At 34.6% G+C, this 72,089-nt stretch overlaps 3 protein-coding genes across 3 annotated transcripts; all 3 read left to right on the forward strand.

The window, feature by feature from the left end:
• Positions 1–17,338: 17,338 nt before the first annotated feature.
• Positions 17,339–18,263, forward strand: LOC134258462 (uncharacterized). Its single transcript, XM_062741026.1, has 3 exons — positions 17,339–17,622; positions 17,710–17,846; positions 17,926–18,263. Exons 1-3 carry the CDS (start codon positions 17,420–17,422, stop codon positions 18,261–18,263), a joined length of 678 nt encoding a protein of 225 aa, XP_062597010.1. The 5' UTR covers positions 17,339–17,419.
• Positions 18,264–20,830: 2,567 nt separating this feature from the next.
• LOC134258463 (uncharacterized) lies at positions 20,831–22,604 on the forward strand. Its single transcript, XM_062741027.1, has 6 exons — positions 20,831–21,343; positions 21,628–21,666; positions 21,801–21,839; positions 22,110–22,172; positions 22,328–22,372; positions 22,509–22,604. Exons 1-6 carry the CDS (start codon positions 21,017–21,019, stop codon positions 22,602–22,604), a joined length of 609 nt encoding a protein of 202 aa, XP_062597011.1. The 5' UTR covers positions 20,831–21,016.
• Positions 22,605–36,556: 13,952 nt separating this feature from the next.
• On the forward strand, positions 36,557–38,688 carry LOC134258464 (serine/arginine-rich splicing factor 8-like). The gene is made up of 2 exons (XM_062741028.1): positions 36,557–36,561; positions 38,100–38,688. Exons 1-2 carry the CDS (start codon positions 36,557–36,559, stop codon positions 38,686–38,688), a joined length of 594 nt encoding a protein of 197 aa, XP_062597012.1.
• The last annotated feature ends 33,401 nt before the right edge of the window (positions 38,689–72,089 follow it).

Genomic DNA, 72,089 nt, shown 5'->3' on the forward strand with positions numbered 1-72,089 from the left:
CCGTCAGTTGAAGTCAACGACTGACAAAGAAGCAGCTTCTCAAGGTCGAAGACCAGAAAAGGGCATATTTACTAGTAGCCAGGTACAACTTACTTGAAATTCTAAAATGACTTGAACTATTTTCTTTATGATACAGATATTTGAAAAAAAATATTTCGTTTTGACCATATACAAAATTAAATTATTAGAAAGTAAAGTGTAATTTTTCTATTTTAAGTTTCAATAATTCAATAATTGTATTGGATACTGCACATATCATGATATGAAAGTCTGATTAAAATAATGCATCCCACAAAACCAATATTCCTTGATAACACAAGAGATTGGCCAGTAACAGTATGAAATAATAACGAGAGAAGTATTACAAGCATTGTAAGAAGGCATTGGACCAGCCAGACAGATATTTGTCAATGATCATTGACAACATGGACCAAGCCAAGACTACTCTTCCAAAATTCCCCACATACCATAAGGTAAGCAAATTCCTATTCTTTCCATCTCCAAATAAAGATGTTATTTGTTTCAAATACTTTTAATTTGAGCTCAGTGGGGGGAAAGGATCAAGAATAATAATTAATTTTATCTTCCTTGGTGAGTATCCATAAAATAAAGCTTTCAAAACAATTACAAATGAATACATTAAAAAAAAGCAAATAAGTGAAAAACCCATGCAAATATGACACTAAGAATTATTCTTTTTGTGCAGGGAGATGCCACCCTTACAAGGGTACATCACCACGTGACTGGTGTCCTAGCTCACGGACAGAAAGCAGCAAGTTTGTTCACCTGGACTGACAAGTTTGCTTGCGACAGCAACATTACCATCAACTGCTTGCTGAAGGTTCTTGAGGATGTTTCTATGGTAAGTGAACAGAAAACACATTACCCCCCAAAAATGTGATCTGGCTCTGATGACCTTTACAGTTTTGAAACGGGAAATAATTAGTTAAAAGTAGTTGGATTTCATTAGTTTATAATGATTTAACTAGTAAAATAAAAATATTCATTTTCCTACAATAAATATTTACATTATTCTTTCCTCTAACGCCAAAAGAATAAAATGCACCGACAAATTCTGTCTGATTTCAGAACAAGTCACTTACACTAACGCTGTACCTTCAAGCTGACAACTCTGCCAAGGACAACAAGAATTACATCTTGATGGGACTCCTTGCTAACCTTGTAAGACGAGGAATATATAAGAAGGTAAGAAACTATTTTATCATGTTTATAAACCAGTTATATCTTTTAATTACAGGATATGATAAAAATTAATTTACTGTTAAGTAAATATATTCAACGCAAATTTCTTGTAAACATTTTTTAATGTAAACGGAGGTGTAAAATTGAGAGGGGGAGGGGGGCGTACCCTTTAAGCATGGTGGACCTTACCCATGAAGATGTCGACCAGATGTTCTCATGGAGGGCCATACCCATGAAGATGTCGACCAGATGTTCTCATGGTGGGCCATACCCATGAAGATGTTGACCAGATGTTCTCATGGTGGGCCATACCCATGAAGATGTCGACCAGATGTTCTCATGGTGGGCCTTACCCATGAAGATGTTGACCAGATGTTCTCGAGATTGTCAATCCATTTATCTGGGATGGCGATTCCAATTCTTCCAAGACTGCAGCAATTTGTGCAGGAGGCGTACAGTCAAATCCTTCACGACTCGAGAGCAGCAGGTGCTCTAACCACTGTGCCACACGGACGACTTAGATCAGGCTTAGTGAAATTCAACGAATATCTGCAAAGGTATGCTAACCCTGTATTAGTCGGCTACAACGTTATGTTAATTGACATACCTGTTCTTTGCAACAAACAAGTACGAGTTCTGAATTCATTTTGCATATTCACGCATGTGTGGATACTATCAGAATTGTCTGGAAGATTATTAAGAAAGAAGATATAAAGAACTACAAGCAGTCTACCTTGGTTAGCAGTTGACTGGACAAAAGTTATGCTGCTCATAATTCTTGAGAAGATGTGAAAATCCTGCATTATTTGTTTGTTTCCAAGATCAACTGTTCTTTTGAAGATTTCTTTCCATTCCACAGTCACAGCCTTCAGAAGTCATTTAAACTTGTGTTGGACGGGAATGCCATCTCATCCTTGATGTCCAAAAATTCTATTACGAGAGCATGGTATGAAGGGAAAAACTTTAAAGTCTAAAGTTTTAAAGATTGAGACTGAAGAGTGATGATCAAAATGTGCTGATCATGTTGCTTGCTTAAATAATTGTAAGGTAAGAAGGGAATATTTTTTCATACCTTATTGATTATCTTACAACCAAGCTCTACTTATGCAGCAATATACCTTCAACACATGCATAGGAAGTTTATAGCTCTTAGTTGAATCACAGAGCATGCTCTACGTATGAAAAATTCTAAAACGAGGTAAATAATTGACAAACAAGTTTACAAAATAAAAAAATCAGTAGTCGTTTTATCTCATCATTTCGAAAGTTCTTTGGTCGATGCAATGTTCTCGTCAGCATATACAAATTATCATTGATTCAAATGCTGACTGACGTTTTTAGGTCACCTGGATGTTACTGCCGACTGGACGTAAACTAATCAAGTACCAGTCCACATAAAAATCAGACAAAGGGTGATATATGAGGGTTCTCAGAATTTGATGATTTTCAACTCATAGATTTATTTTGAAGTATGAACAATGTATGTAAAAGGAAAAATGTTTTGAGTCATGGTAACCATGGAAACCCGGCCAAAGAAATTTCCTTAGCAACCGGCGGATTTTTCAGTGTTGAAGGACAAAAAATCACCTATCTTTGATGCTTAAAATAACATGTAAATACTATGAGAATTATTCTCACTTGTGGATGTAATAAAGATAAACATTTATAGTGTTCTAATAATGTAATAAAAAATATTTAGGTCTTAAGTCAGTTCTGTGCTATACATTGGAAGGTACACATGTTTTACAAGTTTTGCTGATTCAGCATTTTTCGTGATTTTGGCAATATTCAAAGCCAAATTTTAAAAATGGCCAGATTAATACAGTTGTTGCATGTATCTCACATACAAGTAGAGGTATTCCTCTTTTAGAATTTGAAGTCAAATCCATGGGCTCTTTTGAAAATTGAATCTGTTGCCTAGCAACAAAAATGGGCTTTTTGATGCATAAAATGAGAAACAATGTAAAAAGTTTACAGAAAAATCAAAGGAACGGTTATTCATGATAAACAAGATACAAATTTTAAAAAAGTATACTGAAATTCGGTCTCCATAGCACATTATTGAATATTGCATAATGCTTTATCTCCATAGCAACGGCAGGTTCTCCATAGCAACAAGGCAAAGAAAGGTAATTTTGGCGTGTATTCGTGTAATCTTATTAAGGCTTATTCAAATTAAGTCAGAAAAATCCGATTGATCAAAATTGACAATGAAATTTTGGTTTTATTATTGTTATTTTTTTTATTTCTTAATCAACCCATTTGGCAGGGATTCCGTGTACATGACAACAAAAGTTCCTATGTCTTCTGTAAAACAGATTTGACTTTCGAATTGTAATGTTTGTCATGAGATTAGATATAGTAATATAGTAATATGGACATGGTAATAGTTCGGAAAGAATTTAAAAAGTTGTATCAAGTTATTGAATATTGTTCAATGACTTATTTCCATAGCAACAACACCACTCCCCTAACAACGACACAAAGAAAGTTTGACGCATATTCATTTTACTTGTACATCTTTATCTAAATCACGTCATGAAGAAAAAAACTGATGTCAAAATGTTTGTTTTTCGGAAGTATTTTTAAATTCATTTAATCCATAACAACTATTTCTAGCACATAGCAAACAATGTTACGTTTTCAGTATTGGATACTCTGTAGTCGCTATTCATAATATTGAAAGATATAGGCACTCATCACAGATTTCTCAGAAAGTATTACAATATATGAATTAATTCCTCATGAAAATAAATAGATAAATAAAATGTACCGTCACTATGGAAACATTTCCAATGATATTTCCAATTGAATAGGAAGATCAGGTTTTAAATATTCTATTGATACTTATAGATTGAAGAGGTTTTTTTCCAAACGAAAAGAACCGTTCGCGGTAGCTCAAAATTAGAGCGCTCAGTCCGTGATCAGGAGGTAGTAAGTTTAATCTCGGCAGCGATTGACCTAAGTCGATAAGAAATGAGCAGCAACTGTTCCTTCGCCATGCTTTTACCACTTTCAAGTGAAAGTTGCGGGTCCTTCGGATGAGACCTTTAAATAAAAATTGTGGCACATAAATGATTGCTCGATTCTACATTGTTTAGCGTCTCTCGAGAATTTTTCTCTCATAAAGACGCCACCACTTGCCGATTGAGAGTTGCAAATTTTGTGAATGGCCAACTTTTTCAAAGCCAAATTACTTTCACTTCCAATTTCTTTCCCACAATTCCTTGATAATACTATACTTTGGTAAAAAGTGGGGGGGGGGGGGGCAACCTTCCTTTCATTTAAGGGTACTTACCACAAACAAAAAATGGATGTGCGGGGTGATATATATTTTTTGACTGATTTTGATTTGAAGTGACATAAATAATAAATCCCTGAAATATAAAGAAATCGTAGGTTTTCCTTGGTGCTTAGATATGAGATTTTGTTTTGCCTTCTATATAATTCCATACAAAATTTTGCACAATTTTTTAACCTTATGACAAAATCTTATATAATTCTCCCAATCTACTTGGTAAACATTATTCAGTTTGTCAATTTAAAAGTAAATTTATGAGAAATAATGCTGATTTCTGAAAAAAAGTTTGTTTGTGTTATTTATCCTTAACATTTCCTATAGTAAAGGTAATGTTGGTCAAAAAAGTGGGGGGGCCAGGCCCCCCTGTTGCTACGTCCCTGCTTAGAGTAATTGAGTAGGGAGGGATTTTTTTTCTTGCCAGCACCTGCTGCATCCCACAGTGGGATTCGAACCCGCAACGTAAGGATCAGCTCCTTACTTCGTGACTCTAGAGCAGACGTTCTTACTGGTCACTGCTCCATGAGGGCGACGCGACACATTAAAAAAATTCAAAATATGAAAAGTCGCATCGCAGTCAGTTACGGTTATTTACGTTAAGGAGGCTGGTGGGTCAACAATTTAATCCCAAATTAACCACTAGATTTAACTTATTTTTTTTTTAGATACGGTATCTTTAGCTGTCAACTATCATTTGGCAAAGAAAAAATTCATATATATTTTAGTTTTAAAATTTGATCATTTTGTATATCTTTATATGGAGCTCTCCTTTTAAAGGAGATTGAAATAGTCTAAAAATGGCTGCCACCCCCTAGCCTCGTTAAATTGAAGTTTACTCCATTTGAAAAAAATATTGCAATATGTCCAAAGCTAGATTAAATACAAATGAATTTAAAAACTGGCTAATCACACAAGTAAAAATTTTTGTATGTTGTTTGGTGAGACTTGCATTAATGTAGTGCAAACATATTTCAAAAATTGTGCAAACGATGGTCAGAGGGCCATCTTCATATATCCAGTTTGTTCATATCCTAAAATGGAAATAGTATATGCAACAAAAACAAAACAATTGACATCGAACTCATCCATGTAACATAAGGCCCATGAGCCACATCGCTTACCTGAGCACTGTGGCTAAGAAAAAATCAATTCAGTAAATGCCTTAGTAGTCCTGATCCTAAAAGAGGAGGCGGGGGGGGGGGGGGGGTGATAAAACTTGTATCAATGCATACTTCAATCTACACATAGTAAGGGTGCTTACATATTTTTTGACTAACTGTGGCTTTATTCTAAATAAGTTTTAATTACTATTGTGGTCCCACCCAATCCTGGGGGTCATGATTTTAACAAATCTGTATCTAAACTACCTGAGGATACTTACATTTCAAACAAGACCAATCAAGATTTTTATTGATTTTTCCTATATATTCCTAGTATGTAAAATTTGATCATCCATTGTGGCCATACCACCGAGGGTCATGATTTGAACAAACTTGAATCTACACTACCTGAGGATGCTTCCATATAAATATGACCAATCTTGGCTTTGCTGTTATCAAGAAGAAGATTGTTCAAGATTTTTCCTGTATATTCCTATGTAAAACTTCGATCGTCCATTGTGGTCCCGCCTACCCCCGGGGGTCATGACTTAAATAAACTTGTATCTACACTACCTGAGGATGCTTCTCGTAAGTTTCATCTTTCCTGGCCCAAAGTTTTTACATTAATACTAGTTATTTATATTGATATGGTGGCAAGAAGTTAAAAATTCAAGTCCATCTCCCTCCCTTCCTCAAGTAAACTTTTGAGTGCTGAGCTGATTTGTTTTTACCTAGCCCATGTGCTCAGATGAGCGATGTTGGAGGCTGCTCCCACTACTTTGATATGCACTGCATTGCTATGGGCCTGTTCTCTGGGTAATAGCATTTGAAGCTCCAGAGCTACAGATTCCTTGTGAACTGAATAAGTGTCAGCTTCCCAACAACAAGTTAAAGATACAAGCTTATAAATATCTTATATTTTGAAAAATGGAAATTATCTCCAATGAACACAATATATGCTAGATAAACATTACCAGGGTTTAGCGTTTTATTATTTTGTGTGCTTGCTCATTTCATATTCATGTTTTCTCTCACTGCATTTAATTACTAGTATTTTGCATAGAATTTCCGACATGTTTAAAATTTTAATTCCGACAATTTTATTTTATTTCCGACTTTTTTGTATTTCTGGGATATCTGCAAAATCCCTTTTTGGCAATTTTTTGCATGCCAAACAGCTTGAAATAAAATTTTAAATAAATTTATTACATGTTGAAAAAATGAAAACATATTTATAATTCAATGCATACTTATACAAGGAGCAATAATACTTATATTAATATCTTTCCCTGTGCTACACATACACGCGTAATTGTGATGTCTTCGTATTAAAAACCTTCTACTGTTTTTAGAGAATTCCTTCAATGATCATTGTTTTTTCCCTATGGCCGTGTACGAAGCAAAAAAAAGGGGGGGGGGGGTATTACGACGATACTTAGCTGTAGAATACAATAGAAAACTTCACTACAATATACATCTGCCCCCTCAGTAATATTATCTGATGATCCTCTATTTTTTGTATTTTTTGCCAAGGAATTTGCGGTTGCTGGTAGTTCCCAAACTGAAAATATATGGTTGTAACCCCCCCCCCCCCCCCGAAATAACTTACTAAGGGTCTGTATCTACCAGAAGTGGTTTCTGTATGCCTTTTAATTTCCATCCTTGCATATCTGAGTTCAAACTTAAAACTGCACTTTTAAAAGAGAGATGTGCCTCTTAAATTTTCAGGTCACCTGAGTCTTTCAGGTGACCTATTGCTATCTCTTTTCGTTTGTCGTCGTACCTCTTTCGGCGGTCGTAAACATTTGACCATTTTTAGCTTCTTCTCTGAAACCACTGAACCAATTTCAACCAAATTTGAAATATCCCATCTATGGGTAAAATAGGAACAAAAATTGTGTATTTCATGGTCCCTGATGCCTGAGGGATGGGACCAAAACCACTCAAATTAATGCAATCTTTAAAAACTTCTAGACACCAAGCGGTGAAACTGTTGGAATGATTGTAATAAACATTGAGTCCTCTACACTGTACCAAAATAGTAAAATTCTTTGCCCCAGGGTCAGGGGTTCTATATGCTAGGACTGGGCTAAATAGATTATATAGTGGAAATACATTATTTCTTTGAAAATCTCTGCTCATGAGTAAAATTGATTAAGTACACAGTTACAATGAGAAAGAATTCCTGTTTTTCAGTAGTGAATTTCATGGCCCTTGGGCATGGGTTCTGGTGTGAGGACGGGGCTTAAATGATTATATAGTTAACATGACTTAATTCTTTGAAAATCTTTTCCTCTGCACTTGGGTATTAAAACAAACTAACCACATAAGTATGATGAGGAAGGGTGCCTCATCTAAAATCGTGAACTTCATGGCCCCAGGATCAGGAGTTCTGGTGTTAGGATTCAGGGCTCATTTGATTATATAGTGAACATGCATTTTTAGAATGGAAAATCTTCTCTGTCCCTGGGTATTAAACAACTTTCTACATGCGTAGTGAGGATAAGTAAGAGTGCCTCTTTGAAAATAGTGAATTTTGTGGCCAAAGGATCAGGTTGTGAATTTCATGGCGCAAGGACCAGGATTTCTGGTTATACTTAGGGTGGGGCTCTAATCATTAAATGGTGATATTCCAATAAATCTTTGATAAGTAATCTTCATCTTTGCTCCCAAGTATTTAACAAACTGACAACAGACATAAAGTTATGATATAGCTATGATCGTTCTTCCAGGATTGTGAATTCCAAGCCCCCGGAACAGGGGTATCATAGAGGGCTGGGGATGGGGGGGGGGCTGTCTCTGGCTATATACAAAAAAATGAATTACTTCTTTGAAATCCACTCCACTCAAACATTTATGATGAGCAAGGGTACCTTTTCCAAAATTGTGAAATGTGGCGACCTGAGGGTCAGGGGTTCTTGTTGGGTGGGGGCACTAATGAGTAACGCTAAATATTACTTAGATTGGTTGAAATGCATTTTTTTACTCCCCTACTCTGTCTATGGCTATAAAGCTACCAAACAACATAGGCGTCGGAACCGGGGGTTGGGGGTGGGGGCTAGGGGCTTTTTCCTAGTACAGACATAGAACATTGCTGCGTAGGATTAGCCCTTCACTTTCCACAGACACGTTGCAGAGTAGGTTTAAAATTAGGAATTCAAAGTGGTGCTGTTTGGAAAAAATTTGTTACTGAATATCGATCCCATCACCCCCCCCCCCCACCCCCCGAAATAGGATTCGTGTTTGGGCAACGGACATTTTCCCTTTTTTTTACTTGTCAGGTTTTTTTTTAGGTTTAAAAAAAAAATTCTTACACTTAGCCCCCCCCTTTTTAATTTGCTTCCGACGCCAATGAATTAAACATGCTAAGAGTATAGATATGATGAGCAATGGTTGTGAATGTCATTGCCTTTGGTTTAAAACATAACCCCAAGTCAATTGCAAAACTCATTATTTTGGATTTAAATGATTTATTCATGATTCATTCTGAGATATTTTTCATGAGTTAAGTCTTAAATCCTAGCTATTTTCATTGCAGAAAAGTACTGCTTGAAAAATGTCAGAGATGAAAACTTTAAAATATCGGAAATGAAAACAATTCCGGAAATAAAATGCAGCAATTGAAACCATGCACCGTGAGTGTCTTGAATCTAATCCACAATACACACTTATGTGTATGTACAAGTTACATTAAAACATTATTTTTGGAAAACATCCTTAATTTGGTTTCAAATGATTTTTGCCCGTTTACACATACAAGAAATTTTGCCCCGTTTTAAATTGGCCCAATCACAGTTCTGTTTAAGAATTTATACTGTGTTTTTTCAACTCGCCCCATTTTAAATTCGCTTACCTGTAGTTAATGCCATGACAACAATTGATGGAACATTTCATATATTTTTTTTCAGCACTCTCCTCATATACAGTCATCAACACATTAATTTGATATTCATTTCCCTGACGAACACTGATCATAAAGTCACATTTGTTTTCAGGAGGCAAAGGGTACATTGGTTGCCATGCACCGGAAATCGTTGCCATGGGTTGATTAAAGACGAAAAAAATAAAATTGACCAACAGTTCATTGTCAGTTTTGCTTAATCACATTTTTCTGACTTAATTTGATTACGCCTTAATAAGATTACACGAATACACGCCAAAAGTACCTTTCTTTGCCTTGTTGCTATGGAGAACCTGCCGTTGCTATGGAGATAAAGCATTATGCAATGTTCAATAATGTGCTAGGAAGACCGAATTTCAGTATACTTTTTAAAAATTTGTATCTTGTTTATCATGAATAACCGTTCATTTGATTTTTCCGTAAACTTTTTACATTGTTTCTCATTTTATGCATCAAAAAGCCCATTTTTGTTGCTAGGCAACAGATTCAATTTTCAAAAGAGCCCATGATTTGACTTCAAATTCTAAAAGAGGAATACATCTACTTGTATGTGAGATACATGCAACAACTGTATTAATCTGGCCATTTTTAAAATTTGGCTTTAAATATTGCCAAAATCACGAAAAATGCTGAATCAGCAAAACTTGTAAAACATGTGTACCTTCCAATGTATAGCACAGAACTGACTTTAGACCTAAATATTTTTTATTACAATATTAGAACACTATAAATGTTTATCTTTATTACACCCACAAGTGAGAATAATTCTTATAGTATTTACGTGTTATTTTAAGCATCAAAGATAGGTGATTTTTTGTCCTTCAACACTGAAAAATCCGCCGGTTGCTAAGGAAATTTCTTTGGCCGGGTTTCCATGGTTACCATGACTCAAAACATTTTTCCTTTTACATACATTGTTCATACTTCAAAATAAATCTATGGGTGGAAAATCATCAAATTCTGAAAACCTTCATGTAGCACTTTTTTACAGTTTTGTCTGATTTTTATGTGGACTGGTACTTAAATACCATCTTACATGACTAGAGTTCCTAGATCAATTTTCAATATTTAGAACGTGACATTTCTTTAATTAAGGTCTTCCGTTTCAGACGGAAGACCTTATAGTGATTCTACTGTTTTTTCTTATTATTATTAATTTTTTTCCTAAATCTTGTCGGCAGGATTTCTCAGAGATGGCTGTACGGATTTTCCTGAAATTTTCAGGGATGATAGAGAATGAAAATACCCCGAGACGTTTTTTTAATTTTTTCAAAATTCACTTCCAGTCGTCATATATGTCCGATTTCCGCTTTTTTAAAAAATATTTAATCCGAGTGAGATCTCAGAAATGGTAAGAGATTAAGGCACCAAACTTACAGGGATGATAGATCTTGATAAGTAGGCAAATCCATTTGGGTTAATATCGTTCGCCATCACTTCCGGTCGTCACAGGAAGTGTTCACAAATATCGAAAATTTCAACTTTTCTTTTTTGAAACTTTTTTTGCATCACATTATAGCATCTCTCTTATAGTGTTGAATATGTCACTCCCACCGGAAACAAAAACGGCAACTTCCGGTTATAAGAGAATACCTACATAATTTGAGTATTTTTCTTTCCCATAAATATTTTTTCATAGATAAAGGATTTGGAATGATTTTTGGATATGTTATTCAGACTGAAAATGGCTACAGTAACGTCAAATATCTTTTTAAAATTCACTTCCGGTCGCACGATTTTCTGTCCTCAAAATGAGAAGTTATTATAGCGAGATCTCGTAAACGGTAAGAGATTAAGACACCAAACTTATAGGACTAGTAGATCTTGATGAGCAGGCAAATTCATTTGGGTTAACATTGTCCGCCGTCACTTCCGGTCGTCACAGGAAGTGATCTAAGAAATCGAAAATTTCAACTTTTCTTTTATGAATTTTTTTGGCATCACATTGTAGCATCTTATACGTAGTTTCTAAATATGTCAGTCCCACCATAAACAAAAACGACAACTTCCGGTTATAAGAGGAAAAACTGCATAATTCCAATAATTTTCTTTCCCATAAATATTTTTTATACAATAAGTATTTGTTATGATTTTTTTAGATATGTTTCGAGACTGCTAATGTCTACAGTTAGGTCAAATATGTTTGTAAAATTCACTTCCTGTTGCGTGATTTCCTGTCCTCAAAATGAAAAGTTATCATAGCTAGATTTCGTAAACGGTAAAAGATTATTACACCAAACTTATAGGAGTGATAGATGTTGCTGAATAGGCAAACTCATTTGGGTTGACATTGTCCGCCGTCACTTCCAGTTGTCACAGGAAGTGAACAAATATATCAAAATTTTTAATTTTTTATGGAATCTTTCTTATATAATATAATATATTATAGAATCTTATTTGTAAATTTTATATATGTCAGTACCACTGGAAACCAAAACAACTACTTCCGGTTATGGGAGAAAAACTGCATAAATTTAGTATCGTACTATCCCATAAATATTTTTTTTTATAAAAAGACATTTGAAAAGATTTTAGGGCATGCTATTCAGACTGAAATGTCTAGAGTTACCTCAAATATATTTACTTTCGGTCACGTGATATCTTGTCCTCAAATGAGAAGATAACATTGTGAGATCTCTTAAACTGTAACAGATCAAAACACTAAACTTATATGAATAATAAACTATAAATATTGGGCAGCAGATATAGGGTAAAATGTGTTCGCCGTCACTTCCGGTCGTCACAGAAAGTGATAAAAAAAATTAAAAATGATTTTTGTAAATGTTATTAAGATTGTAATTTTCTAAAGTAATGTCGAGAATCGAATCTTGGTAAAATACACCTCTGGCCGTGTGTTTTCCTGAAATCATTTAAAATATTAGATGCCTTTTAACATAGATAAAACCTCATTCATGAAGATGAATGGAGGAGAACGGAAGACCTTCTTTGTTGCTATAGCAACAAGAGTTTCTAGTTCTATTGGACAATTCTATGCAATCAATTCTGTGGAAGGTACCGACATAGGGTTAGGGAAAGGCCTTAGATTTGGTGAAAAATGTCTGATTTTATGCGGAACTATTTAAAAGTTATAAATCAGAAAGAATGTCAGCAGATCGCGGCCTACCTCTCCAGACTTTCAGCAAAAGACCATCAAGCAGATGTTGAAGACATGGTAGCTTTCGAAAAAGAAAAATCGAAGAAATCCTCTGGCATATGTTTATCGATGATATCTCGAGATGCCCATGCATCAAGTTCTTTAAGCAGAAAACGTGTCTAATGTAAATGTAGCAACATGTGGGTAATGATAATCCATACTAGTAACTAAATTCTTTTGTATTTACTTAAGATTAAAATTATAGTTAAGCTTTACTTAAGTATTTAAGCATTTAATCCTTATAAGTGGATATCACCTGTCCTGTACAACAGACATTGAAAACTTCATGATTTTCAAACATATTTAGAACAACTTCATGATTTTATAATTTGTCGTCAGATTTCGTCGTATTAGTAGAAAACTTGTGATTTTCACCGAGTTCATCTAAATTTTATGTCCTTCAGGCCTGGTTTCTGGTCTTGGAGGTAAGACAATTCCTATAATGTTTATAATTAAGACGTTCGTTTATAGCGTTTTTTTTAATTCATCGTGTCTAAAGTATTGAAAACAACTTTCACGGCAGAAGAACAATTCTTTTCATCAAAGCTTCATAGACATAATTGTGTTGTTTGGTATGGCATGACCGATTCAGATGGTTATTCCATAAGAAGGCTACAGTTCCGAGATAAACGAAAAGACTATACACAGACTGGTTTATTTCTTGGAAAATAACTGCAAATTTTCCAGTGAGAAGTATCATGCTTGTCACTTGTGTCAAGCAGAAAATAGTATAAATATAAAACATTTATATCTTGATCCAGAACATACTAACGTGCAACGTAATCGTTGAAAGCATGCCAAGTCGTGTTCTTGACATGATGGTTTTATCAATCGTATGTTTCATCAGATAAGAAGAACACTTGGAACAATTTTGTTTTGTTAGTTTTTGTTGACATTTTGATTCTTGATACAACTTTGAACTGGTTTTTTTTTTCAAATCTGACTTAATTTTAATTCTATAGAAATTTCAGTCCTTCTTTATTCGGATAACAATCGTATGTTTAATCAGATAAGAGGAACACTGGGAACAATATTGTTTTTGATAGCTTTTATTGACATTTTGATTCTTGATACAACTTGGAACTGTTTATTTTTCAAATTTGACTTAATTTTACTTCTATAGAAATTTCATTCCTTCTTTATTTAATAACAATGAATTATTATTCTTCCTGTCTAACGCTTTTGGTGGTGGTTTGTATTACCAATCCCTATTGGTCTCTTGAAACTAACAATCGCTTTTTAGGTAGATTTGGGGTATATTTAGAGATTCTTGGACCCACTGTATCTACGGACACAAATTGGTATCACAGCTTTGTGATGTCTATTCCTGACGATGCACCAGTTATTTGCCAACCTGACTATGGACAGAAATTAAAAGACGTATGTTCGAAACATAAAAGGCATCCTTTACATAAATTGCTTAAGATCTTAAGATATTGGATAATGATATGGACTACGAAATCAAAAAAAAAATCTCCCCCTTTATTTCCAAACAGTTCCAAAAATTAACGGGTCCAGGAAGGAAATAACAGTGCTCCCTTTATCTTTCATTGGAGTTTTAATTAAATCTATATTCGGAACTGCCACCACGGAGGACTTACTGATGATTGTAATCAATCGAGTAAACAGCATCATCAGACGAGACAACAGAACCTGACCAAAACTTCTTTCAAGTCACACAAAGAATTTCAAGTCGTATATAAAGACCGAAAACAATCGAGACGGCAAAATTAAAGAACATTTCAATAGCACTAGAAACAACTTGAAAAGGCTTGTAAAAGTTGCAGAAGATATAGCCGATGTACAGCGTAATGCAGATGAAATTTTTTGTTTGACATTAACGGCAAAGAATATTTCTTCTTCACCTTATAATCATATCAGTAAATACGTTGGGCTACGATAAATTTAAAATAAGGATATATATCAGAAGTTCTGGTTTCAGATTATGAATTTCAGGCAGCTGTGGAAAAACGATTTCAAAATAGACACGACAAAGTAAGAAACCATGACCACGTCACTGGGGAAATATTTGGTATCGCACATAAAAATTGCAATTTACAGTTCAGACAAGTTGAATTCATACCAGTCGTTCTGCATAATTTACGAGGATTTGATGGACATCTAATTATGCAGAAGATTGGTAAATTTAAAAATAAACGTTTGAATGTAATTGCCAACACGAATGAACGTTATGTGTCATTTACAGTGTCAAATCTAAGATTTATCGACTCATTCCAATTTCTTTCAACCTCATTGGACACATTAGTTTTGAATCTCAAATCTTGTGGTGAGCATTGTTTTGAACAGTTCAACAATTATTTTAAATCCTCTGATCAAAGAAAACTTTTACTGCGAAAAGGAGTTTATCCTATTCATTAGGGGTGTGCAATATTACCGGTATATCGGTATATTGCGGTATTATCCACCACAATAATATATCGCGATATGAAAATCAGATACCGGTATTTCACGATATTTATAAAAATATATAAAAACCTCCTTTATTGTAGAAACTGTTAAAATAAAACTGGAAACTTCTAAGTCTTTTTCTTTCTCGTTGAAAGAATTCTTCATCAGTTTCGTTCGGGAGAGAGAAAGAGAGAGGAGAGAGAGAGGGGTGGAAGCTTTTAATTCACTGTTGTAGTTTTGAATATCTTACTTTGAAATAAAATTACTAATTAATAAGACTTGAAAATAAAATTTATAAGGAAGAAAATATATAAAACATTTTTACAGGGTTGCATTGCGGTTCTCAAAATCTCACATTGAATCTACACGATCGACATCGCAGTGAAATGTCAAGTTCAATATACATGTACATATTACAAGTAAATGGTCATCCATGTTTTCACTTGTAGCAGTGTTGTTTTCATTATTTTTAATAACTTTCATGCCATTTTAAACACCTTATGCTATAGCAGGAGCATGTATATATTAAAACAGGCCATTTCCTGATTGTACGTCTTGATGTGAAATTAGGTCGGGTTAGACTAAATTACCAAAACGCACGAAAACAGGTCACAATTTCTTTCTGGTTTTTTAAATTTTATTTTGTAACCACAATAAAATTATTTTCATATAGGACTAATATGTATATTGTTTTAATCTTTAATAACATTTTATGCTACTTCATTAAACCCCCCCCCCCACCCCCCCAAAAGAATTCAATGAACAAAGATTATATAATCTGTAAAAATTTTTATTTCAATGTGAAAATTCTCCAAGAGAGTTCATCTTGTTTTACTATTTTACCTGGAATTTGATAAAAAGTAAAGTGTTAATTTGGTGTGCAATCAATGTCTTATCCCTCCTCCTGCTTTTAAACTTAAAGATAAATTCAAATAGTCTTTGAACTTGACATCATTTCAAACATTCTGCTCAAATTTATTAATGATAATTAATCTACAATATATTGCGATATATTGCAATATTCAAAGTAAAATATTGCAATATATCGCAATATGGATTTCCATCGCAATACCCAACTCTACTATTCATTCATCACTGATTCAACAAAATTTTTGACAGATAAGATACCTCCAAAATCGGAATTCTTCAATAGCATAAGCAAATGCGATATTTCAAATGAAGACTATGAACATGCTCAACAGGTATGGAGAGATATGAATATAAAAACAATGGGAGAGTATCATGATTTGTATCTGTTGTGCGATGTGCTGCTTTTATCTGACGTCTTTGAACGATTCAGAAGCGTGTCTATGAAAAGTTTCGAGTTAGATCCAGCGCAATACTACACACTAGCAGCCATGTGCTGGAGTGCATGTCTAAAAATGACAAGTGTTAAACTAGAATTACTAACTGACTTAGAACAATATCAAATGATTGAAAAAGGTGTGCGTGGAGGTGTGTCTATGATGACTTTGCGTCATGCAGAGGCTAACAATCCATATATCAAAGAAAGCTACAATCCTGAGCAGCCGAACGTCTACCTCGGTTATTTCGATATGAATAATTTGTATGGCGGTGCAATGCTTGAACCATTGCCTCTTGGAGACTTCAAATGGCTGTGTGAAGAAGAGATTTCAAAACTTGACATCATGAACGTAAAAAAGGATGCTAACACGGGATACATTCTAGAGGTAACACTCGATTATCCAAATCATTTGCACGATCTTCATAATGATCTCCCATTAGCGGCAGAGTCGTTATCCATTAACGTGAGCGATTTATCACCATACAGTCGTCAACTATTTGACAAACTTCATAAAAATAAAATTAATGGGGAGATTTCAAAGAAGCTAGTACCAACACTTAGAACAAAGACAAAGTATGTTGTTCACTACAGAAATTTGCAATTCTACATCATTCACGGATTGGTGCTAAAAGAAATACATCGAGTCATAAGCTTTACACAATCTTCATGGCTTAAACCATACATAGAATACAACACCAAAATGAGACAAAAGGCGCAGAATGACTTTGAGGTGTCCCTTTACAAAGCCTATAACAATATAGTATTTGGGTGAGTTGACGTAAAGGGAACATCTGATATGTTATATTACTTAAATAGAGTATTTCTAGTGATTCGTTAAATTTTCAATAATTATCTAACATCATGTCAATGCCTCCCTAATTATAGTTGTTAGATAAATCACTGATTTGTTGATATTTTAAAACATGTATTAATGTATGTCATTTATTATTTCAGAAAAACCATGGAGAACATTCGAAATAGATTGAATTTCAATTTAGTGCATACGAAAAAGGTACTGCAAAAGCTTGTCAGCAAACCTAGCTTCGAGATGTTCACAATCTTCAATTCACATCTCGTCGGAGTGAAAAACAAGAAAGTAAAACTATTACTTAACAAGCCTATTTACATTGGTATGACGATATTAGACCTCTCCAAATTATTCATGTACCAGTTCCATTATGAATTCATTAAAGCAACATATCGAGAAAAAGCCAAATTGTTGATGACTGATACAGACTCTCTCTTTTACAGGTATTTTATCATGCAATTTCATCCGATTTCCAAGAAAGAGAAATGTGGGGGTGAACATTCAATTTATGTTTCAAGTTTAATTTGTAGGTTCGAGGTCGAGGATATGTACAAAGAGATAGAGCAACACATGGATCTTTTTGATACCTCAAACTATCCAAAACATCACTTCTTATTCAATGAAAAAAACAAAAAGGTGGTTGGCAAAATGAAAGATGAAACTGGAGGTAAGTTGTTTGACTTCTCCATTTCCGGAAATATGCAGCTGTTTAAATATCATTACTATCTTAATTTTCTATTACACAGGTGTTCCTATCATAGGTTTTGCGGGTTTAAGGCCAAAGATGTACTCGTTTACTATCGACGATGGAAAAAGAGGTGAAGTGAAAAAAGCCAAAGGGATCTCTAAATCTGTGGTCTCCAAAGAACTTGCTTATAAGAATTATGTGGACTGTCTATACCACTGTGAATTGGAAAGACATACCATGAACTCTATACGAAGTGAAAAACATGATTTGTATCTGAAAGCTATCAACAAAATTTCATTGTCTCCATTTGACGATAAACGATATTGGTTACCGCCACATGGTGTTGAAGGCTACTCTTATGGACATTATAAAATCATAGTAATGTCTGAAAAATAATATTTAGTATGAGCATATATTCATACTATAGTAATTGAAAAGAAATACATCAGTACTTCTGAATAATTTATTCCCAAATAAACATCAACATCTTATACAAACGTTTGATTCTTTATTACTACTTGAACATTGTTAAACCCCCAACCCCTACCCCTGAAAAATGAATGAAAATAATGAAAAATCGTTCAGATAATTTCGTCTTGAATTTTAATTTATTTTTAATCTTTTTAAAGTTTTATGTTTATGAAATTAAAAAAATTAAATAAAAAAAAAAACACATGCAGTAATTACTATAGAGTATCCTCCCAACTTTATAAACTGTACAAGTTTCCGAGTAATGCTCTTGATTAACATATTATAAAATAAATTGTTTTACATGATAACACTGCACTCTGAGTATTCTAATATTGTCCTCAGCTATATAAAGTGCAGATTTCTGAAAAAGTCCTCTTATATTGCAAGAATTTCATCTTCATCTGTGTCATCATCCTTAAGTATCACCTTCCTCGCCGCCGCTTTAGCCCTCTTATGAATTTTAATTTATTTTTAATCTTTTTAAAGTTTTATGTTTATGAAATTAAAAAAATTAAATAAAAAAAACACATGCAGTAATTACTATAGAGTATCCTCCCAACTTTATAAACTGTACAAGTTTCTTTAGTAATGCTCTTGATTAACATATTATAAAATAAATTGTTTTACATGATAACACTGCACTCTGAGTATTCTAATATTGTCCTCAGCTATATAAAGTGCAGATTTCTGAAAAGTCCTCTTATATTGCAAGAATTTCATCTTCATCTGTGTCATCATCCTTAAGTATCACCTTCCTCGCCGCCGCTTTAGCCCTCTTCAGCGGTGGCAAACGAACCTGTAAAGTGAATTTTCTGCATGGTATAGTTATGTGAAAAAAAAAAAAAATATTCAAGTTTTATTTCCTTTTATACAGAAGATGTAATATACTAACTGTGACGACTTTGTACTTTAATGAATATACTTTACAACCCCTACCCACCCAATACAACGTGTCTAATGAGAATGCTCACCATAGGTGGACTAGGAGGTCCTGACAAATTTCTTGTAAGATCCATCGCGGCCTTCAAATCTTCGCCAATCCTCATCATTGCAAGGAAAACATCCTCGGGGAAAGAAACTTGCTTTCCCCTGTTGTTGTCTGTTAAAATAAAATCATAGTGTAATTAAAAGATATTATATGATATTGATGTTGCTTTAAAAATTGCAAATATTTAAGATCGATGAGTGTGGAGGTTGAGTCTATGACAGATACTGAGAATGGAACCTTTGAACAGTTAAATAATAATTATTAATACCCCCCCCCCTCTTGAAAATCAAATTTAATGGTAAATCCTATATAAAGATTATGGGACCGCTGCTGTAAATACTAAATGAACTAAGTATACAATCAAGTCTAGTAACACAGACACATACAAAAAGACAAAGAAACATACCTTGTAAATGTATGTATACTCTTCTCCGAAAAAAAGATAGTTGGATGGCATAATGCCCCCTCCTGTAGCTGTCACCTCCCCGGATAACATACTGCGGGATTTCTCCATCTCCGCCTAACTCAACATCAAAACGAACTTCTGCGGCTGCCATATCACTCGTTTTAATGAAACTTTTATCTTCTAAGTTTTTCTGGAGGAACTATAATTCGTACTTCTGATGTGTGTTTATATATATAGTATTTCTCAAAAGAAACCATCTATTGTTTTTAAACTCTGGACTCTTGATTACCCCCACACCCATCAATTAATCAAAAGTAATCAATCACTAGGAAGAGATCGTCTTTTGTTTTTGAAGTATTTGAGATAAAAAACAACTTTTTTATTTAAATATTGTTTTGATTCCCACATATTTTTACAATAATAATTAATATATACATAAATAAATCATAGTAATTCCTCCCTGATTTGATATAACTCATATTTCTGAAGTGTTTTATGTATATAGCATTTCTTAAAAGAAACAATCTATTGTTTTCAAACTGATTACCTCCAAACCCATCCAAAATTAGTCAAAAGTAATCAATCACTAAGAAGAGATCGTCTTTTGTTTTATGAAGTATATGAGATAAATAACATATATATTTTATTTAAATATTGTTTTGATTTTCTATATATTTTCAGAACAATAAGTAATATACATGAATAAATCATAGTAATTCCCCTTTGATTTGAACAACAACTTTTGTTTTTTGAAATCTTTCAATCAAAATTGCTAATTTATAGATATATTTACTACTCCTGATAATGAGTGCAAAGTCAATGTCCTTAATCGTTTTGAATATCACAGTATCCCATTTATTTAATATATATACTACAGCCGAATATTTTTTTTTTTTTTTATATTTTTTATGAAATATAAAAATAAAGATAAATGTAAAACATTCTCTGTAATCCAAAGAATTTTTTTTTTTATTCTACATATATCGCTCGGGTTCAAGATTCAATAACATTTGACTTCGGATCACACTCGTCGTTTTCCGTAAGCGATTACGGAAATGGGTGATTAGTTACGATTGAAGACTAAGTTTGGGAAAAGATCGTATTTTTATTTTTATTTATTTATTTATTTTTATTTATTTATTTTTTTTTTAAATATTAAACATTCTTTATATTATCAACTAAGAAATATTATTGTGCTATATACATGATTTAATAAACTCTTATGCTCTTACATATATCGCTCGGGTGCAAGATTCAATAACATTAGACCAAGTCAATTCGGCGATGGAGAAGATGCACACCATCATGACCATGCGGTCTTACTGTATTTTATCGATGCTACTATTAGCCTGCGCTGCTGCAAAGTTGCAGTATTTTAGTGTATGTAATGACAATACATGTAGATGGAATGGTGCTGGGTTTTACTCAGGATGGCTACCCGATGACGTAAGGTCTTTGAATTTTGATTACTTTGATGCACGAGCAGTAATGGATCTCACCCACACGTCAGTGCAGGTTGTATATATTGATTATGCCCCATCCTGTGAGAGCATCAACATAAAATCAAACAGAGCTGTGACCGTGTACATAGAGGACATTAAATGTGTAAAAGTTAGTATATGTATTTATTTATTTATTTCAATCGATCTTTGTAAAACAAACTTTGAAGCGATGAATTGTTGTAAGCACGGTAAGAGGACGGTGATACAAAAGTGAACTTTTAGTAATCTCACATTGGATACACTGAGTGGTGCATGCCCACAGTAATGTACTGTGTGTGTGTGTGTGTGTGTGTGTGTGTGTGTTGGGGGGGGGGGGGGGCATCTGCAGCACTAATTTGCTCACTATAAGATATGTGAATGTACTTGTAATTGTGTTACTTAATTTCATTTCAGCCTTCCACAGCTGATGCATCCCCCCGCACTATAACACATGTAAGTAATAAACATACCTCAATTTCTGACTTTTGATTATTAATGCAATCCTCTTTCATGCATCTGCAGCACTAACTTCCTCACTATATAATATGTGAATGTACTTGTAATTGTGTTACTTAATTTCATTTCAGCCCTCCACAGCTGATGCATCCCCCCGCACTATAACACATGTAAGTAATAAACATACCTCAATTTCTGACTTTTGATTATTAATGCAATCCTCTTTCATGCATCTGCAGCACTAACTTCCTCACTTTATAACATGTAAGTAATAAAGGTATCTCAATTTCTGACTATTACAAAAATAGTATTTTGCATATGCTATTCAATGCATTGTTTACAAGCTGCTAAAATTTGTAAAAGGTGTCAATCTTCAGGAATCACTTGACTCCCTATTGAAAATTTGTTGTTCATACATATGTTACTTATCATCATTTCAGCAGGGTGACAGTGCTTCTCGGCCTCAGTCCTCCACACATGATTTTCTCCCTACTTCAACTCATGTAAATAATAAACTTATCACCATTCTTACTATCTGAAAATAATATTTTAGATATGCTATTCAATGCATTGTTTACAACCTGATTAAAATGAGAAAGTCAAGTATCAGCAGGACTCAGCTTCATCGCTTTAAAAATATGTACATTTGTTTCAGCAGGTTCGAAGATCCTCCACAACTGATGCATCCCCTACACCAGTTCTTGTAAGTGATAAACTAATTATCACAAAGTAGTAATTTGCATTTGACATTCAATGCATTGTTTATAGCATGCATAATTTTGACAAAAAAATTTTCAATGAATGCTTATATTTGTTTCAATATTTCACTTTCATTGTAGAATCCTGAATTAACAACTCCACCATCAGTGGATGACGGCAGCAACAGTAACTTGAGTTTAAGTACTATCTTAATCAGTAAGTATATTTATTTATAAATCTATATGCATCTTTCTAAATACACCTAGATAACAATGTGAATTATTTCGAAACTCTTCAATCTTTTACTAATCCTTCAAAATTATGGATTCTGAATAATATTTGAAAATCTAACTACAATGATAATATCTGCATGAGCAATTCAAAAGTAACTCACATTCTTTGATTGTAGCATTGAAGCAAAAGACAGCAATAGACATATTAAATGCAATAAAAAAAATATTTGAGTCCGCTGTCAAGTGTCAAACACTGAGAATCAATTGCGGTGGAGAATTTAAAAATCATCTACTATAGAATTATAATTCTTTATTTCACTGAAGCTTGAATTTATTATTTAGTGATCTTCAACGAAACACTTTCATTTTTGCTTAATTTTATGAAATTAAAATCCATACATCAATAAATACTATCTATGGTTGATACATGAGTAATAGATGCTCATATAATAGTGCTTTATCATTTCTGCAATTTTGGATCTCAATTTTAAAATTTGAATTGCTTGAAAAATGAATGTTTTTCTTGTAGTTATTTCTACTTGCTTATCCGCATCTTCCTGCATAAGCTGTTTCATCTTTCTCATTTGGAAATGCCAAAAATCAAGATTAAGGGGGAATATAAATACTGATCATGAAATATTTTATGACGCCGCTGAAGAAGAAATCTTACAAGAAGATTCTATTCTTTGAACATTTTTTTTCCTCTTAATTTTCTAGGCTTAATTGGATTACTCACATTTCTATGTAAAGAAATAGTGATCATAAAAAGGAAAGTGATAGAGATATACAATCTCCTGCAAGATGCAACTTTGTTTATCAAAAAATCTATGAAAAAATTATTAGGATTTATTATGAAGAAAAAATGCCAAAGAAAAAGAAAAGCAAAACATACTAAAGAAATTATTACTAGAAAAGTATTGCCACCAAGGGAGAGAAAGAAACCAGTTCTATATGGCTTTGATGAATATGTCTACTGAGACACTTTTGCCACTGCATATTTGTTCACCCCTGGCATGTCACTATTGATTAACTTTATGCATGTATATAGTGTATGCACAATGCTGTAAAAGTCTGTAATACTGTTGCTTTATTTCACAGTGCAATAATGAATGTATCTCTATTGCTTTAGCTTTGCATTGCACTTTTATACCACTATTCTTTTCTCTTTCAGCATCTTCATGTATCGTCTTTCTATGTATCATCTCTGTATGTATCATTTCATGTTATCGCAAATATCGTAAATTGCATGTCCAAAATAGTTCAGATTTTCTGAGTTATTACATTGAGGATAGGATTGAGTTAGAAAGGTACAGGAGAAGAAATAGACTAGGATTTGATGGGTAAATATATTCAAATATGGAAAATTAGAAAGTAGTTCAGATATCTTTGTGAAGTACAGATGTAGAAATAGTGTATGATTTGATGTGTAAAATGTATCATTTCATGTGCACACAATATTGAAAATTAGAAAGTAGTTCACACATTCTAAGTTAATACATTGAGGATAAGATTAAGTTAAAAGGGTGCAAGAAGAAGAAATAGTGTAGGACTTGATGTATATTAAGTAGAGACTTAACACCATTTCAATGTAATTATGCTTTCATATCTGATTTGTTAAAATCATTTATCATTTTTACCTTTCAATGAATACTCAATTTATGTAAATACTGTGATTTTTATTAATTGGTGCCAAATTAAATATTTTTTGCATGTGTGTGCCATCATCACGATGTTTTTTGATGTGATGTCAACTTTTGCTTACACTGATGCATATCTATAGACAATTAACTTTCCAGATATATCTTCTTAAAATAATTTCTTTGAAAATAAATCCAGAAATCAGTTATATTATTTGTACATTGAGGATTAGGTATTACAGTATTAGTTCATTTTTATGAACTGTAGATAAGTATAATTTAAGAGATATTTCTCTCTTTTTTACAGTCAGATATTGGATTTCAATAAATATTAAACTGTGCAATTATATGTCAAATCTTTTTTCTAAACTTTGATTTTTATTTTAACTGTGAGCCATTGATAATTTAGATTGTTGTTATAGTTAATTCTTTTTCAATTCTAATTAAAAAATCTTTTTATGTAATATTGTGATTATTACTGATTTGTTTTATGTTTTATATTTTTGTTTTTTTTTTGTGGATTTTTTTTGCAATTATATGTCAAATCTTTTTTCTAAACTTTGATTTTTATTTTAACTGTGAAGTTTTATGATATACTTAATTCTTTTTCAATTCTAATTAAAAAATAAAAAATAGAGATGTTTGTATGTTTTCAATGTTTTGGATTTTGATCAGGATCTGATTTGGTGAAATTTAATGAATCATCAGAAATTGTACAAAAAAGGACTGGTCCTTAGCACATTCTTTTGGGGTCATATTTCGCCATGGACGTTCACTGTTGTTTGAGCCATATGGATATTTAACTTCCACTATACCCTCACCACAGCTAGTAAGTAACAAAGCCAACCTCACTTAACCCACTTTGGATTAACAACAAGACATCTAGAGTGGACTTCAATGCTCCCACCACAAATACTCATATGTTTTCTCCTATAGTCCTTCAACGTCTGCATTCTAAATCTTTTACCATGTTGAATACTTTGGATTCCAACAGACTGTTGGTTATATCCACGCAACAAAATGACCATTTTGTCAGGTTCCAGTTTGTTTTTTTTTTAGTGTTGGCAAATTGGACGATTTTTAGTAACCGGTTACTCGCTTCATCTTCCGATCGAGTACCCCGTTACACGGATATTTGTTAAAGTTTCAGTATTTGTTATCAGTCTCATCCTTTTTTTATTGGTAAAAATAAAAAAACAAATGCAAGATAATTTATATAAATTTAATTTACAAGGACAAACTAAAAAAAGAAATAAAAACAATTAAATGCACTTGTCACATCAAAACATCACAGAATATGTAACATCTATAGAACAAATGAAGGAAACATGGTCAAATTTCCCGAGAACGGGTATCACTGTTGAATCGGTGTTAAGTTTATACAATTCTGTTGAATCTGTTGAAAATGCAAGTGTCACATCACTGCTAACAATGCAAGTGCCACATCACTGCTAACAATGCAAGTGTCACATCACTGCTAACAATGCAAGTGTCTATCACTGCTAAAAATGCAAGTGTCACATCACTGCTAGAAATGCAAGTGTCTATCACAGCTAAAAATGCAAGTGTCACATCACTGTTAGAAATGCAAGTGTCTATCATTGCTTAAAATGCAAGTGTCTATCACTGCTAAAAATGCAAGTGTCTATCACTGCTAGTGTCACATCATAACACAAGGAAATACCGGGTATATGTCACTTCTATAGGAAACATAGGTAATCAGAGATTACAGAGCTCACCTCAACGAATGTTGTCTTTAAGTAAGGCAAAGTCACACAATTAACCAACAAAAAGTATACATTCCAAAAATGAAAATATTTTTAAAAGCAATTTTGATCTGATACTTTGAAATAGACCTACATAAAAAATTTAAACTACTTCATCTTCATGAAAATGTAATGAAAATCCAGCATCTGAAGCAAATTTGAGAGTTTTCATCTCTTGATGCAGCATTTGTGCAAGTTTGGTTTATACAATGTTATATAAGCCTTATAGTTTTTGGTAATAGACCTGCAACCATAACTTTTACCTTGTCTATTATCTGAAAAATGTATGTCCAATTCAGCATCCAAAGCAAGTCCATTAGTGTGCATCCTTAGATGTATCATCCATGCAAGTTTGCTCATTATAGGGCTCATAGTTTATTGGAAATGAAACATGCATCAAAACTAACATTTTCACTCATCCACAAAAAGTAGGTCAGATTCAGCATCCGAAGCAAGCCTGGAAGTATGTATCCTTAGATGTATCATCTATGCAAGATTGGTCATTAAAGAACTCATAGTTCCTTGGAAATGAAACCTGCACCAAAAACTTTTAACTATTCACTCAACCGGAAAATGTAGGTCAGATTCAGCATCCGAAGCAAGCCTGGTAGTGTGCATCCTTAGATGTATCATCCATGCAAGTTTGGTCAACATAGGGCTTAAAGTTACTTGCAAATGAAACCTGCACCAAAAACATTAACCTGTTCGCTCAACTGGAAAATGTAGGTCAGATTCAGCATCCGAAGCAAGCCCGGTAGTATGCATCCTTAGATGTATCATCCATGCAAGTTTGGTCAACATAGGGCTTATAGTTACTTTGAAATGAAACCTGCACCAAAAACTTTAACCTGTTCACTCATCTGGAAAATGTAGGTCAGATTCAGCATCCGAAGCAAGCCCGGTAGTATGTATCCTTAGATGTATCATCCATGCAAGTTTGGTCAACATAGGGCTTATAGTTACTTGGAGATGAAACCTGCACCAAAAACTTTAACCTGTTCACTCAACCGGAAAATGTAGGTCAGATTCAGCATCCGAAACAAGCCCCGGAGTATGCATCCTTAGATGTATCATCCATGCAAGTTTGGTCAACATAGGGCTTATAGTTACTTGGAAATGAAACCTACACCAAAAAACATTAACCTGTTCACTCAACCGGAAAATGAGGTCAGATTCAGCATCCGAAGCAAGCCCGGTAGTATGCATCCTTAGATGTATGATCCATGCAAGATTGGTCAACATAGGGCTTATAGTTACTTTGAAATGAAACCTGCACCAAAAACTTTAACCTGTTCACTCATCTGGAAAATGTAGGTCAGATTCAGCATCCGAAGCAAGCCCGGTAGTATGCATCCTTAGATGTATCATCCATGCAAGTTTGGTCAACATAGGGCTTATAGTTACTTGGAGATGAAACCTGCACCAAAAACTTTAACCTGTTCACTCAACCGGAAAATGTAGGTCAGATTCAGCATCCGAAACAAGCCCGGTAGTATGCATCCTTAGATGTATCATCCATGCAAGTTTGGTCAACATAGGGCTTATAGTTACTTGGAAATGAAACCTACACCAAAAACTTTAACCTGTTCACTCAACTGGAAAATGAGGTCAGATTCAGCATCCGAAGCAAGCCAGGTAGTATGCATCCTTAGATGTATGATCCATGCAAGTTTGGTCAACATAGGGCTTATAGTCACTTGGAAATGAAACCTGCACCAAAAACTTTAACCTGTTCACTCAACCGGAAAATATAGGTCAGATTCAGCATCCGAAGCAAGCCCCGTAGTATGCATCCTTAGATGTATCATCCATGCAAGTTTGGTCAACATAGGGCTTATAGTTACTTGGAAATGAAACCCATACCAAAAACTGCACCAAAAATGTTAACCTGCTCCAAAAACATTAACCTGGTAATTCCTTTGCTGAAATTGCAGCATCTGAAACTTTGTCTGGTACAATAAAACACACTAAAACCATCTTCCATGCATGTCTAATCAGTATAGGACACAGAAGTAATTAAAAAGAAAACTGCTCCAAAAAACTTAACCTTAACCTGGGACGCCGACGCCGACACCGACACCGACGCCGACGCCGACGCCGACGCCGAGGGTATCACATAAGCTCCCCCCAACTTCGTTGAGGTGAGCTAAAAATGAAGAAACACAGCCAATGCTGAAAATGCAAGTGTCGCATCACTGCTAAAATCGCAAGTGTCAAATCACTGTTAGAGGCTTCACAACACTGTAAGAAGTGTCACATATTTTTTGGATTAATTCATCATATTTATAGGTATATTTTTAGTTATGTCTAGTAATGTTTCCTCTCTCATATTTTATAATTTATTTGCAAAACCAACCTTTACTAGTCACGTGACCAAGGGATATCTAAAGGGTCCCTCTAAATGCGTCTAAGAGGGTTATGAAGATTTATTACTTGTAGAAAACTATTCATTGTGAAAAACTAAATAAAGATTAACCATATATCATCAGGGAACATGGAACAGGGCTGAAGTAACACAAAAAGTTAACTAATTCAATGTTTTTTTTGAAAAAGAACTTCTGTAATTGTAGCCATAGGAATTCAATGGAAATTGTGTACGTTTTCTTGTTAGACATCTTTGCTTCCTAAAATAACATAAAAAAGGTATGAAAAACAAACAGTTATAAATAAAGAAAAGCTTTCAATATTACGATAAATCATATAATGAGACAAATCATTTAAAATATAACTGTGCTTGCGACCCATACGTATTCTTACAAGTATAAAGTAGAAAAAAGACATCTACGCATTATAAGTAAGTACGTCGATTTAATAGTATTTCGTTTAGATTGACACAAAGGAAGTGTAAAAATCTCTTATCAATAAATTGTATTCAAGACTAAAATATTTTTTTTGCGATAAAAAAGAACTGATTCTGTAAGTGTACACTGAACACAGGCATTAAACATGATTTATATGTACTTATTTTATTTTATATATAGATATTGGATGCAAAATCTGAGATGTGTCTTTTATCAAAATTCATTTTATATACATTCATTTGAATTCTAAAGATATATACTTTGATTCCATGTCTGTACCCATTTTCGTGTGAAACGTATCTTATTTTTTTTCAAAATGTTTTTGTAATCGCATGTACATGTGCCCCTTTGAACTTGCACAAATCACCTTTGATCAAGGTGTAAAGTATTAATTCTTATGTTCTTCCGTAAAAAAGATATGACCAGGACATGTTTGCACAGACAGATGGACGAGGTGATTCCTATACATACCCCCTAACTTTGTTTGTGGCGGGTATAATGATAAGACCACTGGTTATATGGGCAGTAGATTTAGGACAGATCAAGGTACAAACAGCATCATCATCATCTTGTAAAATTCAAATTCACATTAAGTTAAGTTAATAATTAAGTTGAAAGGAGCTGGTTACTAAACAGAAAAAAATGTATATTTAATCTGTGAAACGGCAACATACCCAAATCAAGAAACTTTGACCTTGATTTGCATTAAATAATTAATATTGTTTACTGTGAAACAATAATTCTGACCTTGGTTTTTATATATTGAAACTACCGTCTCTAGTGTAAAAGTTTTTGGTTTTCCTCACAAACAGACACACAGGCATGTTATAATATAATCAATTATTTTTCTTTCATGTTTGATATCATCGTATGATTTTAATACAGGTATAAAAGGACAAGCCAGGACTAAATAGTAAAACCCCACTATGTTTCACTCTCATGAATTAATCTCACAATAACATGGCATACCTAAACGAAGAGTGTTCTAAAATTTCAAGAATCTGCAATGAGTATTCGCTGAGAAAACCGTGATGGAAATTGGTACATACAGACACACAGATAAACAGAAAATTGACGTTGTATTCATACAAAAATAATTGTTACCCTTTGATCTGCAAAAAAGCCATAATCATCTACTATAAGTAGTTGCCGAAAATATGCGAAGAAAATTTGTTACAGACAGACACACAGACAGCTAGACAGAAACACAAGGGTTAAAAAGTATACCCCAGAGCTAGGGTCGAATTCCTAGTAATCTGTTTGATTGATGGGACCATGTTATAAATGTGTATGATTCACTTTAAGTATTTAAATAAAAAATAACCACAACTCAACAGATTGCAAAAATTTGCAAAGTCATTAGTATTTAAGTTTGTGTTGCATTGCGAACCACAACCATATTTCAGTATAATCTTTCTGTACATATAAGTAATTAATTATCAAATTATGGTTTTGGTTCAGAATGCAACATGTGGTGTACTAGAAGGTTAAACATCATAACCCTCCAACAATTTCCCATATACTCAATGTTAAAGCGGTTGAGGGTACCATACTTTGATCATTTATTCCAATATTATCCTAACTTTTTTCTCCCAAAATAAATACATAGCACAAAATTAGACGTGTTGAAAATAATGGAAGTAAGTTTAAAATTGTTGGCAATCTAATTTCATTTGTTACAAAAAACTTGGGCCAAAAAATAGCCTTGTGGAAACCTCTCCTTTACCTATGTTACTTGTTATTGTGATTCCTCTATAGTTTGTAGGATTACTTGGATCACCTCCTTTATGAAGGGGTACTATATACCCATTGGTCCAAGAGTTGGGGTATATGCCATAAATAAGGCAATTATTAAACAATTTTAAAAGACAAGGATTAAAAACATGTTGCCCATATTTTAACATTTCATTACAGATAAGGTCCAGACCAACTGCTTTATTATTTTTAAGTTTTTTGATAGCTTTAGATAATTCCCCTTCTGTTATCTTCATATCTAACTCATTAAAGCACCTAAATTTTTCTAAATCTGTAACTTGCTTTTTTATGATTTCAATTCGATCAGTAAAAGCATTATCAATTTTGTTTAATGAATTAAAGTGATCTAACCATGTATCCGGGGAAATTAAGTCAGCTGGGACTTTAGTGTCTCTATCGTTTCTTAATTTTGATAGCATATCCCAATAAGCTTTTGGATTATTTTTATGAATTAAATTTCCTCCGTTTAAATTTTACAGCTTTAGAGTACTCTTTCTGTAGTCTACAATACCTGCCACGTACCTGTGGGTTTCTAGGGAAAAAACTGAAGACTGTACCAAATGATATTATTAAAAAGACTTCCTAAACAGTCAACTCTAACTGTTTTGTTTATATTTCTGTAAGACAGCTGATATAATTAACTGCCCATGTTTGGGATGGGTCAATATTTCCATTGGCCTTGTCTCATGTCATGGTAGTTGTTACATCCATAGTCACGGAAATTGTTGTATCCAGGGTTGTATCCGAAGTTGTGGTGACTGGTGTTCCATTGGTTCGCGTTTCTGTAATTACCGTAATATTTGGTGTTCCGTTTGCCAAACCTTGCGCCATTATTTCTCTGTGAAGGTACTGGTGAATTTCTAGTACCGAAAACACTGTGTTCCTTAAGTTTGCAGCCAGTCTTGCAGTGACTTGCTTTGATAGATGATATCCATCCTGTTCCAGTAAATTTGTAAGTGGAATACCATTGTTTGTTAAGTTTGTATTATGTGATAGGGTAACATGAGGGCGTCCATGAACTTCATTACCACTGCTGCATTGATGGTCTGCATCTTAGCATCTAAATGTTTATCATCACGTCTAGGAGTTTCCAATGAAAGCACAACCTTAATATTAGTCAAATTTGATTTGCAGGAGTTAATAATTTCCTCCAGCTGTTGTGTGCATTGTACTGCATGCTTGGTTTTTCCATCATTTGTTAATGAGTGTAGAACAATGCAGTCTGGAGTCTCTGTGAACTTCTTTATTTCGTCATGTGTATCTTTCAGAGTGTATGCTATTCTCTTAATAGTGTCAAATTGTGTTGACAACTTTTCTTCCTTTATTTTGTGAACATTTGAAGTCCCAATAAGAAGTACTTTAGGTTTTCTGCCATTTTCTTTACGCTTTCCGTCGTTTTCGTCAGTGTTGGGTTTCTTTGATGCAACTTGAACCATTTCCGTGGTGTGATCTTGTAATTGATTCTGCATATGTAACTTGAGAGACAATGTTGTATGCTTCCTTATTAAAGAACTATGAAGGTATCTGAAAAGTGCTGCGATCCTAATGAAATCTTAAAAACAATTGAATTATATCAATATTTGATGCCGCTGACCAGCAAAAATTTTAGCATTCGTTCATACAAGTATAATTTTAACAATGAAATTGCAGAATTTAGACAGGATCGCAGCACTTTTTTGAAACTACAATGTTTGTTGAAAATATTTATATACTTATCTTTGAAATTTAACTTGGTTATGCCCTTGCACTAGTGATATTTATATGTACACATGTAACATCAATACTTCAAGTCAATATGCTAAAATCGCGTGACTGCCGCATCACGTGACTAGTCTAAATATAAAATAAAATCGTCCTCGACTTTTTCATTTCATACATTTAGACATTACACACTAATAAAACGAAGATTTAAACCTGATGAGAACTTTAGTTTGACAAGGTCAAACTTTATCCAGCTCTCATCAGGATCCCTCATTTCTTTCATAGCCTTCAGGACAGTAATTCCTTTAGGCCACATAACGCTTTTCACCCATACTGTCGGGATAACCCCCTCCTCTTCCTCGCCATCCTCTGTGCACACTGCCCTCTTGGCGCTCTGCACCATATCTTTTCCATTCTACAAGTACAATTCGTAGGAAATTAGAGGCCAAATAATTTTGTATTAACTTTTAATGTGTATATTTAAAGGATTGACTGGAGAGGGTAATGATTTACATTCACATTCAATTAGAGTTTATTTCTACATTAAATTACTTAATTCCCACCTAAAAAATGGTTCGGCTTACATGCAGTTCAATCAATATTGTTTTATGTTTTAGTATAATGATTACATTTTCAAATCAGTGTACATGTATTAGTCAGCATACATAATGATCATGTACATACAACTTCTCTCTATTCCATGAATCATAGGAAAAAGGCCGTGACCTCCTTCACAGGGGAGATAAACAGTTTTCTTCTCCAAATAAGAATGCTCAACCAGCATTCTGTGATAGAAGACAGAAAATAGACATATATCAAGCTGGAATTGCATTGGTAGGTAAGGGCACTTGTCAGGCTTCGTCAAACACATACCTTTGCTCATCTCTTTTCCCCCTTATTGATATACAATTTTGAAATATTTCGCTTACACAATATGTTGTTTCAACGTTGAAATATCGATGAACATCAAAAATTCAAAATATTCTGCTTTATATTAACTTTTGAAAAACTTCAAAATTGCAGTTTTAATTAACGTTGTATCAACATTTGATATAAAATATCGGCAAACATTCAATATTAAAAAAAAATTGCAATTTCAACGTTATTTCAATGATTGACAAATTACACTATCAACGTTGTTTCAACTTTGAAATATTGAAGAAACTTTAATGTTGATAAAACGTTGCATCTTCAACGTTGTATAAACGTTCACGAACCATCAACGTTAAAAAAAGTTACATCTTCAACCAGCTTCAATAATGTTTCAACGTTGAAATATCGACAAATCTTTAACGTTGAAAAAATTGTTGCAGCATTAACGTTGTTTCACTATTGAAAAAAAGTTGAGGATTCAACATTGAAAAACAGCTGTATAGTTGCTCAACGTTGCAACCTATATTCCAGCTCCTTAAAATTTCAACGAAACAATGTTGCGTGCCTGCTGGGTAAATTGAATAAGTTGTATCTTTTTAAGGACCATTTTCAAAAGTGTTAATGTTTCAAGTACTTACATGTAATACAGAATTTTTATAGCAGGATATTTTTTCACACGAAGAAATATTTTAGCAAAAAGCATATACAAAACATAAAACCTACATATTCACCTTGGTTTTTAACTCAAAAAGTTTTTACAGGCATGCTGTTGTATATGGGTTTTTATAGCAGCAAACGGAATGTCAGTTGAACAAAAATAGGGAATATTTCCTCGAAATAATCGTACGGAGAAATGACATTTTCTCCGTTTGGCCAACTCTCTGGGGTTAGATTGTCCACTTAAAGCGGTACTGTGACGCACAAAGGGGAAAAGTGACAAATGTAGAATATTTGCGTGACCCTCGTTAATTTTGTTCAATTCCTAAAAGCATTAGGTTTCAGAAAATTACAGCTTTCAGAACCTAAAAATTCTATTTTTAAGAAGAAAAATAAAAGTAAAAAAAAATGTGTATGCCCCAGACCGAAAATACTACTCAATACTTCTTCCAACCCATTGTACGCGTGCGCAGAAAAGTTGAATAAGTTTCCATGAATACCGTGGACTCAAGCACCCAGGAACGAATGTCAGTAGACCAAAAATTTAGAGGCAATGATTTTAAAACGTTGTCGGAACATATTTCTCACCTTTACATGCTCCAGTTGAATGTTGTTTACAAGTTTGAGCTAATAATAATAGTGGCGTGACCTTGACATACACGAAACAACGAAATGGTAGATGCAACCTTTGTTTTTCTGGCACTTATATCGTGCAGTTTTTTCTTGCAGTTTAATTGTTATAACTTAGTATATACTCATAATTTTCATAAGTCTTTCTCTGTATGCTACATATATCTTAAAAGAAAGACATGATTTTGACTCATTGTGCCGCTTTAAACCATGCCAAACAAGGTTTGTCGCCTTTTTTTGACAGGTTGGTTATCATTTGACAAATGTTCGTGTCTTCTTTTCCTTAATGTGATACCACAAAATCTTTTTGTTCTTCATACGAACCGAGTGACCAAAAGGTTTTAATTATTTCATTTCTTTTCTCTTCTGTAAATTTGATGGAACATTTCAGTTTACATTTACTGCAAATTACAGATTTCATGACCCTTGCTTTAACGGTTTTTAGTTCTGATGAGCCAAAAACTCAAAGAGCTAATGCTTTGGCCATAACTCAAGGATTTCATTGATGGGACATGTAAAGTTTGACAAAAAAAGAACACCAAATGTTGTAAAAATCAATTTGTCTTTGTTAAGGCAGAGACTTGCATCATATTTGAGACATTTAAATGAAACCCCATCTCAACCAGCTTGCACCGCTGTCGTTTTGCGTCCAAGGTTGGCCAATGACTAACTTGGTCTTTTCTTATTATGTCGGCAGGCTTTTTAAAAAGACTATACGTTTTGGAAAAGGCTGGGGAGAAATGCATGCCCTTCCTGTCTTACGTTTTGTGTCTGTCATTCTGCTTAAAGTGCAGGAACGCAATGAACAGTTTTACCGCGAAAGATATGCTCGTCCGGCTCGAACTATATTTTAAAAATGCTGAGTATGCATTTCTCTCAAATTAGATAATTTTACAGTCACTCACCTGCATGTATAACCATTTGCGCTTGATTGCTGAACACACCATATTTTAATCTTGATTATATTTAAGTCCTAGTCTGTCATCTCCGTGCTGGCTGCTTAATTTTGACATCTAAAAGTCTAAAGCTAATCTCCAGATGATTGTGTTCAACCTAACTAAAAAGAAAAACATCTCCATTTTAAAGGTTTTTTTTATTCAAGTATGGTACATACACTGTATATATTAATATAACAGTTATATATCAGAAGGGTCGTATCACGTTGAGATGACAAGCGGATCATCAGATCTAAAGATCCGAGTCTGTCAACTAGACGTGCTTTTCAATATTGACACTTAAGGGGGCCGACTTTGACATCAGGTGTAATGAGTCATGCGCACTGTATTTGTCTTGTAGAATTTCTTCGAAGAGGTGTAACTGTGAGTATGATAAGTGGTTTGGAAGCAAAATTTTGAAAAGAGCTACTGTATCAATAAAACCAGTGACTGAAGATGAGAATGCCTCCAAAATGTTTAATTTACTCAAAATGTTGAACAGCACAGGAAGGTCAAACACTTTGGAGTTGTGCCCAAATAAAACAGCATCTGAATCTGATTTCTTCATGAAGTCAATAAACTGGATCAGTGCATCGTTAATGCTGACTGTCTCGACCTCCTCATCTTTGTCGTACATTTTATTGTTGACTATTCTTATTTCAGTAATTTCTGTAACTTTAGAGGACACAGTAGTTTTTTGGGGAATGATGTATTTGTTGAATACCTTATCATTTCCAATTGCAGACAACTGCACAATATGAAAATTCGTAGATGAAAATAAAAACAAGTAAATTCAAGTTTTTAATATTAAAAACATAAAGATAACATATGAAAATTGATATGTGCTTGATTTCAAAAATTTTGAAACATTGTTATACTGTAGAAATCCTTTTTTCGCGTGGTCGTCATTTACGCTAGTACGCGGTCACAAATTTTCCGCGGATGTTTGGCCTAGCGTATTTTATATAAATGTAAGGCATATAATCGCAGTCTAGGAAAACCGCGTCATTTTCCTCTAGACATAACTCCTTCAATGATGCTTGAAATCTTTCAGAATATCCATTTTCTAAAGTTTTGAAAGATATAAAACATGCACAACTGCTTGTACCAGTACCAGAATTATGGAAGCTCAAAAACTACCTTGATGTCATTTCAAAACATGTGTTTGCTTTTCGTCAATATTGACAACTTAATTCAATAATGCCGTAAGTCATTGTGCAGTATTGTGTTTTGTGGTCGAAATTAAACGGTGGTAGAAATTTTCCCGATTTACCTAATTAAGATGCATTTAGTTAGAAATTGAGCCTAAAAAAAATGAAAATTTAAAGAGAAGAATCGAAAATACATAACATAATTTGAAGCATTACAATTAGAAATTCCAGTAGGTACCACAAATGCAAGAAATGTAAAAAGGTCAATAGTGGAATCGTTTGAAACAGAGACTTCAAATATGGCAATCAAGTCCATGGAAAATACTTTCAAAGAACAACAAATTGAAATTAAAACTTATTTGTGAAGAACAGATAGACACCTCGAGACAGAGACCTTTAAAAATGTGACTAGAAAATTAAAACAAAAAACTCAGAGATAAGAACTTCCTTTTCAAAAAGAATTAACAAAAAACGAGATGAAATGAAAATAATTACTGCCAAAAAATATCCAAAACTTGCGAGGGGTTGCTCATATTTTCTAACGAAAAATCAGGATAAATGCTGAGCTAAAGAACTGCTGTCTCTCAATCAGAATATAAAGTTATACAGAAGTTATACAGAAGTTATACAGAACTTGCAAGAAAAGTATTTTCAGGATAAATACTAACTATTTAGAGAATATGATATGATATAACATTTGCATAACATACGAATAACATTCATCGAGGTGAGCTTCTTGTATGCCAGAGAGGTCAAGTGGCTGCAATTCCCTTTAGCTAGTACACTTACCCAGTATGCATTTGAACGATGTTTCTTTTCACTTTTTAGGAAATTCCATTCTGTGAGCTGCAAAAACATCAAACACACACAATGCAAAGCTAGATCCAAGGAATCGCGCATCGTGTTTTATATACAGCAGAAGAACTGTGTCAGCAAATGTACACATTGTAACTCGGTTAGACCAGTGGTTTTCGGAATAATGAATATCCCATCCCATTGGTTTCTGTGGGTTTTTTTTCTGGTGTGTCTTCCAGGGTGGGGATAGGAAATAAAGTCGATTCTTCTGTTAATATACACGGTCCGTTATTCATACGTTTTGAAATATATCTACAAAGACATTAGAAAAAAGTTTTTTTTAAAAACAGTCATACATGATTTGAAGAGAATGTAAACTATTGTTCAGACAGAAAACATTCTAAGCAGCTTCACGTTTTTTAGGTGAACGTTCAAGACTAGAAAAGGGAGCAGTGCCCTCCATTTTCCCTTTCGTCGATGGCACAAATAAGCAGGATGTCGGAGGAGAAAGATTATTGATTGTATATTGTTTAATATGTAATGAATATGTAATATATAGAGTAGATTTTATCGATTGTATCCTCAAAAATGAGAAGAGGGAGCTTTTTCAATTGTGTAATATTCTAGGTGCAAACTGAAATTATGAAGGAAAGTTAATGTTTATGTCACAAAATATTAACTCTCATAAAAATGCCAAACTGTTCAGGAGTCAATACAAGTCAGGAGAACTTTCCTGGAGTCGATACAAGTCAGAAGAACTGATCAGGAGTTGATACAAGTCATGAGAACTGTTCAAGGGGTCGATACAACTCGGGAGAACTGTCCAGGAGTCGATACAAGTCAGGAGAATTGTCCTCCAGTCGATACAAGTCAGGGGAACTGTCCAGGAGTCGAAACAAGTCAGAAGAACTGTTTAGGAGTCGATACAACTCAGGAGAACTGTCCTGTAGTCGATACAACTCTGGAGAATTGTCCTGTAGTCGATACAAGTCAGGGGAACTGTCCAGGAGTCGATACAACTCAGGAGAATTGTCCTCCAGTCGATACAAGTCAGGGGAACTGTCCTGGAGTCGATACAAGTCAGAAGAACTGTTCAGGAGTCGATACAACTCAGGAGAATTGTCCTGTAGTCGATACAAGTCAGGGGAACTGTCCAGGAGTCGATACAACTCAGGAGAATTGTCCTCCAGTCGATACAAGTCAGGGGAACTGTCCTGGAGTCGATACAAGTCAGAAGAACTGTTCAGGAGTCGATACAACTCAGGAGAATTGTCGTGTAGTCGATACAAGTCAGGAGAACTGTCCAGGAGTCGATACAAGTCAGGAGAACTCTCCTGTAGTCGATACAAGTCAGGAAAACTGTCCAGGAGTCGATGGGAAATTTAAACGACGTTTAAGGAATACTGCAAGGGAAAATAGACTCTTTTGACCGAAATGCACAGCGATTCTCCAAATTACTGGATGTGTCGATTTGTTTTGAAATATTAATAAAACTAGACAACTCATCTCAATTCTAGTTTATTGTGTGTACTATGTTACACGTCAAGTTTATGATAGTTAAAAATATTTATATATTAAAGGGCGCTGTGTGAATTTTGGATTTAAAAATCAACGTGTTTTTTTTTTTACTTTTGAAAAAGTATACTTTCACTATACTTTTGTAGTGGAGACACCTTGCATTAACACGAGTTATCGTTCTTGGCTCCTGGCGGCGAAGTGCGGTTATTCTTTACAACCGGTTCTCCTCTGCTAGGATCCGGAAGTTCCCGACGCTGTCCGCCTGATTTTCCATATAGTTGTATACAGTCATAATTATTTCAACAGGAACTTGACTCCAATTTCATTGATTTCTTCTTTATAGCGTCTCATTCACCTATTATGCCTTCCAAACTTGATTCCTGAAATTAATTTCCATCATCTTCAAAGTCTACAAGAAATTTCCACTGCACACCCTTTTCTATTTGTTGTTTTTTGTTTATTCTTATCATCAATAAATTATATATAAATTAAAAAAAAGTTTTTTTTTATTCATTTATATCATGAATTGGAATCTTGTTACACTCGGGACTGTTTAAACTAAAGTAACCATCATCCTGTTATAGAAATTGTGGGCTTCGGCCGCGGGATTCGAGAATTGTTATATTTGTATTGCATTTATTCTTCGAGTTTTAAACTCATTATTCTGTGTTGAATTATTGTAAATTCTGTTTTGAAAGCCGATATGGCATCACATTTGATTGACAATTTTAGTGAAGGTTTGCGAAATTTATTTTCGCCTCGCAGACTCGGATGTTAACAGAATTGTAAATCTTAGTCAAGGTTTGTCAATTAATTCAGAAAGTATTGTAGCTGAAGTGAAAACCATACTTTCTTCAGATGTACACAGGGTGAACGACTTTGTATTTCATGATGCTGTGGAAATCACCAAAAGTTTATAACTTTTTGATTATAGGTCAAAGCGACCTACGTTTTGTACGCGACACACCTACCCAAGATGTATCAGCTGACAAAGTTTGATAACTCTAGACCTTATAGTATTAAAGTTATAAGCCGGACACGAGAAAAACTAACTGACGGACGGACAGACAGACGGACACGAAGTCTATAACATAATACGTCCCGTCTTAAGACGGGTGTATAAAAAGACTAGCTTAAGATCAGCCACCCCTTCATCTACTCCCGCTGAGGATACCTTTTATGGAAATTACATAGCCGAAGCCCTGCGCAAATTAGATGGGGGCGTAAGGTCACCTGTGAAACTGAAATTTCAGACCAATTTTTTGGAAGCAGAGTATAGACATTTGCAGAGTCAAGGGGGCTATTCAAGTCCATCCTCAACTATTCCACAATACGGAATGAGTCTACTACCAATGAGCCAACAAAAGGGAGTGGTAACAAGACCCCAGCCTATGACCCATCGAGGAATCAGCCCCCAACCAATGGGTCAACACAATGGAATGGGTGCAAACTCTCAGCCTTTGATCCATCAAGGAATCAGCCCCCAACCAATGGGCCAACATTGGACATAATCATAATAATAATAATAATAATAATGTTTTTTTTTATATAGCGCTTTTCTAGCATAAATGCTACTCAAAGCGCTTTACAATACATTACATTATTACCCCAGCAGACCTTAACAATCCAGAATCTTTCTCAGTGCAAGCTGCAGATATCAGCGCTAGAACACTAACATTCTGACAATATCTTTCACTGTCTATAGCCAGGTACCCCTTTTACACTTGGGTGGAGTGAGGAAATTCGTGTAAAGTGTCTTTCCCAAGGACACAACACCGGCTTGTCGCGGCCAGGATTCGAACTCACAACCTTTCGGTTTGGAGTCCGGCATCTTAACCACTGGACTACCGACGCCACATTTATGGCGGTAAATTGTATAAATCGTACATGGAAAATGACAGAACATTGAATTATCAAGAAAATATTGCTTTCATGTTTAATACAGATGGAGCATCAGTTTTTAAAACTAGAACTGTCCAAACGGGACATAATACCCCCGCTGGGTTTTTCAGAAGTACGTTTTTCCATAATAAAGAAATGTATCAAACAGAAATTATGAAATTATTTTTTCAGTGACCTTGAAGTTCACCAAATGACCTTGGGTCAGGGTCATGACACACCCTTGGGTCATGGGCAATCTTTGTATGAAATGAGAACCTACCAAGTTTATCCATAAGAAAGATATGGACCAGACACGAATTATGAAATTTTTCTTCTAATGACCTTGAAGTTCCCGAAATGACTTTGTGTCAAGGTCATGACACGCCCTTGGGTCACCAGCTATCTTTGTGTGAAATGAGAACCTACCAAGTTTTACCATAAGAAAGATATGGACCGGACACGAATTATGAAATTTTTCTTCCAGTGACCTTGAACCTCCCCAAATGACCTTGGGTCAAGGCCACGACACACCTTTAGGTCACGGGCAATCTTTTTCTGAAATGAGAACCTACCAAGTTTATCCATAAGAAAGAAATTACTGAAATACTGGCACACTCTATCGAGAGCACCCGATCTTGATTGATTGATTGATTGTATATTGCTTAACGTCCCTCTCGAGAATTTTTCACTCATATGGAGACGTCACCGTATGCCGGTGAAGGGCTTCAAATTTTGACCTTTACTCGGCACTCAGGGCCATTGAGCAGTGAGGGATCTTTATCGTGCCAACGCCTGCCGCTGACACGGGGCCTCGGTTTTTAAGGTCTCTTCCGAAGGACCCGCAACTTTCACTTCAAAGTGCCGAGCGCATGGCGAAGGAACAGTTGCTACCAATTTTAACGACTAGGTCAGTCGCGGCCGAGATTCGAACTCACGACCTCCCGATCACGGAGCGAGCGCTCTACCGACTGAGCTACCGTGAACGGTTCACCCGATCTTGAAGAAATATTCAAAAACAAGCCAATTATAGCTTATAAAAAACATAAAAATTTAAGAGATCGCTTAACTAGTTCCAAACTAAAATGAATGTTTTAAAAACATCACTTACTGGTCAATTACAATGTAATAAACCAGATCATTCACTGATATTTTAAATTATTGTAACATTCCTGCATATTTCTACTTACAACTTTCATCTATGTTTATAAGGGTTTCAGATTGAAATAAGTAACTATAGGACATATGGCATATTCATCTGAAAAGTTATAGGCCATTTTGTCCTAAACTTCATAAAACTATAGGCCAATAGAAAAGTTCAACTTAATCAGATTTCTCTCCAACTTTTACAAAAAAATCATTTAATTACAAAAAATATTCAAAAATGTTGATTAATTCTTTTTTTTAAGAAAATAATATTTTGGGTTTTCTTAACAAATCAATTATCTAATTTATTGAAAGAGAATGGGATTTTTTTTTTAAAATTCCATTCAATGGGTGTTTTACTGATATTAGTCCTACCTTTTATTACATGTACAGTCATGTATTTATTTCCTTTTTTTATTACAAGTTTTTAAAAAAGTTATCCAGAAATTAGACTTGTATTTCTCATTACACGTATACATGTAATTACATTTACAGATTGCCTAGACAAAAAATGTTTTCCTTTGTAAAGTAAAACCTTGCATTATTGTCGTTTCTGCTATTAGTCCGATCCTATGTTCAACCATAGCGGTAAAAATATCAACATGACATGGATTCCTTTGATGTTTTAAACATTCATCACTACTTTTATGCTCATTACACTTGGATTTGAAAATAAAACTAGATTTTTTGTCAAGATCTAATACCCAAATGTCATTGGCTGATTGAATCTGCAGTTGCAGAAAGTAGTTGAAAAAACCCAATCGGATCTGAATGGGGAACTGGCCTTTATATAGAGAAGTTAATCGGCCACTATGTCTGTTCATTGTTAAACTTACAGGCCATTTTGGCAGGTCAATTTGATTTTTTCCGGCCATTTTCAATTTTTATCGGCAAATGGCCGATGGCCGACGCCAATCTGAAACCCTGAATTTATAATCTAAATAAACATAGCATGACATTGGGATATCCCCTAACCGGTTCTTCGATTAACAAGAGGCCCATGGGCCACATCGCTCACCTGAGAAGCTTTGAACATTCCGTTCTTTACCAGATTTCCCCCTTGTAATACATATTGTGACCCCATCCTACCCAACTAATCATAATTTAAACAATTTGAAATCTACACTACCATACGATACTTTGATTCAACATTTTAAAACTTTGAATCCCCATTGTGGCCCCGTCCTACCCCCGGGGGGTCATGATTAGTACAATTTAGAATCTACACTATCCCAGGATGCTTCCACATAAGTTTCAGCTTTTCTGGCCCAGTGCTTCTTGAGAAGATTTTTCCTATATATTTTCTATGTAAAACTTTGATTCCCCATTGTGGCCCTGCCCAACCCCCGGGGATCATGATTTAAACAATTTAGAATCTACACTACCCGGGGATGCTTCCACATAAGTTTCAGCTTTTTTCGCTCAGTGGTTCTTGAGAAGATTTTCAAATATTTTTCCTATATATTTCTTTGTAAAACTTTGATCCCTCATTATGACCCCACCCAACCCCCGGGGGTCATGACTTTAACAATTTAGAATCTACACTACCCTGGGATGTTTCCACATAAGTTTCAGCTTTTCTGGCCCAGTGGGTTCTTGAGTAGAAGAATTTCAAAGATTTTTCCCATATATCATTATGTAAAACTTTGATTCCCCATTGTCACCTCACCCTACCCCGGGGGTCATGATTTGAATAATTTAGAATCTGCACTACCCCAGGATGCTTCCTTGTAAGTTTTCTGGCCCAGTGGTTCTTGAGAAGTAGATTTTTAAAGATTTTATCTATATATTTCTATGTAAAACTTTGATTCCCCATTGTGGCCCCGGCCTTTCCCGAGGGGTCATGATTTTAAAAATTCAGAATCTACACTACCCCAGTATGCTTCCACATAAGTTTCAGCTTTTCTGGCTCAGTGGTTCTTGAGAAGATTTGTTAATGACCCCACTCTATTTTTTGTCTTTTGTTGATTATCTCTCCTTGTGAGGGGACCTGGCCCTTCATTTTCACTATTTAAATTCCTCTTCACCCAAGGATGCTTTGTACCAAGTTTGGTCAAAATTGGCCCAGTGGTTCTTGAGAAGAAGTCGAAATGTGAAAAGTTTACAGACGGACAGGCAGACGGACGGACGACGGACAAAATGTGATCAGAAAAGCGACAGACGGACGGACGACGGACAAATTGTGATCAGAAAAGCGACAGACGGACGGACGACGGACAAAATGTGATCAGAAAAGCTCACTTGAGCCTTCGGCTCAGGTGAGCTAAAAAAAAACTTACCGGTATACAATAAATCAAATAGAATAAATAAACACTATTTGATTTACATATATAAGTTGATTCCTGATGATGGCGGACTTCTATAACTATTTATAATTAGTTATTTAGAATATTTATTTATTAATTGGCCTGTTATCACACCGCCGAAACACTAAATTAGTGTCGGATCTAAGTGAAAAACGGGGTTCGTGGCTTGACGGGAATCACTTTTTATAACATGTTACGTCTGGAAAATGTTCGAATGACCGTAACTGATTTTGAATCGTCGACTTTTGTCTGCGTTACGAACTTCCTTTCATTTGATCTAATTTAATTGATTTGTTTCGGCAAGAATACAGAATTCACACCCTTCTGCCGTTCTGACCACCAAAACGTTGGTCATTATCACACGATTTAATTTTTAACAGATAATCACTCTCTAAAAAACAAAACATCAAAATGAATGTTGATGATAATATTGATATACCAAGTAATCAAGAACAATTTTCAGATATGCAAAATAAGCTTGAAGAAGAACAGCTCAACTATGGGTTGAATCTCACAGATCTTGATTCAACCGATGTCAAATCCGAAAAATTTACTGATAGTAATACTGTGTTCATTGCTTGTGATAATTTCAGAGAACAAGAGGCCCACGGGCCTTATAGGTCACCTGAGTATCATGTAACAACTTTCCAGCGATTGTATTTGGTTCCTGTTTTAATCCAAAAGCCATGAAATTCACAAATTTTGAAAGAGGCACCATTGCTTATCAAAGGGCAGATTTCAAAGCATTAATTTATTTATAGTCAAAGTAACCCCCTGGTACCCCTGACCCAGCGGCCCTGAAATTATCTATTTTGAAAGAGGCCCCTTTCTTCATAATAAACCCAGCATTTTTTTATGTTTAGGTTTAGTTATGAACAAGAGAATAAAAAAGTCCCGAAGGAGAAAGAAATAAAAAAAAATTGATAAATCAATTATTAACATTTGTACATTCTTTTTTATGCTATCCTAATAGGCTCCTCTCCACTGGACACATAATGCTCACAAACAGGAAAGTAGAACATTTAATTGCTTATTTCATCATCTGCCAGTTTGGGCCAGTTATATAAATTTTGTGATGTTGATCAAAATATATATTTTAAAAAGTCAATTGATTTAAAAGTCTTTCAATATATCTTCATTTTTTTAATGTGTTAGGTGAATGTGTTCTAGACATTGTTCTAAAATTTACTTGATGCATAAAATTATAATTCCTATCATAAAACAGACAGGGATTATTGGGGAGTAGGGTGAACATTTTTTTCAATTAAGTGTGAAATAATTTTTCTGGCTGATACAGATATACTACATGCCTGTATATATTTGTATATTCTTGCCTTTTAATAGTTGATTTTTTTTTTAATTTCTTCAGGTTATTGTTTATTTATTCCTCAAATGGACTTAACTTCTCCCATAGTTTTATTCATTACATCTGATACATAAGCAACCCTTTTCTAGAAAATGATGCTTAGAATGTAAGCTATAACAGAGACCTAAACAATTTCGCTGGCAATAATGCAATAGCTACCACGGGCAGTTTAAAACATGGGAGAGGAAAATAACTTTTGAAAGGAATACAGATTATCTCACCACCATGTCATTTGTGAAACAAAGTCTTCAGCATTTTATTTGTCCTTTGAACTTGAGAAACATTTTGAATGGCACTCTTATCGATGAATTTTACACTAAACCAAGCTATCTTCTCAGATCTAGCTTTATTTACCCGCCGTTTCATCGTATAACCGGAAGTGCGAGTTCGTAAATTTGAAATCTCAAATTTGACATCGGAAAGAATTTTTTTTCTAAAAATTCAAAACCTTGAGCGGAGGGTTTGTAAAACAGAAAATAAAATAAATCCTGACCTTAAATATGTAATTAGATCATTAGCATATTAACCACGAGCAACGAATAAGATGTTCAAAGAATTCATGCATTTCACTGTATAATCATTAGAGCCCCACCCTAAAACAAGAACCCTTGACCCTGGGGCCATAAAATTCACAATTTTGGTAGAGGCACTCTTGCGCATCATAACTATGAACTTAGTGGGTTTATTTAATACCCAGGAGCAGGGAAGAAGATTTTCAAAGAATTCATGTATTTTCACTATATAATCAATAGAGCCCCGCCCTAACACCAGAACCCCTCACCCCGGGGGCCATAAAATTCACAATTTTGGTAGAGGCACTCTTGCTCATCATTACTTTGTACTTAGTTGGTTTATTTAACGAGGCTCGGGGGTGGCAGCCATTTTTAGACTATTTCAATCTCCTTTAAAAGGAGAGCTCCATATAAAGATATAGAAATTGATCAAATTTTAAAACTAAAATCTTTGAATTTTTTCTTTGTCAAATGATAGTTCACAGCTAAAGATACCGTATCTAAAAAAATAAGTTAAATCTGGTGGTTAATTTGGGATTAATTTGTTGACCCTCCAGCCTCCTTAATACCCAGGAGCATAGTACAAGATTTTCAAAGAAATAATGCATTTTCACTACCTACTTATTTAGCCCCACCCTAGCACTAGAACCCCTGACCCTAGGGCCATAAATTTCACAATTTTGGTAGAGGACTCATTGCTGATTACAACCATGCAAACAGTTTGACTGCCTGATGTCCAGGAGAAAAGAAGAAGATTTTAAAGATTGCATTAATTTTAGTGGTTTTGGCCCCACCCCTCAGGGCCCCGGGGGGGGGGGGGCAGGGACCATGAAATTTACAATTTTTGTTCCCCTTCACCCACAGATGCTGTATACAAAATTTGGTTGAAATTGGTTTAGCAGTTTCAGAGAAGAAGCTGAAAATGTTCAAATATTAACACACGACGAACGACGGACGCCGACGGACAAACACGGAAAGAAATAGATCACCTGAGTGACTCAGGTGACCTAAAACCTGAAAACACGACACCAGCTGGCCTGTGCCCTAGAGGGAATTTATTTTGCAATGAAAAATAACACATTACCACCTTTTATGAAGTGGAATGTTACCTGTCATCCTAATCTTGGAGATAAGGACATTGATAATTTGTTCCAATCTCTGGGGAAGAAAAAATCTGATTCTCTGAAAAAGGAATTCATGCACGAATCCATCAAATTCTAGGAGGAAAAAATTGCAATGACAAATGATGAATTAAGAGAAATCAGATAGGAGTCGCTTTTTTATAACAAGTCATGACGCACCCTTAGGTCATGGGCAATCTTTTTGTGAAATGAGAACCTACCAAGTTTATCCATAAAAAAGATTATGGACCTGAAACGAATTATGAATTTTTTCTTCCAGTGACCTTGAACTTCCTCTGACTATGGGTCAAGGTCATGGCACACCACCCTTGGGTCATAGGCAATCTTTGTGTAAAAGAAAGATAAGGACCGGACACGAATTATGACATTTTTCTTCCAGTGACCTTGAAGTTCCCAAAATGACCTTGGATCAAGGTCATGACACACCCTTAGGTCATTGGCAATTTTTGTGTGGAGTAGAAGGTTCTAATGTCCCTCTGTAAGAAAGATATGGACCGGACAGGATTGCACAGACAGACGGACAAGGTGATTCCTATATTCCCCCGTTTGCGGGGGGGTATATTAAGCAACATATCAATATGGCCAATATATCTGGTAATTAAAGAAATACCATACACTTAAAGAATAATGAAGGAAATTATATTAGCAGCTCTCTGGTTTGGAAATCAAAATCCTTCTAAAGCAACGTTTTAAAAACTTTTCTTGGATTCTATGAAAACTTTGGCAAGTGGTATAAAATGCATTGCTCCATGTAGAGGGGAATTCTTGTGCAAAGCATTTATATTATGTGAAACAGCAGGCCTTCCAGCAAGAAGTCTCTTGTGCAATTTTATCAGTTCAATGGTACATAGAATTGCTGTAAGTGTCTGCAAGAAGTAAAAAAGGCAAAAGTAAGTAAGTGTTTTCTTGTTTGTCCCGGAATCACCACAAGGACCACCAAGTCAATGATGGAGGATTCTAAGAAGAGAAGAGAAGAAAGCGATCAATGGCATAAAAGGTCTTAAATGGCTTATGATTTCTCCAAAATTTAACATCCTTCGTGGCGTCTGCATAGATTACATGCATGGAGTAATATCCAGGAGCAAAGGAAAAATTTCAAAGAATACATGCCAAACGGACATGTCCGTATAAGAAATCGCAAAAAAGTGAATAGCTGCTAGCAAATGGATGTTTGTTTACAAGAGTTTTATAACATTGAAAAAAAAACAAAATATTTATTTTAATGGACTTTTAAGTTCACCCAAAGATCCGTATGTCATGTTTGTTATAAGAAGTGTATCGGATTTTTTTTTAAGATGGACAATCCAGTTCTTGCATTAAAATCACCACATATAAGTGTCTCTCCATCTTTTGAAAAATTTGAAATTTCATTCTCATGTCCTAAAAAGTTTTGTTAAGATGTCTTTTTGTCAATGTACTAATTCATGTAATAGACACAGAAATAAAGATATTTATCAAATGGTACATGTAGTCCTATTGCTTTATCAATTTTTAACCATATGGAAAATCATTTTCTTTAACAATCTTGACAAATTTGCTTACAAAGCGTTTGTAATACAATAATAATCCACCAATCTTCTACCTCTTTTTAATTCTTTAAGAGCACACAATACAATAGGTTGCATGTATCCTGGGAGATTTCCTGGAGACTCTTTGTTCATTGTTTCTACAAAACAAACTAAATCATAATGCAAATGAAGTGATTATAAAAATTTGTCATCTAATTTGTTAGAATTTAAACTAAACAAGAGGCCCAGGGGCCACATCGCCTCACCTGAGCAATTGGCTAGGAAAAAGCACCTATCAGATCAGAACTGAAAGTTTACTGAGGGGGAGGGGGGAAGGGGGCTTGAATTTAAACCCCCAAGGGGGTCATGATTTGAGCAAACTTGAATCACTACCTGAGGATGATTCCCTATAAATATCACTAAGCATGGCTTTGAATTACATAAAAAGAATATTTTAAAAGGTTTCCCTATATATTCCTATATAAAACTTTGATCAGCCATTTGGCCCCACCCTACCCCTGGGGTCATGTTGTGAACAAACTTGAATCTACACTACCTAGGGATGATTCCAAAGGAGTTTCATCTTTCCTGTCTCAATGGTACTTGAGAAGAAGATTTTTCCTATATATTCCTATGTAAAACTTTGTTCAGCCATTGTGGCCCCACCCTACCCCAGGGGGTCATGATTTGAACAAACTTGAATGCACACTACTTGAGGATGATTCAACATAAGATTCATCTTTCCAGGCCCACTGGTTCTTTAGAAGAAGAGTTTTAAAGATTTTTCCAATATATTCCTATGTAAAACTTTGATCGGCCATTTTGGCCCCACCCTACCCCTGGGGGTCATGAAATGAACAAACTTGAATCTACACTACCTGAGGGTGATTCCACATATGTTTCATCTTTCCAGGCCCAGTGGTTCTTGAGAAGAAGATTTTTATAGATTTTTCCTATATATTCCTATGTAAAACTTTGATCGGCCATTTTGGCCCCACCCTACCCCTGGGGGTCATGATATGAACAAACATGAATCTACACTACCTGAGGATGATTCCACACGAGATTAATCTTTTCTGGCCCAGTGGTTCTTGAGAAGAAAATTTTTAAAAAATTTTCCTATATATTCCTATGTAAAACTTTGATCGGCCATTTTGGCCCCACCCTACCCCTGGGGGTCATGATATGAACAAACATGAATCTACACTACCTGAGGATGATTCCACAAGAGTTTCATCTTTCCTGGCCCAATGGTTCTTGAGAAGAAGATTTTTTAAAAAATGCCATTAATTTTTCTCTAATTCATAATTATCTCCCCTTGGAAAAGGGCGTGGCCCTTCATTTGAACAAACTTGAATCCCCTTTACCCAAGGATACTTTGTAGCAAGTTTGGTTGAAATTGGCCCAGTGGTTCTTGAGAAGAAGATGAAAATGTGAAAAGTTTACAACAACGACGACTACGACAACGACTACGACAACGACAGACAACGGACAAATTTTGATCAGAAAAGCTCACTTGAGCCTTTGGCTCAGGTGAGCTAAAAACTAAAGCCATTCAAAAATCCAATATCAAACATGAAGATAAGTACATAGCCTTTAAAAAACAACTAGTCTACAGTGAGCATTTACAATTAGGATGCAAACTCATAAAAATTGATTAACACTTAATTATTATGTAATTATTAATGTTCTGCGAAAAAATCTGAAATTAATGCATTGATGGCATATGATAATGGTACAGCTTTATGACATGAAAATGAAGCAACATAACCCTACTGTAATTCAAGTTTCCCGAGGTAAACGTGTATCTTTCTTCTTTTAACATTTTTTTAACTCCGTTGTAAGACTTGTTTCGTGATATTCAAGTGATCTATAAGGCCAGTGGGCCTTTTGTTATGGTGTATCATTTAATACTGGAAATAGATTTTTAACTGCTGGGATTAGAGAAGTGTCAGATGGCAAGGGAGAAACTTATGTAAATACAGAGCACAAAGAAATGTCTGATATTTAAGAGAAGGAATGTGATCTTGTTTTATGGCCGATAGAAGTTCTACACAACAGAGAGTTAATTCTATTTCATCAAGTGAAAACTTAATATTTAATTTGATGGACTTCCAAATTCACCCAAAGATCCTAATGTCATGTTTGTTATAATTAGTGTATCGAAATTGTTCAATTTTTTAAAGAGTAGGTGATCCAAATTTTATTCGTGTATTTTTTAAAAGTCATGGAACAGACAACTCCCTTCGATGAACCAAAGAGGAAATTGTTCTATATTTTTTTATTATGTTGCTGGTATATTTTTTACGCATAACTTCTTTTACAATATCTGATATCCTCAAGGAGTTTCATTAATATTGTTTTGAATGCAGTTGTTTCATCGTTACAAAGCAAATTATTTTTAACAATTTTGCGAGCAAAAGGATATATTTGTAAATTTCAAAACATACTTAGAGAAGACTTTCGAAATAAGGAGTATTACAAATATGAACACTGTATTTCAGACTTTTATATGTTTTAAATGTAATTCATGAAAACCCTTCTGCATTGTTGAAGGGGGAAATCACACCGTTTGAAGATCAATATTTTTATGATCCTTTGTCAGATTTTTTTTATGCTCTGTGTATTTAATTGATGAAACTAGAGGTACTGTGAGCGATGAGCTCACTAAATGATACCCCCCCACTCCCATATGGTTATAACTGGAGAAAAAGTCCATGTTTTCCTGTGGCCGGGAAACCCAAAATATGTGTCGGATCAAAAAGTAAAATAGGAGGTGCACAATGGCAATATGTAATAAAGATTCTGTGAAAGTTGCATCAAATTTCATTGAGTGGTATGAGAGGAGTTGCGGATAAGAGATCGGTACCCCAAAGCGCAACAGACGGACGGACGGACGGACGGACAGACGGACGGACGGAAATACCGATTACTATATACCCTCCCGCTTTTCAAGCGGGGGTATAAATATATTTATAATTGTTCAACAGAGTTTTTAAAGAATGTTGCTCCTGTTCCACATACAACATAACAATTGAAAAATTTGTGGGTCAGTCACGTAAGTTTAAGTATTTTAATAAGTGTACTTGAAATGACTAGGAAATGAAAAGAAGAAAGTGAAGAACAACAGAGGAACATTATTAATGCGGCAAGAAAAGAGAGTAGAGCCTTTATATTCGGAAATAAGAGAAAGGAAAAATTATTTGATAAACATTTACAAATTATGAGAGGAAAAGAAGAGGAGGAGAATAAGAAGAAGGAAATAAAAAATGAAGCCATTGACAAAACCTTAGAAGATATACACAGACATTTATTGTTGGGTTTGGAAAGTGAAATAAATGAAAAATTGTGTAGTTTAAAGACAAAAAAAGACAAGATGACAGCATTAAAGACTCAAAAAAATATTTACAAGACAGTTTTCAAAGTCAAAAAGGAATTTAGACATTTATTGTCATTAAGCACAAGAGAAAAAAATGATGAAAAACAATTAAAAGAAAATTAGGTAACATTATTATAGAAAGAAAGGAGTATCAGGAAAGTAATACATGTACCACAGATCCGAGAGAAATACATCAAACGTGGACTGATAAAGGAGAGAACATGGAATGGGAGGGAAAAATTTTAAGTGGAGAGTATGGACAAAGTAGTTCGGCGCAATAATTTATATTTGTATATTCATACGTACATTTCGGTCGGAAGGTAGAAGTGTACATAAAAGGTAGACAGGTACACAGCTGGTTGACGGCAGGTAGACGGAGAAGCAGGTACACAGGTAGGCAAATCGGCAGGTAGACGGGTGGGCAGGTAGCATGGTCGGCCGGTAGGCAGTTTGGCACCTTAATAGTTCGTCATGGTAGGGAGGTAGACGGATTTACATCACATCCAGGTAGATGCATTGCCAATCGAGTAAAGCAATTTCTATGGAAAGTAATCTGTTGTACCGTATGTCAAATTCAAAAAGAAAACAAGATGTGTTTGTGAAACACTGATGCCCCTGAATGGCAATATAGTGAAGATTAAACTTTTCTTAGATGCAAATTTAAGATATTGGTACCCAAGGTAGGGTCTTCTAACAGGAAATACAATTGTACAACATGAAAGCACTATCGCCATCTGTTCCAAAGTTATGGCCAGGCTTAAGTTTTTTTTTCATAAGTACATTAATCTTCAAGGTCAAGGTAATTGGTATCCAATGAAAGGTCTTCCCACAAAGATCGCATGTTTGAAGTATGGAAGCCCTAGCCCTAACCATTCAAAAGTTATGACAAGGGTTAAAAAGATTTTAATAGTACATTAAACTAAAAGACAGCTGTTCAGGAGGTGTTCCCTGCAGCACGGATTCAAGGCTGCTCTTTCCACTGGGGACAGGCAGTGATGAGGAAGGTGGCTAACTTTGAACTCAAGACCTATAAGATGAGAGACAAACCGTTCACCGCCTCATCAAGATGCTTGCATTGCCTTACCTTCCTCCAGGTCACATTCATGGAGCCTTCAACAACCTGAGACAGCTTGCCAGCATTGAGGCTGTAAAAGCTAAGTATCCATCCATAGTAGTTGGATCACTTTACGAAGTGCATGCGGTTAAGGCGGTGAATGATTTCTATGGCCAAAGGACCCTTTACACCACCAAGCCAACATTTTTTAAAGGTAGTTAATCCTCATTGGGCAAACATTTGTACAAATGAATGCGCTCAAGACTATATTTTCCAGTCAATTATAACTCTATATTTACAAGGTCTCTTCATTCATTTCAAATTAAATTAATTTTTTTTAATTTTTCATTCATTAAATCTATATCAATTGCATCAGAGACTGAACTATATGTTGAGAAAATGGTCGCTATAAATCATTGCTTCGATAAAATAATTCAAAAACAGATTTAAAAAAAAAATACAATTTACCAAAATAAATGATTTTTTTTCAAATTGCTTTAGATTTATAATCATGATTTATTCCCATGATGAATACAATATTAATAATCCATGGAAATGATTATCTCCTTCAGCACAAAACAAACACAATTGGGGTTAGCCATGATTTTTTTACGGTCTGCTCAGCCCTGCTCTCTTGTAGGTCCGTAACTCGAGTCAATTAATACAGATGCTCAGTAGCACTCGGCATCTTTTGTCACTATCTGATTTCAGCGGTAACATCAACGGCTGCAAAACAACCTTTTTACGAAGCCATTTATCTCATTCCGGAGATTAAGATCCTATTTGTATTAGGAGTTACATGTAACTAGAGTTAATATGGGGAGAATCCAGGTAAACAGGCGGAGGCATACACGATCCAAAACTGACAGGAGATCAAGATCACATTCCACGAGGACTCCTTAATCACCACCTCCACTAACTGTATACCATCCAACTCGTGAGGAGGAGGGACGGAATTTTTCTTTACAGTCCAATATAAGGGATAGCATCACTTAGTAATATTGTCCTCTTGATTCTGTTAAAATTTCAGTAATTTTTAAATACAAGAATCCTACCTTAACTCTTCGGCTGTTATATCATGTCCTTCATTGCCATATCGTTTAACATGGATTTTCTAGGAGCTGTTCGTCTCTCACAAATGACCTTCCCACTTTGGGCTTCACTTAAATTGTAACGACATATGTGAATTCCCGTTCTCTCTGATATTCCATATATGGTGGCAATCAAGGGACTACGGTGATAACAAGCAGTATTGTAACTTATTAGATATACTCGTGCTACATGTATTTTGGTGTTCTGTGTTTTCATGCATTGTAGTAGGTTTTCTAGTATGGAAGCAATAGCAAACCATCCTTGGGTATACAATTGAAAGAGGTACGTAGCAATCAGTACTTATCTGAGATTTTTGATTGTGTGATAAAACAACACTGACATGCCAGTTGATGCTCTTTTTTCTTCAGGACGTTGGATCATTTAAAAAAAATTGTGTCAGTGTTTAAAAAAATGATTAAGGAATGGAACTCTTATACTGGGTACCCAATTTCGCTAAATAAAAATTTTCAAACAAAATCTCTAATATTCTACTTTTTTAATCAAACGCTCTAAAATTCTACTTTCTGTTTAAATCTATTCGTAGATAAATATTCTTCATTTATACCAAGGCTCATTCCAAAATTCAATATACCAACTACATATATTTTAACGATCCCCTTAATTTAGTAATTTATTGAAAGGAACCGACGTTTTTCTAAGTGTGAAAGCGGGTGATGATAAGTCTATATGTTCCATACGATGTGGATGAAGGAGAATTCAGTCAGTCAATGCACAGTCCTCGTGGTATGCCCTCTGATAAACATCATAAAAGAGGAGACCGATTGCTTCACTGGCCTTGGGTTTTCGAAAACTTACATAGGCAAGAATGTGGAAGAGGGTGCCGGTATTAAAGGAGGGGATTACAATTTATTTCCTCATCACCGGAAGCTGTTATTTGAGAGTCCTGAGTGGAGGTAGATTCTTCTTGGTCCTGCAGGAGAGCGTGTTTGTCTTCTGGTTATTGACTAGGCTCATACTGTTCTACATTGGTAAGTTAAGTAAGAAATCTTTTAAGTTATAAATTTTAACCACAAACTTTTCTTCTTATCTCAAACATTGAGGAGAGAGTTTTTCCTTGAAGATTGGAGACAACTCGTTACTGACTACGGATGGCCGTTCAGTCTTATTCACCCTTTCAGATAAAAAGGCAGTGCACCCGTCCTTAACAATTGAATCAGTATAGAAACACGCAGTGAAGACAGCTTATGAATTCCGGGGGCAACGAGCATAAAACTCGACCCGATCCATATTATTAAGGTAGTTAATCCTCACCGGGCAATCATTTGTACATTAGAATGAGCTTGTAAGTGCATTCTGACAGCCAATTATAACATTATATTTACAAGATATCTTCATTCATTTTACTTATGATTTTTATTTTTTTGAAAATGAATTAATAATTTTTAAGAAAACATGCTTGTTAATTTTAGTGAAAAAATAAGTTCCTATTTTATCCTTAGTTGAGAAAGGGATTGGAAATCCTTTGCCTTCTTTAAAATTAATGAGTCAACCTCTACACAGCGGAAATCAAAAGCAAGTTTATGCCTAAGCTTAGCTGCAGATCTAAAGCATTATGGTTTTATAAATTTGTCTTTGTCCATAACGCTACAGATCCTGTATTGCAAATAAGGTGCAATTTACGGTGCAATATTTTTTGTGCACTTTTAGGAAGAATTACTCCACTTTCTAGCATTGGTCAATAAACTACCTTTCAATCCCTAATTCTAGACACATTCTGTAGCCAATATGTATACTTATTTTATTCACCTCCCAACCATTTATATTTGTCTCTACAGGCAATAAACTCGATTGAAGTGAATTTTCAGCAATCTAACACACAATTTTAATCAAGTGAGTTTTTAGGTCACCTGAGTCACTCAGGTGACCTATTGCTATCTGTTTTAGACCGTCGTCGTGTGTTAACATTTGAATATTTTCAACTTCTCCCCTGAAACCACTGAACCAATTTCAACCAAATTTGGTATACAGCATCTATGGGTGAAGGGAAACATAAATTGTGAATTTTATGGTCCCCACCCTCCTGGGGCCTGAAGGGTGGGGCTAAAATTAATGAAATCATTAAAAATCTTCTCTACTCCTGGACATCAAGCAGTCAAACTGTTGGTATGAATGTAATGAGCATTGAGTCCTCTGCCAAAATTGTGAAATTTAGGGCTCCGGGGTCAGGGGTTCTAGTGCCAGGTAAGGGGTTATATAGATTATATAGTGAAAATTCATTATTTCTTTGAAAATCTTCTTCTCTGCTCATGGGTATTAAATAAACAAATTAAGTACAGAGTTATGATAAGCAGGAGTGCCTCTTTCAAAGTTGTGCATTTTATGGCCCTAGGGTCAGGGGTTCTGGTGTTAGGGCGGGGTTCTTTTGATTATATAGTGAAAAACATTAATTCTTTGAAAATCTTCTCCTCTGCTCCTCGGTATTATATAAACTAAATAAGTACATAGTTATGATGAGTAAGAGTGCCTCTTAAAGGTGGGCTGTATTGATTATATAGTGAACAAAAAAAGTTAAATCTTTGAAAATCTTCCTCTCTGCTCCTGGGTATTAAATAAACTAAATTAGTATATAGTTATAGTAATGAACAAGAATGCCTCAGCCAGATTTGTAAATTTGAAAATTGAAAATACTTAAATTCATGAGTTTGAATTTTTTTTCCTTTGCACCTGGGTGTTATGCCAATGAGTTAAATATATATTTATGATGAAAAAAAGGTCCCCTATCAAAATGGTCAGGGGTATGGGGGTACATAGTTTGAAAATAAATTAATGCTTTGAAATCTGCTCTTTTGTATTAATCAACCATTTATGATTAAATAAAATTTATGATAAAATTTCCAGAATTTTGAAACAGTCAGGGGTTCCTTTGGGGTGGGATGCACAACTGGATATAAGTTGGAAGTGCATTTTTTCTTTGTTACTCTGATCTATCTCTGGGTAATAAGTAACTAGAGTAAGCAAGCTAAGTGTATAATTATGATAAGTAATGGTGCCTCTTTCAAAATTGTGAATTTCATGACCTCTGGCTTATAGACTAACCAAACTCAATTGTTGGAAATTTGTTACATGATACTCAGGTGACCTATAAGGCCCGTTGTTCACTTGTAGAGACGACATAAAAGAGTAGGTAGAAGGATAAAATATATAGGTTAGCTATATAATGTGCCTAGAATTAGGGAGTGAAAGTAAGCTAATTGACCGTTGCTGGAAAGTGGAGAAATTCTTGCCAAATGTGCGCAAAAAAATATTGCGCCGTAAATTGCACCTTTTTTGCATTACAGGATATGTAGCGTTATGGTCAAAAACAAATATATAAAACCATAACGCTACAGTTCTGCAGCTAGCCTAAGCTTAGCGTGATAAAAAGTAACTAACGTTTGTCGTTAAGAAAACCCCATTTAATAAGAAGAACACGAATAATTTAAGACTGATTTATCTTTTCCCAACTGAAATTCCTTCGAGAGATCGTGCAATAAATTATTCGGTTTGATAAGCAATGAGTTCATTTCTATGAGAACCGAGATTTGAAGTTGAATTTTTATTTTCATCTACTTTTCTATCCGTTACTTAGTTTGCCCGCAGTGGTTACAGCATCTTCTCTAGACAAGTAGCTGGGGGACGTGGTTCTCGGTTGTATGGTTTAGTGTGAAATAATCTCAGTAGATGGAAACAGTAGAGAGGTTAAGCAGATGGTCCTTCATAATAAGAATTGTCATTCATGTCCATTGTCCAACCACTATCATACTTTGATTTTAGAAGGCTCTGATTTTTTTATGCAAAGAGGGGAGGGTGGGTTGGGTTTTGTTAAACCAAGTTAATAGCACATGTGCTGATTCTGCATGAAGCCCTTGCTTAGGATGGTTCTATGGTCGATACAGAATGACCTTGTCAGCAAATACAATTTATCATTTAGTCAAATGCTGACTGACGTTTTTCATACCAATTGTTAGTCCATTATTTATGTATTGAATTGAAGACGGATTTTTTTCGGTATTTCCTGATCATGACAAGGAGCACACGGCGGGTGTGACCGGTCGGCAGGGGATGCTTACTACTCCATGGCACCTGATCCCACCTATGATGTTTCGGAGGTCCGTGTTTGCTGTATTGTTTAATGGACTTTCAGATTGATTACGTTTATTTATCTCCATTCAGTTAAAATCAGTTGTGTATCAAAACAAAAGGAAATTTAACATATTATGGTACAGAATTTTAAAATAAATGAAATTTGATTCATGAAATCATTATTATATTGAATATTAAAAGAAATTACATGTAATTTAAAACATTCAAATGTTACACTTCAGCTACATTGTTGGTACAATGAAAAATTAGGTAAACATCTTTTGTACTAGTACTGTTATATTACCTGTGTCACTTTCCACTTCATATAAAAACTAACCTGGGGTTGGGAGGCCAGTGCATAGATGAGTCTTCACAGCAGCTGGAAGTGGATTAAGTATATGTCTCTCCTCTTCTGAGATGTTTTCCTGAACATTTACGTCTCCTGTTTGGAAGTCGTGCAAGATGTGATAACAACACTATCAGTCTTCTTATTATATTCAGGACGATTACTGACCCCCCCCCCCTCATGAATCTTTTGAATTTGGAAGTGTCGTGGACTGCAATCTAATTAAAATTAGATGTTAGATCCGCTCACATACTCGCAACGTGTAGCGAGTATGCGAGCGGATCTAACATCTAATTTTAATTAGATTGCGTGGACTGTGGATTTGACAGCCATGGTGGTGTCTGCAAAACATAGTTTACTAATGTCCATAATTATGTTCCCCAAACGAAGTTGGGGAACATATTGTTTTTACTCTGTTTCTTATTATTATTATTATTATTATTATTATTATTCCTGGGAAAATTTTGTCCTCGAGTGATCTTGTAAACTACACATCTGATTAAGGTAAAATGTTTTTAGGGTCAGTAGACATGTTATGTAGATTTGCCGAACAAAGGTCATTTTGCGCGCACGTGCTTGCAAGAGCGCGCACGTGCAACACAAGAAATGCCCAATATAATTGATATAGACGTAACTTTTTCAATTTTTGATGAAATGCTTTGAAACTCATAACATAAGGATATATTAGTAGCATAGACAATATGACATGGTCAAAATAGCAAGATCTCACGCGCATGCACGTGCGCTTTGCTCTGATTGGCTGAAACTAAAGTCTCAATATCTTTCTTGTTTTTTGACGAAATTCTTTGAAATTTTGAACATAGCCATGCATTAGGATATCCTACAACATGATATATAGCAATAATTATGAAAACACGTGCATGCACGTGCGCTGCAATCTGATTGGCTGAAGCTTTAACTAGCTATAACTCCCTTGTTTTTCAACCAAACAGGATGAGATTTGGAACATAGATAGATATAATAAACTTCTACAAGAAGATATGGACACCGTGCACATGCATACACCTGCGTGTATGTGCGCTGCAATCTGATTGGCTGAAACTTTAAACAGCTATAACTTCCTTGGTTTTCAACTAAACGGGGTGGGATCTAGAACATGGATAGATGTAATTGACTTCTACAAGAAGGTATGATCACCATGCTCGTGTATACACGTGCGTGCACGTTAAATATATAAAATCAAAAATACACTTGAATGAGCGTATTTTTTAAAACTTTTGGATTAAATACTTTAGTATTTAGTATAAATAATATATAGATTGTGTAGACAAGATGATATGGTCATTACGCATATGCATTCACATGCGCACGCGTGCATTGCTAAAATTTGAATGAACTTGGTACACTCCTATTGTTTAAGTCTCAAGTTTGTCTTCTTTAATGAAGCTTACAGTGAATACGGCACCAAAAGGGAGTTGGGGAGCGTTTGGGGAACATCTGTAACGGTCCCCGTTACAATTAGCACTAGTTTGTTTTTTGTCATTCCGGTACTGGAATTCTGGGTATCTCGCAACTACTTTGAACTTCAAGCTTTTGGTGTAGGGTGTTTGCCCTCATTGCTCCATTTAACTCTGTAGAGATATAGCACTTGTCTGAAACATGTCATAGTTAACCAATATTTTAGAGTTAATTACCTTTTATCCAATTTTTATCACCTAGGTAATCCAACTATAGGAGAATAAAGAAAAAGCAACATCAATTGTCTTCAGAACATTTTGCTATAATTCCCGAATATCCCAAACCGGTAAATAATATCCTTGTATTTACATAAGGCAGTGAATTAACATTCATTTATATACACATTGACATGAATGACACTATTAAATGTAATTGTTTTTTACCTGGCGCTCTATCAAACAGATGGTATACAAATATACAAAGTTAAATTGATATCAGGAAGGATTATATTCTAGTCACTGGGTCCATACACATTGGCACAACGTCACAAAAGCTGACTGGTAGTCATTTTCCCCTCCGAATACTGCTTCCATGCAGCAAACAGTTTTCCACTTATTATGTACTGTCTTTTTCTTATGGAGACGCACCATCTTCCCTACCGAGATCAACTTAGCTTGAAGGGGGGTCTGCTTTGTGGAATTCCACCAACAACAAAAAGAAGGGAACCTGACCTCTTTGGACAAATCTGCTGTTGAGCCTGTTGTGCCATCCTTCTACATCGGTGTTGCTGCTAATGGAGAGCATGAACACACTCCAGTTCCAAAGATGTCTACGACCAGAAACGTAGACATAAACATGTGTGAAGTCTGGCATCTGGTGTCTATGATCCCCATGTCAAGCTAGAAAATAAAAAAAAAAACAAATCAGTTTCTATAAAATACAGGAGTGTATAATTCATTCTTAAATAAAACATCATTTATTGATGCATTGATCTCAACTTGTTTAAATGCAGAATTTCTGGATAGGTTTACGACAGTGTATGTAAATAGGTAATTCTTTGTTAGGTATGTTATTGTAATGTTGAAAATACCACAAAATCTAAATTCTGTGGATCGTGTGGCCGCAGGTGCTGTCTAACCCTGTTGACAATCCTTGTCATGTTGGCAGGCTTTGGACGACTGGTAGGGGGAGCATCAACATCTGAAACTACATTCATTACGGGGTGCAGACTCTGTAAATATCTTATCCACCGCCTTTTTCTTCACTGATAGTATAAAACGTTACACGTAATAAGAAAAAATATAACGGAATTGAAATGCTACTATTAAATAATTTGCTGACTGTTTACAATGTGTAAAGATCAAAATCTATTCCATGTGTATTTTACCACGCATATGTATTGTTGACTAACATAATAAGATGAGAAAGCTACCTCAGCTTTCATATTGATGGGTAAATGGACTCCTGGCTCTGCAGGGTGAACATGATTTTAGGCCTTCTTGTAAGGTGTCGCCTTTTTGAATTACTGTGGCTGGATAGTGCTGCTCCTTCCCATGTCTGCTGCATCTCCAGTAAATAGAGCCATCTCCTCTCTGATTCTGATAAAAGTTTAAAGTTATAATTTTTAGAATATGTAGAAACAACGTTTTCATTATTTTTGCATTAATTATAACTTTTTACATTGTTTATTGCATAAATTTTTATTTTACAAAAATGTTTCCTTTTTTTGTTTAATATTTCTTTTCACCTTAATAGTATACTGGAATCCATGATTGTCTACCAGTTTCCTCTTGCCCCGTTTGGTTCCTGTGTCAACCACTTCATACTCGGAAACCGCTGCCTCTTCCCCGTCTGAAATGACAACAGTGAATTCTTCTCTGATGGAATCCTCGTTAACAGGAGCAGGTGTCCGCTACAAAGGACTGGTCCTCTTGCTGATTCTGAATAATAGTTTAAAAAATTGAATATTTATACATGTGTATAACTATTTCAATGTAATTCTTAAATGTTAATACAAGACTGATACATTGATATTCTAGTTAAATAAAATGATAATATTCATTATTATAATTTAATGTTTATCATTTATCACTTGCAGTGACATCTTGTGTATCGGGAAAAGTCACATACTGTCACTACTGAGTTTCATGGAAATGTTATCTACCCTCCTCGACCGTCATCATGACACATCGTGGTATAACCTGGGTACTGGGGATACCTTTACCGTTTTACCCTCATTTAAAATATATTTTTTACAATGTTATAATTACTCTTACATTCAAATATTGTAAATTAGCTGAAAGGATCAAAAATGACTTGTTCACACACAAACATATTAGTTGAAAATAAATTATTAATTCAGTTGTACTATATTAAATGTCCCAAAAATGCTGTACAAATAAAATAAATACAGATCAAAATTGGCAACAATACGATTTATTTTTTCTGCCCCCCCAAAAAATCCGAGGTGCCGAGACAACAGGGTTCCGAAACGTCTTTGCTATGAAGTACCGAACCGTCGCGGTGCCGAAACATCGTGCACCCCCCATTGGTTCCCGCAACAGAAACTTGTTACAACTTGAGGTACATGTATATGCAAGGTTTCAGTATGCGCTAATAGTTGAAATACATATGATGTACCACAACAGAAACTATATGATGTACCACAACGGAAACTTTAGTATTGACTACATAATTTAGCCTAGCTAGTCAACCACAGTACCCAAAAAATATACTCCTCGTACAATGTATTAGCTGTTGCATTCAAACAATTATTTTTCTTCAACCAGTTTTTTCCCCTTAGTTTTCCCTAAATTTTCAATTTGAAAAAAAAAACATTCACACTAGTACCAAAGAATATGTAATGTAATTATCAACATTCACATACATTAGCTTGACTATTTATTTTCTCTCGCATCCTAATATATATATACTTTGTGAATCTCTTATCACATTCACTACTCAATAATCCTTCGTTGAAATGTTTGAATTTTCTGTGATCACTCAAATCCCCAGTACTGAAATATGATTTACGGCATACTTCACAAAGAACTGCGAACGATAGTATTGTTCTCCCGCCTACCTCCAAGTCAATTTTCAAAAGTTAACATATTCGATAAATTTTTAATATTTTTTATAGATAATTATATGAATTTTCATAAAACATTACTTATTTGGGAAAATAAAGAGAGATAACTCTAAAATTTTGGTAAAACTTGTGTTTTTCACTATAGAAATCAATGGAAAACGGAAAATATTTTTAAAACATCTTTCCCCCCCCCCCGTGTCACAAAAATTCCTTTTTACAGGTAATATGGAATGGTATTTCACAAATTCATACCAAAGCTTTTTGTGTGACACGGGGGGAAACATATGTTTATTCACAAAAAACGATAAAAATGCTTATTTTCTACCAATTTCAAAGCGATATACAACTGAAACATTATATTTTATTGACATATTTATGTTTTATTTATTTGCCTAAAACATGAGAAAAGATATAAGGAACATTTAATCATATCCAAGACTTTTTTAAAATACAGTGATGCTTGAAACTCCGATTTTAATGGGAAAAAATCGTCTACCCCCCTTTTTTCAATAGCTGGAATTATGGGTAATTTACTGTATAGCGCTGGTATTAGGGCGATTTATCAATTACCATTGAACTGTTCTTTGTATTAAACAAAGATTTTATGGCCAAATTGCTATTCATATTAAATTAAATGTTTCCAAAATGTAGGCGGGAATCGAGAGTTAGCGTGCGTGTTTCTTTGTTTCTTTTTTATAAAAGCATAAATTTTAACATGACGAAGTGACAGACAACGATGCACAACCTCTTTGCTGCATTGATTACAAGAAGGATATGTAGATAACGAAGAGTATTGAATAGCAAAATGTACAGTAGGAAATAAACAGAGTGCTGCAATGGTGTTTTAGAGAAGAGTAACATACAAAGATATAAGACAAAAGATAGTGTTTGAGAAATTCAGCGAAATACATAAAGCATTACAATCGAATCTATAAAGATTATAAAATGTAACACACAAAAATAACACAAACACGGACCCCCGAAACATCAGAGGTGGGATCAAATGTCATGGAGGAGTGAGCATCCCCTGCTCAGGTAAAAAGACGTGTTATTTACTTGATCGAAAAATTGGCTAATATATTAGATTATATAATTTGTATATATCAGAAATGAATTAAAATATGAAAACACTAGACACCCTTAAACACACCGTATAACCTAAACACTCTGAAACGCACAGATTTACCAATTTTGTGAACGGAAACATAGTTCTTTGCCTGGAGACGCTTCCCGATGGAAAATCTCTTCCGAGAAATCACCTGTGCTAAATTGAAATGCCAAATATACCACCTGAACCAGACTTTTATGGATCCCAAAATGCAGTGTGTTAACAGCTGGGAAACTGGACAAAGGAAACAGCAGTGTAAGAATGGCAAATCTGTGGAGTCTGTAGAGAACCTAGCCATCCTCAAGAATCCAAGGAGTGTCAGCACTATGTAGATACGTCAGATGCCTATGAAGTTGTGGTATTTAAAGGAAAGTATAATCCTCTCTCTAATTTTTATCCGTCGGAGATAAATGTTTTCAGCGAAAAGCATAAATCTGCGGAGCACGCTTACCAGCTGACCAAAGCTTAAAATCTTTGCCATGGAAGGGGTTGAAAGGTAAATGCAAGGAAAGTGCATAGAGAATATATAACCTATTGTGATATCACCCTAGAGAGTTTTTGGTCTGACATTATAAGCTTCCCCATCAATAAGTTATATATTCTTAACGCACTTCTGTTGCATTTACAAGTTTGCTCTGCTCTTATTTTGTATTGTTTAATGGACTTGAGATTGAATACTGTATGTTATCTCCTTCATTTACCTATTAAGGACTTTTTAACACTTTGACTAGAATGCTGTTTAAGGAGATACTGTGGGAATTTTACAAGAAGAGTCAATGAAATAGCATGAACTAGGGCATAAATATATGCAGAGACAATGTAAATCAACATTTAAGTTGGGGGGGGGGGTGTCTACAAGTTTCTGTGATATAATTATGGTCTTACAATTATTTATTATACCCGGTATGTACTTACAGTTTAATCAATTTAGAGCTTTGTCGTGTCCCGGGACACGGGACATAAAGGTTTTTGTCGGAAATAATTCATCCAGCACTTCTTTTTTGGCGGAGTAAGAGTCACTTCATTTCCTCTCACATCTATGATAGCTTGTCCACTACAGTGAGGGAAAATGAAACTTATTAAGGTTAAATAAATTATCTAGTTAATCCTAGCTAACAGCTTAACAAGTGTGTGAACTTTTCATGACCCCCGGAGGGGGGGGTAGGGCGGGACCACAAAGGGAATCAAAGTTACACAAAGAAATATAATGGAAAAATTTTTAAAAATATTTTTCTTAAGAACCACTGTGCCGAAAAGCTGAAACTTATGAGAAATCATCCTTGCCATCCTTGGTGGTGTAGATTTCAAATCGTCTAAACTAAATTATGATCAGTGGGGAAGGGTAGGGTCACAAAAATATTACAAGGGGAAATCTGGTAAAGAACAGAATTGTCAAAGCTTCTTAGGTGGGCGATGTGGCCCATTGGCCTCTTGTTTTAATGTGATGTCTTTTGCAGTATGTTTTAAATGTAAGATATAAATGTAAATATTTCAAATATATATATATATATATATATATATATATATATATATATATATATATATATATATATGACATAAATATATATTTACAGCATGTTCACTTGGACTCACCTTTCAAAATCAATGCTTGTGATCACCCCTTGGAAGATCTGTTCAGGTTCTTGCTTCTCCTGAAAAATCAAAATATGAATGTTCATGTGTTTTCCCTTAGTTAGCCAACCATAATGTTTTGTTTAACATGTTTAATGTACTCTGACTGAGAGATCAAAATTCACATACGTCATACCCATTTTTTCAATATTTTTTTAAATGATATTTTGTTTCGGATATAATACAGGTTACTCAGCCTGGTTTCAAATTTTACAATCAGTGTACACCTCTAAGGTCAAGAGATGAAATAAGTGGAACCCAAAAAGGTCATGTGAAGGAATATAAAGTAAAACTTGACAGTAAAACTTGATTAAGTTATTGGGACCTATAAAATTACTTCACTTTATCCATAATATGTTATATCTATATTAGGAATACATTAAATTCACATAGTTGGGGCTCCAAGATAACTTTGCAAAGTTTGTGAATTCGTTATATATCCATGTTTGTACTAAACAAGTTTTACTGTACTGATATATTTGAAACTGACTGCATATCTATAACTCTCCGAAAAAATATATATTGATAGTACGGAGAGCTACAGAGCCACCCATTGAAAAAACTGTATATTTATTGCGCACAAAAAAAATCTCATTTTTTTTCTCCATGTTTTTAAAACTGTAATCTCAAAATATTAATAAACGTGTATTCCTAACATATTCTTTGACTCTTTCCACAACAAAACATTCCTCATAATTGTTGTAATATATGTAGTCCTCCTAGCCCTGATATTGCAATCATAGAACATTTTGCTTATTTATACTATGGTTTAAAAGATCATTTCGTAAGTTCTATGGTCGATACAATGACCTTGTCAGGAAATACAATATATCATTGAGTCAAATGCTGACTGACGTTTTTCATACCAATTGTTAGTCCATTATTTATACACTGAATTGACGACGGATTTTTTTCCGTTATTTCCTACTCATGACAAGGAGCACACGGCGGATGTGACCGGTCGGCAGGGGATGTTCACTCCTCCATGGCACCTGATCCAATCTCTGTTGTTTTGGGGGTCTTTGTTTGCTCTGCTCTTATTTTGTATTGTTTTATCGACCTTGAGATTGAAAATTGTTCGTTATCTACATATCCTTCGGTCCAATATGCTTCGTTCAGATGTAAACTACGATAGAACTTGATAAAGGAGAGAATAATTATTTTAAATCTTGCATTTGTTTGCAATCTCTGATCTATCAGTATCTTTTTTTTCGGAGAGCTAATTTGAAACATGAAAGCCATGCATTTAAATGTGTTGCCCAACCATGGTTGCATGGTCATTATAATATGGAAGTGTACCTGGGTAGTTAATATTCAAATTTATTCAAGTTATTATGCCCTGAGGTAGAGTGAGACCACAATGGAAAGGGTGCATCAAAGTTTAACATAGTTCTACTGTATTATTTTTACCATATGTATAGTTTCAAGTTATATAAAGATGATAAATTGAAGGAATCATTGAAATCCTATACTAAAGTTGACATGATCATGTTTATTGCATTTTACTCTTTTAATGATGATTGAACAATGTGAGAATTATATAATACAAATTTTTAATACATACTGTTATTTCTGTGCTAGGAGTGGAATGGAGTTCTTTTTTCTCCTTGTAGGAGGCCACCTGTACAAGTGACCTGTACATTGCTGTTGATGGTGGAGGAAACCTGGGCCTGTTTCCCCCACATCTTAATAGTTGCCGCTCCAATTTTGATAATCCTATAATCTGCCGTCTTCGATTTGTAAATCTCCGACATCTGTAACCAAAAGCAGAGGTTAGTTTTTCTTGTGTTTCAGACAGTAATATATTGAAAAATATATTTAGGGCCCAAAATATGTCTATTTTCCTATTATTTGGAAAATTAAATTATGATAGGTAGGTGCATTCTTTTAATTTTAATTTTTTTTTTGCTGTATCAAGATAAACTTTAGTTCCAATATCTATGTATTAATATATGTAAGTTTAGTCAAAGTCTGAAACTTGTATGAAAATATTATGGGGTATGCAGAATTTATATTGTCAAAATCATGACCCCCATCCTAGGGTAAGATGTGGTCACAATAGGGTATACAATTTTACATTAAATTATATATCAAAAATCATTAAAAATTTTCTTCAAAAACTAATGAGCCAAAAAAGCTTATGTGAAAGCATCCTAGTTTAGTGTAGATTCTAAATTGTTCATGTCTATTCAGTGATCCAGTAGCTGGCCATATCTGGAAAAGAATCCCCCCAACGTATTCTGCTACTTGACAGGTCATTCCCGAAAACTGGACATTTTAATTTTTTTATAGAATACACTGAGAATGTTTTGATACTGTTTGCAAAGATAGTATTTTTTAAAGAATTATTTTTCACATTATTAATTTCGCTCTGAATTTAATACTCTCATATTATTTGTTTTTCTTTCATTTGAATAATTAGAAAAAGATGAGAAAGATCAGAGAGGGAGGCGAATTAATAAAAGATCACTAATTTATACCTTTCTCTTCATTAACTTCTATCTGACCTATCAGTGACCTTGAGTTAACTTTGACCTGGTAAAAGAAGACGAGTCGTTATGGTTTATAATCGACCATGTGGTTGAATCTGATGAGGAGGTTTCCAAAAGTTGTCTTGTCTGTTAAATATAATATGTCATATCTTTCCCTGTTCCTTACAATAACCTGCTAATTGTCTGTTAAATATAATATGTCATATCTTACCCTGTTCCTTACAATAACCTGCTGCTTGTCTGTTAAATATAACATGTAAAATCTTACTTTAATGATATTTATGCTAAACTAGAGGTACTGTGGGCAATGAGCTCCCTACTTGATACCCCTCTCACATACGAATATTTCTGCCATGTCCACGTTTTGTTATTGGAGCTCATTAAATGATATCCCCACCTCCCATATCAAAATAATAGCAGTGTCCTTATTTTATTATGTGAAACCCAAAATATGTGTAGGATCAAAAAGTACTGTAAAATAGGAGGTGCACGATGGCAATATGTTATATGTATAGTTTGTCATAATTGTTTGTCAAAATGTTGGTTTAAATTTGCTGTTTGTTTTTTTTTCTTGAAAGATTCGAGATGTGCATTTTAATGATACTCACTAAGAAATAATTTCCTAACTGGTTAGAAAGTGGACGAAGCAATACCCAGAACCTCCCTTAATGCCGTACAACATACTTCTTTTGTACCCAGAACAAACATAGAACTCCATGTCAGGGATTCATCGTCGAACCTGTAATAATGTACTTTTTAAAACGATTTTCTCTTGTCATCTCTCTCTTTTACTACATTTTTTTTACTCTTTTGCAATGGAATATAAACAATTAGAGTGATTTTCAATTTATTTGCATGCTACTTTGTCAGAAAATCTGTTGCATAACAATTTTAAGTCAAATGGTTAATTTACTGAGTGAGAAAGGCTCCAGAAGTAATCGAGCAACCACTGCTTCTATCCAAGGACTGGAAGTTTTCCCTGCCAGGTCAGCCTCAGTAACCCCTCCTTCCCTGGTAGACCGGCACAGCTGCCTAGGCTGAGGGACGGGTGGACGAGGAGGTTGTCTGACTGGATTGTCATCATTCATCCGTCGTCCACGTAGTTTTCCCCAAAAGTAAACTACTTCCAAAAATTAACCGTTTTAAAACTCCCTCATTATCGCAGCATCAAGCCCCGTAAAGGATTGGGACTCGATGTCAATTCTAGATTGTTTACACTTTCGAATGGCACACGTAATAACATAGGAGGACAAAAGGAACAGAAGAGTTGTCACTCCAATGCCGACATATATCCATGGTTTGTCGAAATATACGAAAGAAAGAAAGAAAAAAAATTAAAAGCTAGTTATTCGTGGAGGGGAAATTTAGAAATTAATCAAACATTAAGCATATTTTACTTCAATGATATAAAATAATTACTGAATGTGATTGCGACTAATTCAACCGTCCTTGAAATGTTCTTGGATGATAGAGTGAAGTTCTTTGAGGTCAAGGTAGTTTGATTGATTGATTGGTGTTTAACGCCGAGTCGGCAATATTTCAGCCATATTTCGGCAGGAAAATATGTTAAATGATCAGTTTTGAGAGTTTTTTGGTTTCTCTGACGGCCCCCAGTGAGCCTACTCTTTTCCGAGAACCGGAGAAACGATCTTTTGCGTGCCAAGGGGGTTGTTATCCTTGACACGGGGCACCGTTTAACATCCCATCCGACGGACTTAAAAATTTAAAAATATTTAAACAGTAAAAAATAAAAAATGTTTTAATCAACCAAATATATTGCACTGTGTACCATTAAATTTTACTGTAAAAATCAATTTCATGTAAATAATCTAAAATTGTATTAACATTAACTTTTGTAAACAGTTAACGCATCGTTTGTACATTATTAAAAAGTCTACTTCGAATAGGCGAAAAATCAGTACATTCTAAAAGAATATGATTTATAGTAAGCGGACAGTCACATGATATACATTCTGGCTGTAATTCTCTATTAAATAAGTATGCATGAATTATTTTGAATGACCTATACGTAGTCTTGAAATAATCACTTCATCCTGACGTTTGAGGCCAAAGTTAGATGTTTTGTTATTTACTTTGTTCTCTATAGCATTAAGTTTAATTGTATCATAAAACTCCCAATAAACTTGCCAAATAGAATTTACATAGAGTTTCACTTTATATTTCAGATCAGTATAAGGAATTTTAAAACAGGTTATGTCATATTGAAGGGCCATTTTTGCAGCACTATCAGCCTTAGTGTTTCCAATAATGCCAATATGACTTGGAATCCAACAATAAATCAACTTCTTTACCTAGTTGTGTAAAATGAAAGTACTGAATCAGTATATCTAGAATGTATGGTTGATCGATATTCATATTTTGTATAGATTGTAAGCAAGAAAGCGAGTCCGAAAATATTGTAAAATCGTTTTCATTAGAGGAGTTTATATATTCAAATGCTAGCTGTATGGCTTTTGCTTCTGCTGTAAATATTGTTGCTTCATTTGGAAGCCGTAAAGAGAAAACATTGTTTTTATTCACTGCAGCCGCAGCTACTTTATTGTTGTCTTTAGAACCATCTGTATAAATTTCGACTGAATAATTTTTTGATTGTTTTATTTCGGCTAATTTCTGATTTACAATTTATCGCGTTAACTTAGATGATAAATGATAATGATTTTTTTATTTCCAAAGTTAGATGCAGGTTTTTAATATAATAATTAATATGATAAAATGATGCTTATATGCAGGTTAAATGAAAGACTAAAAATATCATGTTCTTTAACACTTTCCTTAAATGATAGATCATCAATGGACTGTGAAAGCTTTGGAAATGAAAATTAAAGTATAGTAGATTTATATACAAGTGTATCTGAAATCAAGAAATGAATTTTAAAAAAAAATTCATTAATTTAAATATAAACCCCATGTCTCAAAATGTTATAAAATTGCAAGTTCAATTCTTACAGAAGAAGAATTTCTATTGGACTCAAATTATATAATTAAATATTTTGCAGAAAGGTATAACGAGAAAGAAAAAAGGAGAGCTCAGATCTATTTTATATATTGCAAGGAATATATATTTTATATATCAAATTATGAATACAGTGACAGAATTCTATAGAAGAATATTGTTAGATTTTCGGACCATTCATAATGAATATGAATCACCTTGGTAACGATTCCTTTCACCGTTACCCTGGAGGTCTGTCCTTCTTCATTTTTGAGAACTTCTGCTGATGTTACAAAGGTTGGGTTTGTGTATGTCTGTACCTATTTTCGGTCTATTATAGGCATTCCAGTGTTCTTAATCTGTAAGAACACAAAAGCCAATGAAGATTTAAACATACATGTATTAGTTTCTAAATCAGAAATCTGTTATATATAATGTAATTGCAGCAGTACTGCAATAGTTTAACTTTGAACCAAGAAAGAACTAGTGCTAATTGTAACGGGAACCGTTACAGATGTTCCCCAAACGCTCCCCAACTCCATTTTGGTGCCATATTCCCTGAAAGTTTCATTAAATAGAACAAACTCTGTGCATTTTTGACTTTAACAACGTTTACCAAGAAGGATACCAATTATATTCAGATTGTAGCATTGCACCCGTGCGCATGTGAATGCATGTGCGTTATGACCATATCATCTTGTCTACACTATCTATATATTTTAATATACCTAATATCAAAACATTCAGTCCAAAAGTATTAAAAAT

This window comes from Saccostrea cucullata, unplaced genomic scaffold (genome assembly GCF_032062105.1).
Source record: "Saccostrea cucullata isolate Sc308-1 unplaced genomic scaffold, CSIRO_AGI_Scuc_v1 ctg4697, whole genome shotgun sequence".
NCBI lineage: Eukaryota > Metazoa > Mollusca > Bivalvia > Ostreida > Ostreidae > Saccostrea > Saccostrea cuccullata.

Excerpts from the sequence above, each read along its gene's own strand:
- LOC134258463 (XM_062741027.1), top strand. The coding sequence starts at position 21,017 with ATGGAGAAGATGCACACCATCATGACCATGCGGTCTTACTGTATTTTA. Across the intron at positions 21,667-21,800 it reads CCCCCCGCACTATAACACAT|CCCTCCACAGCTGATGCATC; the intron begins GTAAGTAATAAA and ends ATTTCATTTCAG. Across the intron at positions 22,373-22,508 it reads CATCCCCTACACCAGTTCTT|AATCCTGAATTAACAACTCC; the intron begins GTAAGTGATAAA and ends CTTTCATTGTAG.
- LOC134258462 (XM_062741026.1), top strand. The coding sequence starts at position 17,420 with ATGTTCACAATCTTCAATTCACATCTCGTCGGAGTGAAAAACAAGAAA. Across the intron at positions 17,623-17,709 it reads ACAGACTCTCTCTTTTACAG|GTTCGAGGTCGAGGATATGT; the intron begins GTATTTTATCAT and ends TTTAATTTGTAG. Across the intron at positions 17,847-17,925 it reads AATGAAAGATGAAACTGGAG|GTGTTCCTATCATAGGTTTT; the intron begins GTAAGTTGTTTG and ends TCTATTACACAG.